This window comes from Hibiscus syriacus, unplaced genomic scaffold (genome assembly GCF_006381635.1).
Source record: "Hibiscus syriacus cultivar Baekdansim isolate YM2019G1 unplaced genomic scaffold, ASM638163v2 tig00110223_pilon, whole genome shotgun sequence".
Taxonomy (NCBI): domain Eukaryota; kingdom Viridiplantae; phylum Streptophyta; class Magnoliopsida; order Malvales; family Malvaceae; genus Hibiscus; species Hibiscus syriacus.
Genome location: NW_024062636.1, coordinates 2,665,920 through 2,738,008, shown reverse-complemented (window position 1 = coordinate 2,738,008; position 72,089 = coordinate 2,665,920). Strand labels below are relative to the sequence as shown.

Genomic DNA, 72,089 nt, shown 5'->3' with positions numbered 1-72,089 from the left:
AAGGAAAACAAAATCAAATTTCTTTTAAATCCATTAATGACATATCCACTGGTAGAGTGTTACAGTTGATCTATTTAGATCTTTTTGGGCCATCTAGGACTACTAGCTTGGGTGGAAAAAATATGCATTTATATTGGTGGATGACTATTCTAGATATACTTGGGTTATATTCTTAAGTACTAAAGATGAAGCATTAGAAAAATTCATCACATTTTCAAAAGTAATCCAAAACGAAAAAGGTTACTCTATACCTAGTGTTAGGAGTGATCATGGAACTGAATTTGAAAATCTTGGATTTACTAAATTTTGTAATTCTAATGGTATTAGCCATAATTTTTCAGCACCTAGAACGTGCCCCTCAATAAAATGAGTTGTTGATAGGAAAAATCAAACTTTAGAAGAAATGACTATAACCATGCTTTGTGAAAACAATTTGCCAAAATATTTTTGGGCGGAAGCCACAAATACCGCTTGTTATGTTATTAATCGAGTAATCATTAGGCCTATTTTGAAGAAAACTCCATATGAACTTTTTTTAAAAAAAGCCTAACATTAGCTATTTTCATCCTTTTGGATGTAAATGTTTTTTTAAACAACGGTAAACACAATCTTGGCAAATTTGATGCTAAAAGTCATGAAGGAATTTTTCTGGGTTATTCCTTAAATTCTAAAGCTTATCGAGTATTTAATAAAAGAACTTTAGTTGTAGAAGAGTCTATACATGTTGTTTTCGATGATAATTCCCTTCCGAGGAAGGATTCTTGTGTGAATGATGATGTAGGTATTATAAACATAAATGACGTTGGATGTGACGTTGGAGAACCATCATCAAAGGAAGAAACGAAAGATGAGGAAACTCAAGATCTTCTCGAGAATCCAACCATTGAAGAAATGGAAGTCTCTTATCCAAGGGAATACAACTATGTCAATGATGGTGAAATAATAGGTGATCCATCCAAAGGGTTAACAACTAGATCTTCTCTTAGAAATATATATAATTATGTTGCATTTATTTCATGCATAAAGCCTAAGAATATTAAAGAAGCATTAAATGATGAACATTGGATTATGGTTATGCAAGAAGAGTTAAATCAATTTGAGAGAAGTAGAGTATGGACATTAGTTGAAAGGCCTAGTAAAAAATCTATTGTAGGTACTAGATGGGTATTTAGAAATAAGCTTGATGAAAGTGGTAATATAGTGAGAAACAAGGCTAGACTTATTGCTCAAGGGTATACTGAAGAAGAGGGCATAGACTATGATGAAACATACGCTCCCGTAGCTAGAATGGAAGTAATTAGAATGTTTTAGCATTTGCATGTTTCAATGAGTTTATATTATATCAAAGGGATGTTAAAAAGTGCATTTTTAAATGGTTTTATAAAAGAAGAAGTGTATGTGGAACAACCTCCTGGTTTTGATGATGCATAATTTCCAAATCATGTTTTTAAATTGACAAAAACACTTTATAGTCTAAAACAAGCTCCTAGAGCTTGGTATGAAAGATTGTCAAATTTTTTAATTGAGAAAGGTTTTTCAAAAGGGAAGGTTGACACTACATTATTTTTAAAGAGAAAAGGTAAAGATTTATTAGTAGTTCAAATTTATGTTGATGATATAATATTTGGTTCTACTAATGATGTTCTTTGCCAAGAATTTTCTAAGTTAATGCAGAGTGAATTCGAGATGAGCATGATGGGGGAGCTCTCATATTTCTTGGGACTCCAAATCAAGTAAAGAAAAAGATCGCATCTTCATCAATCAAGCTAAATACGTCAAGGATATGCTTAAGAAGTTTGGATTGGAAAATGGGAAACCACATGCCACTCCAATGAGAACTTCTACAAAGCTTGACATAGATGAAGGAGGTGAATGTGTGGATATTAAATTATATAGGTCAATGATTAGTTCTTTGCTTTATCTAACCGCAAGTAGACCGGACATTATGTTTAGTGTTTGCTTATGTGCTAGATTTCAATATTACCCTAAGGAATCATTTTTACTAGCCGTTAAGAGGATTTTTAGATACCTTAAGGACACTTCTAGTTTACGACTTTGGTATCCTAGAGACTCTAGTTTTAGCTTGCATGCTTTATCTGATGCAGATTATGGAGAATGCAAAATAGATAAGAAAAGCACCTCCGGTACTAGCCAATTCCTAGGAAATATGTTGATTTCTTGGTTTTCAAAGAAACAAAATTGTGTTGCATTATCTACCACTGAAGCGAAATACATTTCAGCCGATAGTTGTTGTGCACAAGTTTTATGGATGAAACAACAACTTTTTGATTACGGAATTGAAGTAGGTACCATACTTATCAAGTGTGACAATACTAGTTCTATTTGTCTCACTAAAAATCTCATCCAACACTCTAGAACTAAGCACATTGAAATTAGACATCATTTCATTAAAGATCATGTAATTAAAGAAGATATAGTTCTAGAATATGTTGATACTTTGCACCAATTAGCGGATATCTTTACAAAACCTTTAGATAAAGAAAGATTTTGGACACTTAGGAGAGAATTAGGTTTGACCAATCTACCTTGACTTAGTGTTTAAAATAAGTTTAGCACTTTTAATTTGTTTTGAAAATGCTTATAAAAATAACACTTTTGATTGCATTATTTGCTATTAGTTAGGGGGAGTTTATGATTCTTGGTGAAAAATTAATTATATGTTCAAATTATGTTCAAGGATATAATCGATTGTTTGAACATAATTAATCTTCTTAATATGAGTGTCAATACCACTAGAGCTAATTAATTTAGCATCTTGAGTGTTTATAAATAGATTTTTGAATTTTAGTGCAGGAGGAATCGATACCCCCTTGTAAGAATGGGAACTGATTCCCTCTTTAGGGAACCGATACCCTCAACGAGTTTTGGTTATTAAACGCCCAGAAGAACCCTTTCTCTCAAAACCCTCTCTTCTCCCTTACACGTCGTTCCTCCTCTCCTTCTCTCTAAATCTCCATTTTTTCCAAAATCATCAAATACAAGTCGGAATCAGATCGTTCTTCAACTTCTGATCCTGCTAACATCATTAAATCCTTGCAAACAACATCACATTCTCATAAAATCCAAATTTTCAAGGTAATATTTCATAATCCTCTATTTCATTGATTTTTGAACTTAAGACTAGTTTTGATTAGTTCTAAGATGAACATTACACCGGGCATTGGTTATATGATGATTTTACAACCAATTTCGTCAAAAACACTCAAATTTTCAAAATTATCTTTAAATTTTGAAATTAAAAAAAATTGTTATTTTAATTGATGTTTTTGAATCAATTATGTTGTTTTCATAAAAGCTATACGTATTATGATTTTCAAACATTATTTTTCAAATAGTTTTTCAAAACATTACCCTTTAGGATTCGGTTTAGAGAACCTTAAAATATTGATGACTCATTTGAGTTTTGGGTTTGATTATATTGCATACATTTGTTTAAATTTGCGGGTTACATATTCTATTCCGATTCTTAAACCATGTCAAATCCTAAACGACCTAGGACATAGTCTAGTCGCTCAAGTCAAAATCGACCTCTTATTCCTCCACCTAATCCAAATGACCCAAATATGACCATTCTGAACTCTTGTTTCAACGTACTTGGTCGTAGACAAGATCTATACCATAAGTACCATACTTGTTTTGAGTCATACGAAATCCGGGAAGAGTGTATCCCTTCGATCCAAGCTATAGAAGATATGAACTTCCAATATCTTCATACTCTTATATCCTAGAAGTTTGATAAACTCTTTAAACTCAAACCTTTGGCTTATCATGAATTAGTCCGCATTTTTCTATTCCAATGCAGTATGTGTCCAAAATGAGCGCCGATCCGAAACTGTAGGAATTCAATCCTTTCTTTTAGGACAATTTATTTTTATTGACTCCGGCACAATCGCTGCCCATTTTGGACTAGATAACTCATGTTTAATGAAAAAAAAAAGACTGTGGATCCACCCTTTAAGTCTAAGGATAGTGAGAGTACCTAAGAACTCATCGTGATAGATTCATTCATTATATGATCTCTTGGTGGTTTAGACAATCCGGAGGTAGGTACTCTTCCCTTAGGAACATAGGTATATAGTGGATATACTGTATCCAACATAATAAGAAGATTAATCTGCCACATATCATTTTTAGTGAGTTTCCATAAACATTGTTCCTTCCAAGAATATAGAAACCTTGGTTTATGGTTGTCTCCTTAGTAATTTGTTTATCAAACTCAGTCTTAGGATCTCTCCTGATATTCTTATCCCTCTCCAAAACCAAATTAATCTTACTTCCTTAAAGAAAACGGGATGGAAAAAGGATAAGGAAACGGGCCAATGGGTTTATCGTCCCAATGAACAAACTCTGGGAGATAGCTCTTCATGAGCTCCACCTCCTCCGGCATCGGTAGCTGACGATGATCCAGAGTTTCAACAGCTGATGCAAGATATTGACGAGGTCGTAGCCGACGATGATTCTCTGGCACCGAAACCATCAAGAGGAACAAATGCCTCCATATTTTCAAACATTTATGGAGTCATTTGATCTAAGGTTTGCTTCCATGGAGTCTCAACTAACTGAATTTCAACGGGAAAAGCGTGAACGTATGGATGCTCTCACACTTGAAGTGCGAGCACATTATCCTACTCCTTCTGATCCTCCTATGGACGACTAGACCTATCTTGCTTTAGTTTGCTTAAACTGAACCCCGAACTCAGAACTTTGAATATTGAAACATTTTGATGTTCATGGATTTTTTTAGATGTTTGAATTTGTTGGTTGATTGGATATTGGAACTTACATGCTTATATATTTGGTTTGGTTTTAACTTTCATTCTGAGCTTAATGTTTATTTTTGCATCATTTACATATTAGTTGCATTATGACCAATTTTTTTCATTTCACATTGTTTATGAATATTGGATTATGAAACTAATGGCTAATCTTTCTCTTAATTTTGATCTTAGCAGCTTAAATTTCAGAATCAATTGGTTTCAATTTCAAAAACCTTGTTTAAAAACGTCTTAGAGTCTTTTTGATTTAACAAAAGGGGGGAGAAGATGTATTATAGTAAGAGGAGTAATTTCAATTTTGATTTCAATTTTGATTTCAAAATGATTTTCTTAAAAATCTTAAAATTACTCAAATGTTTTGTTATTTCAAAAATGGGGAGATTTTTGAAAACATTCTAATGTTTCGATATAACAAATTAAGTTAAATGAATTTTAAGATTTTACAAAAGATTTTCTAAGTATATTCAATATAATTATTTGAATATCAAAATATTACTCCAAGTCTTTCAAAGTTCATTTTAATCCTTACTAAAGTGTAAAATTGTGTTTTATACTTAAACTATTTTTTTAAACAAATTTTACAAAGTATTTCGATCCTTAATCGAGGCAAAAATATTTTCTTTTTAAAAGGGTTTCAAGAAAAACCAGATTACCCAGGGGGAACAGATACCCCCTGTATGTTTTGGCTCCGAGAGAAAACAGAATGCCCAGAGGGTACAGATACCACCCAGGGGGTACCGATTCCCCCATGTGTAACGATCGAAATATTTGAATTTTACACTGCAGGAACTGATCCCCTATGAGGGGGTACCGATTCCCCTCACGCTCCAAGCTGTTTTATTAATTGTTTTCACACAATAATGGCTCTATTGACTCCACTAATGATCCCCCAAAGTTTAGAATCAATTGAAGGAGTATTTAAACAAGCTTTTAAGTCATTGATCAACAACAATTAACAAGAATTGAGAGAGAATCAAAGAGAAAGCATCAAACCTCAAGTTTGTGCATTTTCAAGCCTATTTCATTCAATATTCATTTTTTCTTTCAAGAACACTTATTGTGATCAATTGTATTATTCTTGAGTGTTATTTATTTGTTCTAGAATTGTGCAAACATCTTGCCTTGTGAGGATTTTCTTGTAAGTTTGCAAAATTTGTATTGTTCTCTTTGGGAAAGAGTGTTCTCAAGAATTTGGGGTATAATTCTTGTGGGATTTGTAAGGTTACTCTTTTTCCTCAAAAGAAAGACAAATTAGTGAATTTGTGGAAAATCCTTAGTGTGGATAGCTAAGGTAGTGGACGTAGACTTTGGTTGAGAAAGTCGAACCACTCTAAATCGTTGTGCAAATATTTTCAATTTTCTGCGAAAACTTCCACCAAAATTTTAATTGCCAATTCACCCCCCTCTTGGCTATATTCGTCGATCGATTAACCCAACATTCATGTTGACTAATGCTCCTCCACTGGCAGCATCCACCATTTTCATCTCCATTGGTAAAAGGCCTTCATAAAAGTATTGAAGTAATGTTTTCTCATTTAATCCGTGTTGTGGACAACGTGCACAAAGCTTTTTAAATTGCTCCCAATAGTCATAAAGATTTTCTTCGCTCTTTTGTTGAATGGAAAGATTGCTCCTTCGTAACTCGCTTGCTTTAGCCGCTGGAAAGAACCTGTCAAGAAAATTTTAATTCATGTCAGCCCATGAATTAACTGAATTGGGAGGTAAATAAAATAACCAATCTTTAGCCAAGTCGGCTAAAGAGAAAGGGAAAGCTCTCAATTTAGTTTGATCATTGGTAACTCCATGTGGTTTCATGCTAGTGCAAACCATGTGGAATTCCAACAAGTGTTTGTACGGATCTTTAGTGGGAAAGCCGTGGAAAGTTAGAAGAAGATGAATGAGTCCTATCTTTAATTGAAACGAAGTCCCACCACTAGGAAAATTAATGCATAATGGCGTCTTAGTGATAGGAGTTGTGACTAGCTCTCGGATCGTTTGTTCTCCTTCTGCCATGGGAATGTTGTATACGTTTGCTTCAGTCTCCGGATTTGATTCTGCTTCTGAACTATGCTCTTGTTCTTCTTGTCTTTTTCTCTTTTCTTAAAGCGTTTGTGTGTGGATTCTTCGTGTTCGTGCTTCGATCTCCAGGTCTAGATCTACTAATTCACCTGGGTTTCTTCTGGTCATAAATCAAAAACTAGAAAAATAAATCAGTACTTGTCGTTAGTCCCCGACAACGGCGCCAATTTGATAACTGTCGTTTTGCTATCAAAATAATTTTGGCTTCTTAAATAGAAGGAAAATGTAGTATAGAGAAGCAGGGTCGATCCACAGGGACTGTGGTGTTTCTGAGTTAGTAAAATTGTTTCTTGTTTTAGAATGAGATAGAATTCCAGGTAAAGTTAAAAATATTTAATAAAATAAAATATTTAATAATAAATAAAAGGGGAAATAATAAAATAATAAATAATAGTAGTAAAATAAAAAGGGTTTTTTTAAAAAGTTGTTTTTAAAATAAAAAATAAGAATTAAATAAAAGAAATAATTAAATAAATAATCTAAAGAGATAGGGATAAAGAAAACTTATAGTGAAAGTAGCCTCAGACTTTAGCTTTGCCTCAAATTCCTCGGATCATCGAAACAAATTTTTAATTCAAGATTCATGTTGGCTTACAAGGACAATTCTTCGCTGCCAACTCAGATTGTGTCGTTTCAACAATAACTGATTCTGATCTCAGTTTCCTCTTAGCAAACAATTTTGCTAAGTGTGTTATCGGGAAGTTGAATAGGCTTCAATAAGCAAATCCTTCTTCAAACGTTAACCATAACAATATTCGGACCAATGTCGAAATCGTTTTGATTTGAAAAGTAATCTCAGGAAACAGAGAGAGAAATCTGAAGTGATTTAAGTACCTTACAATTCTCATATTTGGAATTGAGCCTTCGCTTTAGTCTTCGGCTTGAAAGAAAATTAGCTAAACATGGCCAAAGTCATACTTAGAATAATTGAAAAGTATACAAAAAATAGAGAGAAAGCTAGAGAGAAAAAGAAGATTTTTTTCTAAGATGAGAGAGAGATATGTTTCTAGGCTTACCCTGAGAGGGTATTTATAACCTTTAAATTCCTAAAAACAAGCTAAAACATCTTAAATCCTAATTAAAACGCTTAAAACTATTTAAACTAAATACCTAAAAAATTAATATTTAAAATAATATTCTAAATCCTAATTAAAATAATAAAACCTATTTAAACTAAAATAACTGAAACAAAGATAAAATATAAAAATAATATCCTAAAACTTAATTAAAATACTAAAACCAATTTAAACTAAAATACAAAGAAAAAATATAATGTTTAAAATATTATCCTAAACTTGAGTTTAATTCAAATTCGAATTCCAGTCAGCTTTGATTCCGAAAATAAAAAAAATGCAGAATTTTATTCTTTTTGTGTAATTTCCAGAATCTGACGTCCTACACATAAAATGAATCAAAACGAACAATTAAGCCACAAAAACCAAAGATTAAAGAGTAATTTAAAAGCAAAATATTAACTAAATTAAACACTTATCAATTTATTTTATATTATTTGTTTATATATACTATTATATACGTCTACTTGCATTTGGCAACACTATGGCTTCAGAGAATAAGAAAATTACGATTGAATTCAGTTATTGAAATGCGGATGGAGATTTATCATTGAATACCGATATTCGAAACTATTGAATTTTTGCAATGACGTTCTCGGTTAGTACCACTCGACTTCTTAAGACCATGATTCAACTTAAACATCATGACTTTGTTGCCCTTACCGATAACTTTGGCTTTATTTTATTTTATATTTTCCAAGTTACATGATTGTGTAGGTCTTAAACGTTCATTTTAAGCTCTAGCAGGCTTATTGGTGGAGTGAAAAGAAAGAGGGAATTTAAATCAATTTCCTAGAATTACTAAGATTCCTCTTAATCTCGATTTGGAACTTCATTATATTTCTAATATTACACCGTTTTGATATTCAATCGATTACTCAATCATTATGGATCTCGAATTCCTTAATGAAAAGAGAAAATAATTTCAGTGACCGAAAATGCCTTATAATATATGATTTTAACCAATTTTTTTTGGATTTGCAAAAATGACCAACAAATTCACAACGCGATCTTGAATTCGCAACGTGAACTCCAATTTCGCAACTCAGTTTCCAAATTCGCAACGCGAATATGTAAATCGCAACGCGAATCTGTAAATCGTAACGCGAATTTGTAATTCGCAACACATAAGTCAAATTCGCAACACATAAGTTAAATTCGCAAAGCGCGTTTATTTTCGCAACGCGAATTTTATTTTCGAATTCGAAACACAATATTAATTTCGCAACACAAATGTAAACAGTATAATCGCAAATCATAACCTAAAACCCTAAATCACAACTCAGACCCATCTTCATCTTTCAATATCTACGGCGACATCCGTCCCCATCTCCGGCGAAATCTGTCCCCATCTCCGGCGAAATCCGTCTATCTCCATCTCTCAGTGCCACCCTCACAACCATTCACGGTCACAAATGGAAAATCAACCACCGAGGGTTAGTTTTTTTAATTATTTTTATTTTGAAATTTTTGTATTATTATTAGATTTTTCATATTTAAATTGATAATAAATTTACTGGTAATTTCAATAATAGATTAACCATTTCACTTAGATTGCTTAGTAAATTCATTCAGTTGCTGCCAATACTGCTAAACTGTTTAGTCTTTAACCCTGTGAAGTTAGTATTTGTCTTTGTTTTGTCTTTTGGTTGAAGTAATGCAATTCATTCAAGTTTCAATTTGCAGAAGAATAGTTTTTGAAACTTAAATTCGCAACGCGAAAATGAAAATCGCAACGCGAATTTAGTTTCGCGTTGCGATTTTCATTTTCGTGTTGCGATTTTCATTTTCACATTGCGATTTTAAGTTTCAGAAACTAATATTCTTCTGCAAATTGAAACTTGAATGAATTGCATTACTTCAACCAAAAAACAAAGACAAATACTAACTTCACAGTGTTGCAAATTTAAGTTTCAAGAATAAACTACTACTTTTTATGTTGTCCTTGAACCTGTACTAAACCTATATGTTATCCTTTTAAATGTTTATATAAGTGCTTACTTCTAGAATGTTACCTGATGCATTTTGTGAACTATGATAGAATAATGACTTGGGTGAATATCGTGCTAGTTTGAAACATATTTGGCTTTGTTTTCACTGTTTAATATCATGTCTGTTTATAGTGTATAATTTGTAGTTTTTGGTATATCTAACTTGGTATGTTAATTGTTTTTGTTAGAAATTTTTTTCGGCTTCATTGACTCTAAGGAATAAATTAAGCCTAGCCACTACCATTGCATCGACACTTACACCTGAACAAAGAAAATTGTTTGAGGATACTTGCTTCGGGCCATGGCTGAAAGTACAACATCCAGGTGGAGATGCTGTATTGACCCATTTGTTTCTTCAGACCATGACTAACGATCTACCCGAGAGGATACAACGTGGTGATGAAGAGATATGGTTTCATTTTCCACCGGCGTATACTTGTTTTGGACGGGAGGAGTTTTGCTTAATCACTGGTCTACGCTTCAGACACGATGAAGTAGGTCGGTACACTAGTCATATCACCCGCCCATCATGGTTATCTCGGGTTTTTCTTGAGCTGGCAAAGGCGAAGCCCAGTTTACACGTCGACGACTTGAAAAGATTACTTTTTAAAGATGGTTTTACTCGGATAGATGACCTCGATGTTGTCTAAGTATGCCTTTTATTACTTTTGCATGCCGACTTTTTAGGCAAAGAGGCCAGACAACCTATTTCTGAGGACCTAATATTATTGGTAGAGGACCTAAGTGCATGGAACGTGTTTCCGTGAGGTTCATGTCTATGGAAAGCTACCTGGAAAAAGTTGTCGTCTGCCTTTGAGAACCGAAAAAGTTTGTGTGGCCATGGTTCCAAATACACTTTGGCAGGCTTAATTTAGGCCTTTAAGGTAAGAATTTCTATATAATGTTTCCAAAATTATAATTAATTATTTAACAATTACTAATTTTTGTGTATTATATTGTTTGTAGATTTGGATATTTGAGGCTTTTCCTAGCATGAGGACAAATGCAATCAAAAATTCAAATGATATTCCTAGGGCTATTTCCTGGAGAAGGATCTGGCTGTTGGATTGGGAAGAGTTACTACCATATACGACGATGAATGATGTAAGTTAACATAAATACTACCATATATAAACAAGTTATTACTAGTAGACGTTTAAATTTGTTTGAGCTTTTATATTGTTAGGAGGCCAACTATCCATTACAGAGGCTGAGCTTGCCACTGATTGGTGGCAAGCTAGTAAGCGTTTTTTTGATTGCACGGATGATGAGTACCCCCCACTTCGAGAGTCATCACCTGATCAAGTCGATTCTACAGCTTGACACCCAGAGCCATCACCTGATCGAGTCGATTATACACCTCCACAACGAGAGCCATCACCTATTCTATCACATCATCGAGCCTCTTCTCCACCATCACCTCATGATAGGCGACCGACAAAGATGCCACGACATTTATCTCTCTGTTCTCTACCTCCACGGGATGAGTTAGGGGAGTTACGTGATGAGGTTAATGGTTTGCGTGAGGAGGTCGGTACTTTACATGACGATAATGGTGCATGGCGTGATGAGGTACGGTCTTTACGTGGTGAGGTAGATGTTTTACGCGATGACAATGGTGCTTTACGTGGTGAGGTATCTACTTTACGTGATGAGGTAGCCGCTCTACGTGAGATTATTGCATCGTTGCAGAATGAGATTCATACTCTACGCAATGAGGTAAGTTTGTTTAATACTATACTAAAAATGTAAATAACTTTTTTTCGGTATTATTTATTTGTTATTTACTTATTTATGTATTAATTTATTTTTAGCTGCTCGATAAGGTAAATGCTTTATGTCGGGTTTTTCTTGCACGACGGGGTTCACGCATCAGACGTCGTGCACGTTCCATTACGTCTCTTTTCACCCCAATACTTCCAAGACTCCGTAAGAAGAAGCCTGATTCACCTGTCATCGTTCAAGAGGCCCCCTATCTTTCAAAAGGCCCTTCCCACCGTTCAATAGGCCCCTCTCATCGTTCAAGAGGCCCCTCCCGCCGTTCAAGAGCCCGATTCACATGGCATATTATGTCGACATATTGATAAACCCCCTCACGTGTCCGATATGATAGATTCGAGTTGGTTTTCGTATCAGTTACCGGTCAATACCATTCTGGTATCTGAAGTGGAGAAGAGAACACTACCGGACACAATTAAAGATAATACCCTTTGGGCTAAGACCGCAGTTGATTTTTATCTACATGAGCGAAGCCAAGGGTGTTATGCTGACATATGCAAACTCGACGATTATATGCATTTGTTTCTTGATCGGTCTTGGTGGGGTGTTTTATTAGGGGTTGAAGATAATGGATATTTCGAATGGGGGTAAGTCTTATATTCTTCTTATATTGCATTTTGATTAATTTTTTTTAAATTTATTTAATTCACTAATATATGTATTTTTTATAAAACAACATATTGATGCATGGGTGTCACGTCTTCTGATAATAAAGAAATTAAAGAAAAAAAATACACGATGGACTATTATGCCTTTGTCTTTACACGTAGCTCACTTGAAGCATCATAGAGACGCTTCATATGTATTGGGTAATGGAAAAACTAAACTTTATCCTGCGTGGTGGGAGGTCGATAAGGTTAGTATTTATTTTTGAATATTTTAAAGGTGTTCATAAATTTTATTTGATGTGGGCAATTTAATTATTATTTATGATTGTAGGTGTTTATCCCTGTTATGGAACGTCGTCATTGGCTTCTTGTCGAGCTTCAGCTCCCATCCCTGAAGACAATAGTATATGACAGCATGTTGAATTACATACCATTGTCTGATCTGAGAGATATTATTTGTAAGGGATGGAGCGCTCATTTGGCTAAATACTTGGATGTGATTGATTATTGGACTAATTCTGGAAACAAGAAGCCAAAAAAGTTCAAAGTTATTGTGGTCCTCTCGTATGCATGTGCTTGGAACGTTTGATGACAGGAAGTAAATAGTTTCTACCTCCCATAGATAGAGATAGAGGTGCAGTAGGGTTGTGGTTTCGGCATTTTATGGCTAGAGCGATATATGCGAGACGTTCCCTACCTGCATCCGCGTGCTGAAAGTGTGCATAAACAACACAAATTGGTAAGTTTGAGCAAGTGTTGTTAACATATATACTCTTTGTTGGTTTGAAAATGTTTGGTTAAGTACCTAGATAATTTGCTGTTTGTTGGTTTTAGATGTGTAAAAAAGTGTTGTTTGAGCAAATGTTTGGTTTCTGTAGGTTAATCCTAAAGTGAGCTACGTGAAATTGATGTATTTGTGCATAAACAACCAGCTATTGATTTGTTTTTTTTTAGATGTGTAAATAAGAATTGTTTTTTTCTTGTTTAATTGATTTGTAAAAGTCGATTTGTTGTTTAAGAAAATTTCAATCTGCATTATGTTGAAGGCAAAAAAGTCTTGTTAAAGGTACATTTTCGCAATGCGAAAGTCAAATTCGCGTTGCGAATTTTACTTTCTCGCGTTTTGAATTTGATTTTCGCAATAATCGCAAAGTGAATTTGACTTTCGCGTTGCGAATTAAAGGAAAACACCTTCAAAAAGATAACATACAACAATCTGATAAGTGATAACAACTCAACAGATCATAGCAATGTTCAAACTCAAGTTACTAATGAATGTCTAACTGAAAATGTATGCATTCACATATAAAATACACATAATACAATGTTTTCATTTAAAAATAACCTAAGTTAATAAGTCCCAAAAGGTGAAGCCGGTTGTGATTGGGATTTTGATTGCAATTTTGATTTCTTTTTGCTTTACACCATATGAGCTTTAGATTTTGATGAGGATCCATATTTTGGTAGAGGAAAATATGGTTGTGATGGCACTGGTGATCCACAGGTCAACCTTGTATGACCACTTTCCTTGCACCGACTACATGTCGATATCCTCTTCTCTTCACCCTTAGACGGTATACGATCATGATTTTTTGGTCGGCCAGGTAGTCTGCTGTCTATGACTGGTGGCAAAACTGTTTGTAAGTCATCTGGTATGTCCCACTCAGAAGGATGTGGAATAGAGTAGACAATCTCGGCATAAGTCTGTCGATATACTTCTGTAGTGTAGCAATCCATAGCGTATGTGCTTGAATCATCTTAGTTTAGATGGAGAGAAACTTTTATAACATGGCCACACGGATAACCAGATGTTTGTCATTTCATACAACTACACGTCTTTGCATTTAGATCGACAAGCCCATTTAAGTTATTATCCAATACTTCAAACAAAGTGTTTGAACATGGTTCAACTCTCCATGACGTTGACTTCACAACACGTTTCGTTATCTTTTTTCAGTCCATGGTGTAACACGACGTTCCAATGTTCCTGTAAATTTAAATAAATAATACTTAGTAAAATATATAAATATGATAAGTTACGAATTTAAAGAAATAATACATGCATGGTTTCTTTTCTTGTAGTACCACTGTTGAATAGAGGCTCGAAAAAACTCCATTAACATAGTAATGGGTAATTTCTGGGAATTACGACTTAGAGAATTGATTGATTCTGCACTATTAGACGTCATAAAACCATATCTTGCTCCAGGTTGATGTACTCTTGACCATCTTTCAAACCCGGCATCTTGCTCCAAGTTGATGTACTCTTGACCATCTTTCAAACCCGACATCTTCTAGTGTTTGAGCATATTGAGGCAAAACACATCTTAAACATTTTATATGATTATTAAAATCCACTTCCCGATAAGCTTTTACAGCCTTCCAGTATGTCCATTTGTGATTTTTTATACCAGCAGACCTTGATTTTAGATATCTATACAAATGAACACCACAAAGTCCATGAAAAGCATCTGGGAAACACCTTCTAACAGCGTTGTCAATTGAGTTTGCCCTATCGGATATGATTTTCAGAATGCTAATAGGACCTATGCAATCCCTAAGATGCCCCATAAACCATGTCCATGATTCAAAGGTTTCAGATTTGCCAACCCCGTAAGCTATTGGCAGTATCTCATTGTTAGCATCCATGGAAACTGCTAATAAGTTTACTCCAAGGTATCAACCTTTCAAATGTGCTCCATCAACTATAATAACTCGGCGCATGCAAGTAATAAATGAATGAATCTACAAAATAATATACACAAGAAATATAATCATTTAAATGTGAAATGCATGTAACTAATAAAAATGAGTCAACAAAATTATATTGACTTACTAACCGCAGCACCAATGGCGATAAACAACAACTCAAAGCATCCATCTCTATCTGTTTTGATATGAGTTACTGACCCAGGATTTTTCAGCTTTAAATTGTGACAATAAGCCGGCAGTTGGGCAAACAATGCTTCTGGAGACCCCCTCAACAATTCCAAGGCATAACATTTGTCTCTCCAAGCTTAAGAATATGAGATACTAATCTTGAACCGAGCATTCATGTCAGTCATAATTTTATATCCCCGATATACCCTGCAATTCAAAAACATTAACTCAGCCAGAAAACCACCCAACACCTTTTTGTTTGCCTGTCTATGGTGAGGAAACACTTGGGTTCTTGAACATGTATGTTTATCAATAAAAGTCCTAACTTGAAACATTTTGCAATCTTTTATCCTCTTTACAATCTTTTATCCTCTTTGCAATCATGCGCCACGTATAGTTTTTGTCAATCATACACTTTGTTTCGAAACGATCTTTGCTTGATTTGTTAACTTTTAGTTGATAGACATCTTCCACACATTTCGTATACAAAGCTATCTTCAAGTCTTCCTTTGTATCAAAACAATTATCTTTCTTGATACGAATAACTTTTGTGTAACAATCAACTACTATCATTACCAACTCTTCTTCCGGTATCTGAAGTAATTCTGGCATATTCCAGTTATACTCCAGTGGCATTTTCTTCTTTTTATTTTCTTTGGGGACTTCTTCTTCTTCTTTTTCTTCTTCAGGGTTATATGAATTACATAATGGATGTTCAACATGTTCATTCACAGTCGTAACTTCCTCCTCATTATTATGAACAACATCTTCCTCGGCAGCGGTTGTTTCATCATCAAAATTTGGGTATTGACCAATATCAAAATCATTACATGCAGGGTCTATTTCTTAGTGATTGGGATTTGGTGCTGAAAGTTGATTGGGATTTGGATTAGGAAAAGGTTGTGGGTTTTGATATTGTGTTTGGTATTGGAAATGTGGTGAAAAAAATTTCTTAGTGATGAAATTGTGGTGGAACCATTAAATTTTGAGGTTGATAACAACATTGTACATTGTGAGCACCATAAACTAGGGTTGAAGAACTTAGTTGATTACTACCCGCTACTGACCCAACTTCACTACTTCTAGGTTCAACAAAATACAATGTAACATCATTTTCTTGCGAAACACTGATGTAAGCAATGAATCGTTCAACATCTTCATTGTCAGTTAACAAATAAACTTTACATTTTCTCTGATAAGATAGCCTAAATCCACTTAGAGGCTCTAAATTCAATTTCTTTGCAACACGTAACATTGGAGTTTCATAAGTTAACTTTTTTAATGACAATTTTAGTTGAAGATTCATGGGTAAAGGCATATATTGTAAAACACCTTGAACATTCTCCCATGACCCTCCAAAACACAAATCTATCCAAACATGATCAACATTAGATGATTTCATTCTACAAATTGTAAATTAATTTACTAAACAAACGAGCTATAAACTACATATCATCACTAACTTAGAGAATAACATACCTTTATTAAGTTGATAGTTGATAATTTGGGAGAGAAATCATTGAAAAATTATATAGAAATAAAATTATGTAAAAAAACAAAATTAGAGATGGGGAAGGATGTCGTTGGATATAGGAACGGATGTCGCCGGAGAGAGTGATATATGGAGATGGAATGAGTTACGACTTAGGGATTTAGGAATTCAAAAATCGAGTTGCGAATTTGAAATTCAGTGTTGCGAATTTGGAAATCGCACTGCGAATTTGACTTCTGTGTTGCGAATTTGACTTATGTGTTACGAATTACAGATTCGCATTGCGATTTACAGATTCGCGTTGCGATTTACATATTTGCATTGCGAATTCGGAAAATCGCAATGCGATTTACATATTCGAGTTGCGAATTTGGAAACTGAGCTGTGAAATTGGAGTTTGCGTTGCGAATTTGTTGGTCGTTTTCGTAAATCCAAAAAAAGTTGGTTAGAATCATATATTATAAGACATTTTCGGTCACTGAAGTTATTTTCTCTAATGAAAAATCACGAGTTTCAGCCTTCTTGATTTACTCCATTCCCTGAAGTGAATGTAACAACTTATAACAAAAATAAAGATCACTTAGCAATCGTGGTTATGGTAATGGATGTGATCATAGTCATGGTCACAATCAAGGATGTGGACGATGTGATCATTTTAAGAATACTTGCACCTATTAGAATTGAGAACAATTGAAAATTTAATTTTTTTATTATTATTATTTTATTCTAGTTAATTATTTATTGCTTCCTAGAAATATGCAGATTGCAAAGGCGGCAGAGTATGAGATAGATATAAAAATTGTTTTAATGCATATATGTCTTTTGACTACATATTGTTAATTTGTATATATAATTCTTTATTAACAATTATCTAATTTTCAAATAAAGGGGAAGTTTATGAGAATGAGAGTTGATAACCAATACATTAGAATACGTGGTTAAATGGTATATTCCGAGTTTATTAAGGTATGTACCTAGTATTAAATTCAATTAATTACAGAAGTTTACAATGGTTGAATAAGATTAAACTCATATGGTAAACAAGAATTTTACAGGTTTGTATGAATGAGATTGAAGCACATGTTATAGTAAACCAGAAGTTTACAAGTTTAAAATTTTTTAATTAGTTGTCATGATTGGTTCGACCATCCCAATCAATAATGATGTTAAAATTACTGAGATTTGCATAAATTTAAAGAACCTGAAGTTCTTGTGTTTTTGTTCTCAAAATGAATTTATAAAATCATTAGTGAAAGTTGAGACTGAAAGTATTGCATATCTGATTAAAATATGGGCCCATTATCCACATGGTTGAAAGTTTTAATATGAGTTTAGTAGATGCGTCTATGACATAAATCACATATATCAACTCACAACCTGTAGTTTATGAGATTATTTACTCAATTAAAAAAAAAGAAATACTTCATATTATGCAATCAAGATTATTCGTCTTGCGAAACTTATTGAATTTATATTCCAAGTTTTTAAAAAGTATATTGTGTTAGAGTATGCCCAAAGATCAATCATATGATGATTATAATGATACATTTTATTTACTGATTTTATTGAATAAGGCATTATCGCTATTATTTTCAGTTATATATATGTGTTTAACATAAATTGGAAGATAAAAAAAGTTCATATAATAACATAATTGTTATTATTAAAAGATCCCAAGTCAAGTATTATTATGGGCATCGACAATAATAATATGCTTAAGACTAACATGTTATTGATTGCTGACAACGAGTTGTCATTGACATAGAGATGTCAGAATTGATACATGATTATATTGTTAGAGAACAATGTATTGGATTGACCCACCATGAGCATATGTCTTGGATTATTATGTGACATTCATAATATTGCTCATGGTGATGACTATATGTATGATCCTCAGACTTGAGATCAATACTATCCCAACATATATTTTTGTATTTTTATGCAGTTAAACAAGCTCTGTAATTGGTTGCTCTATAAAGAATGTTATTGAATATATCTCGATATATGTAGTGGGTGTGTATGATTAAGATAGGATTTCTCCTTCCTACATAATAGGAAATATATCACATGCCACTTGATTAAGTGAGACTAGAAATGCATGTCCATGCTCGAATAAGTTGATATGAGATATCATAAATTATTCATTAATTAAAGTTTACTCTAGATATCAAGAAACAATAGATGGGCAAGTGTGACTATTCCAAGACTTGTGCCAATTCTAGATATAAAGGACAAAAAGATGTAATACATAAAAGAGTTAATCACGAAGATGATATGTCGAATCATATTTTCTTGTAACTTAGGTGACAATGATATATTGCTAAATGTCACTCATTGTATGTAATATTATAATTATTCTAATAATTACTGCTAATGTTACAAGAACCTATAGGGTTACACCCTAGGATTGAAATGAAAAAAGATGTACAATTAGTTGTACGTTACTAAAATATATATCTAGAGTTAATGTATGTTTGATATGCATATATTTTAATAATCCTGAATATTTAATTTAAATTAATTAAATAAAGATTTAATTAATTTGAAATAATAAAATCCCTTATGTGTTAGGGTAACTTGGATATAAAAGGAGGTGTAAGGTCTAGTAGCCGTTTTTACACATTATCTTCAGTCATTTTTCTCAAAACAGTTTTGGGAAAAGAAAATATTGCTCTCAATCGGGTGAACTGAGTAGAGGTCGAGATGTGGTTTCGTGGAGGCTTACGATTCGAATCGATCAACACCACCATTAGTCGTTGTTGTCCTTGATGTTTTTGAAGGAACCCATTGTAAGTATTCACTTCCTTTCCTCCCGATTTCAGTTTATCATACTTGGATCGCTGGTGAGACCGTCGAATTTTTGTTTCTGCTGCACCATGGTGTGAACCGACAGTTCCAACATATTATATATCAATTGAAATTACTGTTACAAGGCCTATTGTTTGTGAATAAATAGTTTAACAAAATTATAAGTTATTGCCTCCTTTTTAATAGCTAAACTATGAGAACAAAAGTTCTAGTATATATATGATAATTTACATATAGAACTTAAGTACATCAGACTACTAAGTTATACTCCTCCTTATGATTGGCTTATGGTCAGAAGCCACATATTTCTCATTATAAATTTCTATTGTTGTGCATTATATATTTATATTGATCCACCACAAATGCACAAAATTGATATTTGAAGTAGATTGGAAACGCGTATATATATATGTTGTGTATGAGTTTCACTTTATTGAATGTTTTGAGATACAATTATGGCATGAATTGCCTATTATTATTTTTTTCATCAGGGTGAGAGAATACATTGTTGGATGAAAACAAATATCTGAATTATCATTTTATTTGATCCTCGTGAATAGTAAGGTGAACCGGAAGTTCAAAAGATAATTCATTACAAGTTAACTGCCAGAAATATTTATTGACCTAATGAGAGTAATTAAGTCTCATATACCTGCTGAAAATGCTCTAAATTTGAATTAGAATCCCCAAAGGATAACATTTTAGAGCAAAAGAATGTAAACCATGCCCGAAGCATAATAGTTGAATTAATTCCGACATTTAAAATTCTCGTAAATGAAAAGTAGTATGAGGTGGTCATATAGCGGAGGCATGCACTCTTGAAGAGACCTAAGACATAACTAGTAATACAACTCTAGAAGAGTTTTAGGTACCTGAAAAAAATGAAATAATGAAGAAATGTCAATAAGTTATGTCATTACGAGAAAAGGATGGAACCAAACAAAATAGTTGTCGACAACTGTTTTACAAATAATATTTCTCGTGGTGGATGCAATTACTTTATTACTCTGGCAGTTATGAAAACTTTATAGTGCGTCTAATAGTTTGTGAATCCATATATAATGGTTTTTATCCCTAAAAGATTAAAATGCTAGAAGCATTTACAAATTCCTAGGAAATTTGTACAAATATATTTGTTTAAATATTTAGATAGAATGAATCAATCTAAGTGTGTATGATATATATGAATCAATGAGAGCCTACTCACTCATATGTCTTTATAAGGACATCTAGATTAAATTATGTTAAAATATACTTTGAATTGAAACTCCTGGAGAGTTTAAAATTAAATTTTTGGAGAGTTTCAAAAGTATTTTGATCGTTTAAAGGGATATGTGAGTTAAAGAATGTAACACTCATAACCCTTACATGTCTCGAATTATGAGTTAAAGATGTTACACTAACATTTCAGACATTCGTGAAACATTAAATGCTTAAAATTTCGTTGCTTGTGAAACATCTCTTTAAAAATTTAAATATGTTTCATTAAACATGTATATTCATAAAATAATAATTTATCATTCAAAACAAAATTGCTTTTATGCAGCAATTAGGCAGCTCCAGTTCAAGGGGAAGGCATTCATCTGCAAATCCGTTTGACCTTAATATGGAGATGTCATCGACGCAACCATCTGTGCAGTTTCCATTTGACACGATGACTTCAAGCTCCAGGGGGAGGCCTTCGACTGCGAGCTTTTTCGATCTCTGAATGTCGATATGTCTTCCAGTTCAAGGGGAAGGCGTGCAAGTAGTAGGTTCTTCGACCTAAATGTGGAGAGCATGGAGGAATCATCATCCCCACCAGAAGAACCGCTTCGTGAGCCTGGTGCGGATGGTGCTGAGACTGGACTATTCATTCACCCAGAATCACCGCAATTCAACTCCGATGGTGATGATGATCTAGATGAAGTTCCAGCAAATGTGGCACAAACTGACCCTCCAGCACACATGTATGAAGCTGATTATGATGCAATGTACGGGCCAGAATTTGCGGATATGCCTCATCTCGGTGACTATGGATATTACTCATTAATAAATAATGGTGAGTTATCTTTAGGCATGGAGTTTTCAAGCAAGGAAGAAGCGATGATAGCTATAAAAAATTACAATATCCGTAATTCTGTTCAGTCCAGAGTTGACCACTCCACGACCGAAAAATATGTATGCTACTGTGCCTGACGCGAAAACGGATGCAATTGGATGGTTCGCGTATCGAAGAGGAAGAGGAAAAACAACAGATGGGAACTAACAGTATACAACGGTCCTCACACATGTTGTGCTGGAGGGGTCAACCAAGATCATCCCAACTTGGACTCTGAAGTGATATGCCAAGCCATCATGCCCATGGTAAAAGCAAGCTCTCATATAGCTGTTGCTTTGTTGATTTCAGCTATGTAACAACCCGAAAATATCAAAATAATATTTAATTGGAATTTGAAGATTTAATTGTGTTATTGGTGAAATTTTGGGGACTAAATTGAAAGATTTTAAAACTTGAAGCTTGTTTTAGAGTTAAAGAAAATTCAGGGACCAAGCCCTGAATTTACCCAATAAAAGTTGGTCAGATTGGTGGATTTATATGTGCAATTGGTTTCTGAAAAAAAAAAGAAACCAATTGCTCTTATATGCTCCTAAATTTCCTCTCCTAACCTTCAACTTCCGACGACGATCCCGACGCCGTCCGAATTTCGATCACCGTTTTGAAAGCACCATCGTGTTTGTTATCGAGTCAGGAACAATCTCCTCAATTTAATTGAAGCAAAACGCTGCCAAACGTCTTGAATTTCAAGTCAAAGCATCGACGTTTTTTTTAGCTCAATCGCCTAGAAAATCCTAAATTCATCGCCGATCGTTGCTCCGTTTACGACACCTCCTGCACCATCGTGTTCCTTGTGCCGTTCCGAGTCCACCGGTGTCACCCTCGGTCTCCGTCAACGGCGGCACGTGGGGAGGTGAAGCAGTCAAAGTTTCCGATTTGATGAAATCGAGTTCTCCACCGTTCAAAAATTTGAACCGATCTTTGTAAGTATCTCGAAATCGCTCAAAATAATTTTTAGAAATTTTTCCGTGATTTTTAGAGCCCCAGAGGACACCTCACGTGCCACCGCAGGGCGAGTGAAAGCTGGAAACCGGTTTAACCGGTTTTGACCGGTCACGACCCGACCCGTTGACCCGATCGTTGACCGTTGAATATTCTGGGAATTTATTCGATTTTGGTGCTATTATGGGAATTAATTCAAAATGGGTGCTATTTTGGTAATTAATTCGAAAAGGGGTGCTATTTCTGTAAAATGATTGACAGTTTGTTGACCTCCTTTGACCATAACTTTGACCGGCTTTAACCGGCTATTAAACGATCGTTAATCTTTTTCAAAAATATCTATCCTGACAGTTTTTGATGTCCCGAATCCGTTTTTGGGGTCCGTTTTGCTAAATTCAAACCCGAAAGTCTCCAAATCGTCAGTCAAACCCGTTGACTTTAATTTTGACCAAGAATTCGAAATTTCGAAAGGTCATACTTTATGTTTTTCGACGTCCTGAATTTGATTCCGAAGTTCGTTTTGCCAAATTCTGACCCGAAATTCCCGAATCAAGCTTGTGAACCCAAAAAGGCTTAGTATTTTAGTATTTTGATTATTTATTTGAGATATGGTTAAGGAATTGATTAAGTAAGATATTTTATGAAGGTACTCGTGTTTCACCTGAGCAATGATCAGTCAGGTCCGGTGTTGTCCGTTCTTCAGATCAGTCCGAACCGCGTATTACAAGAACTACCCGTAGGTTTCCGTATATTATTTAAGTAAAGATTAAGATTATTTTTTTTATTAGAATTCCAGTAAGGATTTTTCCAATTCGTAGGATCTAGCGCTGCAGCAGAGCGTGATCGACAAACCTAGTAGTAGGCTTCCCTATCCTATTTCTCAGACTGTTACAGGTGTGTTTCCTGATAGTGTTATATTATTGTTTTAAAGTATATAAATATCTGAATATTGTGTATCTGATTTCTGATTTACTGCATATTTCTGATATGATTTCTGGTTACGGTATTTATTCCGTTTTCTGAATACTGATTACCCAACATCTGAATTACCATACATTACTGATTTGATTTTTGATTTCTGTATTTCTGTTTATGGTTTTCAAGCTTGAAATATTTTTATGTTTTTAAAGAATTATTCATTGTTTTATACTAATACATTCATGTTCATTTCTATCATTGGGGGGAAATATTATTGGAGGAAGATTACTGCAGGCTCATCGGCTGTGTGCCTAGGGCCTTACTGTTACTGGTTGTACGGGGTGTATGGTTCTGGGGAACCTACACAAACAGATTGTGAAAGGATGGGGTAGTGTTCATGTTTTCAAAACATGTGCATAAACATATTTTCTTGAAATATATTTCGTTAATATGTTTTTATACACTGTTTGGAGCACACTGGGCTTTTTAGCTCATTCTGTAAATTTTAATCTTTTTCAGATAACAGCAGACCGTAAGCTAGCAGATTTGGCATCAGGAGAAATCAACTACTTTATTTTGTACGAACATATATTTTTATATGTTTTTCGGTTATGTTTGGTGACATGTATTTTATTATCGTTTTGGATATATCGTTATTACTGATATTTTGTTATGTATTATATATAATGTTTTATAAGTTGTTTTAAATATAAAGGAATCTCTGAATGGGACATGTGCCCCACTTAGGTTTGGTTCTAATGTTTAGACCGGGTCTAGAGAGTTACATTTGGTGGTATCAGAGCTTTCAGTTTTAAAGACTCGGACTGTATATGGGTCCTAAACTTTGGATTTTTAAGAAAAAAAATGTGTCACCTTATTTTATAATTTAAAGTTTTCTCGATATCCCTGATGCTAATCTGACAAATGTTTCAAATTCTTTCTGTAGAGCCTTATAGATCCAACGATGAATGCTGCTAGAGGTCGTAGGACAGGACGTGGACGTGGTAGAGGGTGAGTCGCTCGACCTTCTGTTACGATAGACGATCCGATGTCACCACTTGATCCTCCTGATCCGCAAGTAGATCCGACTCTTTCTCATGATGATCAGTTTACTCCTGTGAGAGACCCTCCCGTCACTGAAGATGAGGATTCTGAGATGAATGAAGACGCCATTAATAGAGTTATCTTCCGCATGTTTCAGAGAGCTGCTAGAGCCCCCAGTATTATGACTGCAGTGGAGATTTCAAATTCTTTGGTCGCTATTGGTGTAATTCCATTCGAGGGTATTACTGGTGGACCTCCGACAGACGCTGAGTATTGGCTGGAGAACACAGAGAGGATTATGGATGAGATAAACCTCAGACCTGAGCAGAAGTTGAAGGGGGCCCTAACTATATTGAAGAAAGACAACTTCAGATGGTGGCAATCAATTTCTAGTAGTATTCCGAGAAACCAGTTAACATGGGATCTTTTCAAAGAACCTTTCCGGAGTTGCTATGTCAGAGAGAGATATCTGCAGGAACGACGCCAGGAGTTTCAGAATCTGGAGCAGGCTAATATGACTGTTATGGACTACGAGGTTGGGTTCATCCGATTGAGTCGCTATGCCCCTGGACTTGTTAGCACTGAGGTAGATCGATGCTTGAGGTTCGAGAATGGACTCAGGTATGAGATCAGGAGTCGAGTCGCTACCCATCAAGAGAGGAATTTTGACGCCCTGGTTGAGATAGCCAAGACTACTGAGGAAATAGAGCGATTGGGTATAGAGCACAAGAGAGATAGTGATCGAGCCCAGAATCGATTCAGGAGGCCTTCTGGTTCTGTTAATTCTTCTGCACATCCTAGCAAGAGAGGCAGGGGTGATTCCTTTCAGAGAGACGGTGCGAGTGTCAGACCTGTTGCATCTGGTGCTTCAACTTTTCAACCTACTAGACATGGTGGATCTTCTGGGTCGCAATCTTTTCAGTCATGTAATTATTGTGAAAAACCTCATTATGGGGGAATGCAGAAAGAAATTGGGTACATATTTCAGATGTGGTTCAAGTGACCATATTGTAAAGGATTGTCCGGAGATAACTCATTCAGTTCAGACACCAGCTCGTACTCCCGCTCGTACTCAGAGTACTGTTCAGACTCATGCGGGTGGTCGTACTCAGGAGAGAGCACCTAGATTAGCTAGTAGAGGCCGAGCATCTCAGAGTATGGGTCCAGCCAGATCTGAGGCCAGACAACCTGCATTGGTTTACACTGCTAGACTTCGACAAGATCGTGATGGGCCTAATGTGACTGCAGGTACTATTATTATTCATTCAGTTCCGTACTTTACATTGTTTGATAGTGTCTCTACAAATTCCTATGTATCGCATTCCGTTTCTGAGGGTCTAAATATTCCTGTTGAGTATACTGAGCATTCAGTGATAGTTCAAAGTCCCTTAGGCAAATCCATCGTGTTGGATCGTATTTTTAGAGAGTGCCCTATAGAGATTAATGGGGAGATTTTTCTGGCTGACATGATTGAGTTACCCTTTAAAGAGTTCGATTTGATTCTCGGCGTAGATTGGTTGGAAAAAACATCGAGTAAATATTGATTTTGAGACTAAGAGAGTTGTTCTGATGACCCCATATAATCGAAAGATTGTAATGATCGGGGAACGACGTGGATTTCTGACGAATGTTGTGTCTACCTTGGTAGCGGAGAAGATGATCATAAAGGGTTCCGAGGCGTTTCTTGCTTATATTTTGGACACTAGGAGATCTCAATCAGATATTGAAGGCATCCGAATTATCAAGGAATTTTTCGATGTTTTTCCCGAAGAGTTACCTGGATTACCTCCAGATAGAGAAGTCGAGTTTGAGATTGAAGTCTATTCTGGTTCCACCCCGGTTTCAATGGCTCCTTATCGTATGGCCCCAAAGGAGCTTAAGGAACTGAAAGTCCAACTCCAGGAGTTGTTGGACAGGGGATTTATCCGACCCAGTGTATCACCGTGGGGAGCCCCAGTTCTCTTTGTCAAGAAGAAAGATGAGACATTGAGACTCTGTATTGATTATAGGAAACTGAACAAGCTCACGGTTAAAAAAATATCCTCTGCCCAGGATTGATGATCTATTCGACCAATTTTGAGGGGCTTCTATCTTTTCAAAGATAGACTTGAGATCTGGTTATTATCAACTCAAAGTGAAAGATTCGGATATTCCGAAGACTGCTTTCCGTACTCGATATGGGCACTATGAGTTTTTAGTGATGTCATTCGGGTTAACTAATGCCCCTGATGCTTTTATGGATCTGATGCATAGGGTATTTCAACCTTATTTGGACCAATTTGTAGTTGTATTCATTGATGACATACTGGTGTATTCTAGAAGTGAAGCAAAACATGAGGAGCATTTAAGGATTGTTCTTCAGACTCTAAGGGAGAATAAGCTATACGCTAAGTTGAGCAAGTGCGAGTTCTAGCTCAGCGAAGTGACTTTTCTTGGACATATCGTCTCTGTTGATGGTATTCAGGTGGATCCGAGCAAAGTGGAGGCTATTCTGAATTGGAAGCAACCCAGAAACATCTCTGAGATCCGTAGTTTCTTGGGCTTAGCTGGTTACTACCGTCGTTTCGATGAGGGATTCTCCTTTATAGCAGCTCCTCTGACGAAACTATTAAGGAAATATGTTCCATTTGTCTGGTCTGAGGACCAACATGCTAGCTTTGAGAAATTGAAGACTGTTCTAACTCAAGCCCCAGTGTTGATTCAGCCTGAATTTGGGAAGGATTTTTCTGTCTACAGTGATGCTTCTCATTATGGATTAGGATGTGTCTTGATGCAAGATAGGAAGGTTGTCGCTTATGCGTCACGTTAGTTAAGGCCGCATGAGCGTAACTATCCTACTCACGATCTGGAATTAGCTGCTGTGGTTTTTGCTTTAAAGATATGGAGACACTACCTCTACGGAGAAAAGTGTTACATCTATACTGATCATAAGAGTCTGAAGTATCTACTTAATCAGAAAGAATTGAATTTGAGACAGCGTCGCTGGTTGGAGCTTTTAAAGGACTATGATTTTGAGATAGAATATCATCCAGGGAAGGCTAATGTAGTGGCAGACGCCTTGAGCCGTAAGGCGATATAAGATCTCAGAGACTTATTTGCCAACTTGAGCTTCTTTGATGATAATAGCCTGTTAGCAGAGTTACAGGTTAAACCTACTTTGGCCGAGGAGATTAAGGCCAAACAACTCCTTGATAGCTCGTTGCTTCCCATTATTGAATTAGTTAAACAAGGATCGAGTTCGGAGTATACTGTGGATCAAGATGGTATTTTGTGTTTTCACGGTCGTTACTGCGTCCCTAAAGATGATGAGTTGAGACGGATTATTCTTCAGGAAGCTCATAGTAGTCCTTATGCTATGCATCCTGGCGGTGACAAAATGTACAATAATCTCAAAGAGCGCTACTTTTGGACTGGTATGAAGAAGAATATTTCAGATTTTGTGGCGAGTTGTTTGACTTGTCAGCAGGTTAAGGCAGAGCACCAGCATCCATCTGGATTGTTACAGTCAATTAAGATTCCTGAGTGGAAATGGGATCGCATTACGATGGACTTCTTTACTGGTCTTCCTCTGACTCATTCCAAAAAGGATTCTATCTGGGTGATTGTTGATCGACTCACCAAGTCAGCGCACTTTATCCCTATTCGGGTTAATTATTCTCTAGACAAACTGGCTAAGTTGTACATTTCTGAGATTGTTAGACTTCATGGTGTTCCGTTGTCTATCATATCTGATCGAGATCCGAGATTCACTTACAGGTTCTGGAAAGCTCTGCACGAGGCTCTGGTTACTCATTTGAATTTCAGTATAGCTTTTCATCCTCAAACTGATGGACAGTCTGAGCGAGTGATTCAGGTGTTGGAGGATATGTTACGGGGTTGTGTGATTGATCTTCGTGGTAGTTGGGAAGATTTCTTGCCGTTAGCTGAGTTTGCTTACAATAATAGTTATCAGGCGAGTATTCGCATGGCACCGTATGAGGCTCTGTATGGACGTAGATGTCGTACTCCTATATGTTGGACAGAGTTCCATGATAGAAAAACTTTGGGTCCAGACTTGGTTCGAGAGACTGAAGATACTGTCAGACTGATCCGTGATCGCTTAAGAGAGGCATTTGATAGACAGAAGTCATACGCAGATAAGTGACGTAAAGATATCGAGTTTGAGGTTGTAGATCAGGTTTTTCTCAAGGTATCTCCATGGAAGAAGGTATTGAGATTTGGACATAAAGGTAAACTGAGTCCGCGATTTATTGGGCCGTATCGTATTCTGAAGAAAGTTGGACCTGTTGCTTATCAGCTTGAGTTGCCTTCCCAGCTCAGTCGTATTCATGATGTTTTTCATGTATCTATGTTAAGGCAATACCGTCCAGATCCAGATCACATCATTCAGGTTGATGAGGTAGAGCTGAGACCTGATTTGTCATATGAGGAGGAGCATGTTCATGTTTTAGAGAGGGATGAGCGAGTTCTTCGGAATAGGCGTATTTCAATGGTTAAAGTTCAGTGGAGTAATTGTAGCCCCTCAGAAGCTACTTGGGAGACATTGGAGTCAATGGAGATTCAATTTCCTCATCTGTTTTCATAAGGTAAATTTCGAGGATGAAATTTCTTGTAGAGGGGGAGAATTGTAACAACCCGAAAATATTAAAATAATATTTAATTGGAATTTGAAGATTTAATTGTGTTATTGGTGAAAATTTGAGGACTAAATTGAAAGATTTTAAAACTTGAAGCTTGTTTTAGAGTTAAAGAAAATTCAGGGACCAAGCCCTGAATTTACACAATAAAAGTTGGTCAGATTGGTGGATTTATACGTGCAATTGGTTTCTGAAAAAAAAAAGAAGAAACCAAATGCTCTTATATGCTCCCAAATTTCCTCTCCTAACCTTCAACTTTCGACGACGATCCCGACGCCGTCCGAATTCTGATCGCCATTTTGAAAGCACCATCATGTTTGTTATCGAGTCAGGAACAATCTCCTCAATTTAATTGAAGCGAAACGCTACCAAACGTCGTGAATTTCAAGTCAAATCATCGACGTTTTTTTTAGCTCAATCGCCTAGAAAATCCTAAATTCATCGCCGATCGTTGCTCCGTTTACGACACCTCCTGCACCATCGTGTTCCTTGTGACGTTCCGAGTCCGCCGGTGTCTCCCTCGGTCTCCATCGACGGCGGCGCGTGGGGATGTGAAGCGGTCAAAGTTTCTGATTTGATGAAATCGAGCTCTCCGCCGTTCAAAAATTTGAACCGATCTTTGTAAGTATCTCGAAATCTCTCAAAATAATTTTTTGAAATTTTTCCGTGATTTTTAGAGCCCCGGAAGACACCTCACGCGCGCCCACACGCGCCGCCGCAGGGCGAGTGAAAGCTGGAAACCGGTTTTGACCGGTTTTGACCGGTCACGACCCAACCCGTTGACCCAACCCGACCCGTTGACCCGACCCGACCGTTGACCGGTGCTATTCTGAGAATTTATTCAATTTTGGTGCTATTATGGGAATTAATTCAAAATGAGTGCTATTTTGGTAATTAATTCGAAAAGGGGTGCTATTTCTGTAAAATGGTTGATAGTTTGTTGACCTCCTTTGACCAGAACTTTGACCGGCTTTGACCGGCTATTAAACGATCGTTAATCTTTTCCGAAAATACCTATCCTGACATTTTTCGACGTCCTGAATCCGTTTTTGGGGTCCGTTTTGCTAAATTCAAACTCAAAAGTCTCCAAATCGTCAGTTAAACCCGTTGACTTTAATTTTGACCAAGAATTCGAAATTTCGGAAGGTCATACTTTATATTTTTCGACGTCCTGAATTTGATTCCGAAGTTCGTTTTGTCAAATTCTGACCCGAAATTCTCGAATCGAGCTTGTGAACCCAAAAAGGCTTAGTATTTTAGTATTTTTGATTATTTATTTGAGATATGGTTAAGGAATTGATTAAGTAAGATATTTTATGAAGGTACTCGTGTTTCACCTGAGCAAGGATCAGTCAGGTCCGGTGTTGTCCGTTCTTCAGATCAGTCCGAACCGCGTATTACAAGAATTACTCGTAGGTTTCCGTATATTATTTAAGTAAAGATTAAGATTATTTTTTTTATTAGAATTCCAATAAGGATTTTTCCAATTCGTAGGATCTAGCACTGTAGCAGAGCGTGATCGAAAAACCCAGTAGTAGGCTTCCCTATCCGATTTCTCATACTGTTACAGGTGTGTTTCCTGATAGTGTTATATTATTGTTTTAAAGTATATAAATATTTGAATACTGTGTATCTGATTTCTGATTTGCTGCATATTTCTGATATGATTTCTGGTTACGGTATTTATTACGTTTTCTGAATACTGATTACCCAACATCTGAATTACCATACATTACTGATTTGATTTTTGATTTCTGTATTTATGTTTATGGTTTTCAAGCTTGAAATATTTTTATGTGTTTTTAAAGAATTATTCATTGTTTTATACGAATACATTCATGTTCATTTCTATCATTGGGGGGGAAATATTGTTGGAGGAAGATTACTGCAGGCTCATCGGCTGTGTGCCCAGAGCCTTACTGTTACTGGTTGTGCGTGGTGTATGGTTCTGGGGAACCTACACAAACAGATTGTGAAAGGATGGGGGTAGTGTTCATGTTTTCAAAACATGTGCATAAACATATTTTCTTGAAATATATTTCGTTAATATGTTTTTATACACTGTTTGGAGCACACTGGGCTTTTTAGCTCATTCTGTAAATTTTAATCTTTTTCAGATAACAGCAGACCGTAAGCTAGCAGATTTGGCATCAGGAGAAATCAACTACTTTATTTTGTACGAACATATATTTTTATATGTTTTTCGGTTATGTTTGGTGACATGTATTTTATTATCGTTTTGGATATATCGTTATTACTGATATTTTGTTATGTATTATATATAATGTTTTTATAAGTTGTTTTAAATATAAAGGAATCTCTGAATGGGACATGTGCCCCGCTTAGGTTTGGGTCTAACGTTTAGACCGGGTCTAGAGGGTTACAAGCTATACAATCGCAGTATGGGTACACTGTCTCCTATAAAAAAACTTGGTTGGCAAAACAAAATGCCATTGTCAAACTTCATGCCAAATGGGATGCGTCTTACAACGAACTTCTAGGATGGTTTAGGCTGGTGCGGAAGTTGAATCTTGGGACAATTGTGGACTTCGAAACCTCCTATGCATACCATAATGATCGAGTTCTCCGCGATCAATGTCAATTCTACCGGGTTTTTTAGACTTACCCACAGTGCGTTAATGCTGTCAAATACTGCAAGCCTGTGGTCCAGATCGATGGGACTTTCTTGTATGGAAAATACAAGCAAGTTTTATTATTGGCAATTATCCAAGATGGCAATCACAACATTCTTCCAGTTGCTTTTGCTCTTTTCGAAGGAGAAGATACAGATTCTTGGGCTTTTTTCCTCCGAAATTTACGTGCACGTGTTATCACGAGGGAAAACATCTGTGTCATTTCAGATCACAGAGCTGAGATCAAAGCAGCAATGGAGTCTTTGGGTCCAATGTGGTAACCACCCTTTATCCAACATAGGTATTATCTCCGACACATTGCTGCGAACTACCATGGAAGGTACAAGAAGAATGATGAGCGTCAATTAATTGTGCGCATGGGTAAGTGAAACTGATGTAGTTTGTTTTCTTTCGATCATTTTAATTTTGCAAAGAAAGCAAGTTAGTAAGTTATACATTTTTTGATCAGGTTACGAACTACTTCCTCAAACGTTTGAATCAATGCTTCAAGATTTACGGGCGAAGAACGAGGAAGGATACGATTACATCACCCTCATCGATAAATAAATGTGGACGAACGTATATGATGGTAGATATCGATATGGACACATGACGACCAACTTGGAAGAGGTAATCATTTCAACATTAAAGGGTGAACGTCACTTACCAGTAGCGACTTTGGTAAAGACTACATATTTTCGTTTGGGGGCGTTTTTTGCGAAGCTCGGGGGACAAGCTCAAACCTGGATGCAAGGCGGTTATGTTTATCACCCTAGATTAGTTTCAGATCTATAGAAAAAAAATTTCTGCATCAAATGGAATGTCTGTAACAAGATTCTCTAGAAGGCATGAAATGTTTCGTGTCAAAGAGTTGCCGCGACCTCTTCAAGGGATTGAAGTTGTGTCGTTAAAAGTAAATCTAAGGGACAGAACGTGCGACTGCGGGTTTTTTCAAGCTCTTAAGTATCCATGCTCTAATGTGATAGCAGATTTCTCGCATACACGTCAAGACTATAACCATTTTGTGGATCCCGTATACCTACTATCTGAAGTTTTTAAGGTATACGAATTTGAGTTTCACCCGATAGGTAATAACAAAGACTGTGATGAGGTTCAAGATTGGCTTCTGATTGTACAAAATCCGAGTTTATTGAGGGAGCATGGTTGACCAAAAATCTAATCGAATTCATTGCGATATGGATATTCGAGAAAGATCTAGACAAGACAAAAGATGTGGGCAATATAAAAACCCATGACACACTAGAAAAACATGTCCACTTATGTTGCCATCAAGTAACAATTGATGAGGAAATGATGTATTTGTTTATCAAATAATAATTCTTGTACTTTAATTTGCATTTACTTCAAGTTAATGTCATTCGATAATCACTGATGAAGATTAAAAAAACGATACAATAATACGAGATTGGACGTTTGCGTTATATGTGATTATAATATAAAAGAGATAATAAGTGACAAACTTAAGAAAGTTATCGAACAATTTGGTATTTCAAAATAATTTTAAATACAACAAACTTACAATAAGTATTAAATGGTAAATGATAACCAAATTAAAATAACTGATATTAAATGGTAATAAACAAAATTAATTGAAATACATTAAAAAATTCAAACAAATTTAACAAAATAAAGTAAGTATTAAATGAGAAATAATAAAAAATTACAATTATAAAGTCCATTAAAATAAATACAAATATAATAAAAAACAAAATCTATCGATGCCTGCAACGCGAATATGTTCCGCAGGGCGATGGCTGTCGGTCTCGAGGAGGATTTCTTCGTATCACTAGTTGTGACTCCTCGTTGTCATCATCATCACCGTCATCGTCGTCGTCGTCGTCGTCATCCTGAGTAGGTACATTAGGTTGATAAGGAGTTGATGACGATGAAGCACCTCCATAGAATAAGGACTATGGAGGTGTATGACTAACTATCCCACCGGCCTGCAAAAACTGGAAAACTCATAAAACCCAGACATCGCTGAGTTGAAAACTGTACAAGAGGTGTCTGTGTTGCGGCTATGGGTAATGAGGCTGAACCCGCCAAATATCCAGTATATGAACCCCCAAGTTGGATCTACAAACATAGATCCATAATAGCCTCCATGAGGGGTCATCTGTGACTGTGGCGGGGACGGGGTCATAAAAGCAGGTGAAGGCAGCGGTGGCGGCATCTGGTAATAGAAAGGCGGTGGTGGCATCATATATGGCTACGGTATGTAAGTCGCTAGATATGGTGGCTGCTGTGAAGGTCCTGCTGGTGCAGCTGAGGATGAACCGGATGCACCTGCTCTCCGTCCACGAGTCGAGGGACGATGGTGCTGTGTCGGTGAATGTCTCTATCGACGTCGCGAAAAGGTCTGTCCTCGTGTATCCTCAGGAAGCATAAACGATTTCCCGTTACTGTTGAACCACTCGTAATAACCGTCAGCAACCATCAAGAGGTCAAGTAAAATGGGCTCTCTACGGGGAAGGCGCCGATGTTGATCCTCCCATAACACGACGCACGCATGATGCCTCACCAGCCAATCTGTATATGTCTTGTCGCATCTATCTGTGCTATGAAACTCATCCATATTGCGAGGTGCTTCCGGAATTGGTTGAAAACAACCAAATTGTCAGAGCACGCGATCAGTGGAGTGCCACTCGATGGCCGCATAACAGATCAAGGGGACTGTCGCCATCCAAACATCTGATGGGCCCCTCAACTCAGGTGGGATCACCGCCCTCACATCATCAGTAGAATATGGCACCCATTCAAACTAAAATAAATATATATAATTTTATCAAAATAATAATCTAATTATATAACTATAATCTAAAATTGATTTTTAAACATTAAAATTCATACCTGTGTGCCAGCCTTCTTATCGATTAACACCCTAATTTTTTCTAAATCATCAGGAGCATCAGGTAGCTCCTGATGATTTTTCCTATCAATAGACCACCTATTCAAGAAAAATAATTTCTTATTCACTGTATAAAATTATTAATATACAAAATCAGTTTTATAATTACCTCATGAGTAGCAGAAATACGAATGGGATCTTGACAACATGACATAAAAATGGCAATCGATACCATGCCCAAGACTGTAGCAGAAGGAGACATCTGCCGATAGCATTACGCCTGTAGTCAGTGGCTCGACACATCTCCCTGTACAGGCAAGCCAAAACTGTCGAGCCCCAACTGAGTGATCCGGCCAGATGAAAGTTGCCAAGATGTTGCAACCACATACAGTGAACTTGGTTGCGTGATTTGTCCAGCATCAGCAACCCTCCTATCAGCTGCAGTATGCACCCGTGCATACTATTTAACTTCATCGTCAGACTCGTCCTCGGTCAACTCCCGAAAATTAGCATCTAACCAATTTAACGGTATCCGTCCACCGTTAAAATTTTCAGGACATGTCCTAGACTGACCCGGCACAAAGTAGTCCAAGAACTGGAAGCTATCCCTGATATCACACCTCTATCCACCGGAAGCCCCAGGTGCATAAAAACATCCTCAAGCGTGATCGTGCACTCTCCGCACGGAAGATAGAATGTGTGAGTCTTCGGCCTCCACCACTCTACTAAGGTAGAAATAAGGTCTGGTTCTATCTTACTGTGACCCTGATATCTACCTAGGTGACCGAATCTAGCCTCTACTAAATACGGCATTACACGAGTAGGTATAACTAACTTAAGGTTCCTAATAAAAGTATCTAATATACGGTCTCTCTCCTAAAATATAAATAATTACACAAATTAATTTTTAAACTAATAATCATGCATTAAATAAATTAATTAATTAAATTAAAACGTTAAAATGTTACCATATCAGCAAAGTGTCGAGATATATGATTTCAATCCAACCAAAGTAGACCGTCTTCCATTTTATATCTGTAAAAAAATTAATTAAATAAAATATTAAACAATTAACATAATTAAATAAATTACTAAAAAATACTAAATATAATAAAATATACCTTAATAAGAGATTATAAGAGTATTTGAGAGAAGTTGAGAGAGGATTTGCTGTGACGAAATTGATTGAGAATGGGGTATTTATAGGGAGGGATGGTGGGTGTGAACGGGCGGGGGTAATTTGGTAATTAAGGGTATAGCACGGGCAAGGGGCCGCGCCTTTCTGACACATGTCAGAATCATAGGTAAGGCGTGGCCCCTGCGTCGTGCTATACCCTTAATTACCAAATTACCCCCGCCCATTCACACGTATATCCATGTCAACATAAGGCGCGTCGCAAGGGGGGCGCCTTACCCCACGTGGTGCCAAATCAGCGTATAGCGCGCTGTAGGGGGCGCACCTTACTGCAAAGGGTGTTAGATCAATAAATATAGTCTGACTGGTGTTAGATAGGGAAATATAGTCTGACCGGTGTTAGATCGGTAAATATATCGGTCGTCGGTGATTTTTTGTGAAAAACGCCTCATAAATATTCTATTGGTGAAACCCTTTGTTTTCCAAATGGAGGGGCCATTGGCAGTGGACCCACATTATGGAATAACATGCAGTCAAATCTCAACAATCACGGAGGTGATTTTTTTTAACATTTTACAAACAAGTGGTCTTATTTGTCGGTGTTTTTACCGAAATATCATCGTAGTATCAATAATTATATGTCAGACACCTCACTCTTAATATTATCTATCTAACACCCTTTCTAATAAAGTGTAGATCGACATTCGTGCCTTTGAGGGGTTATGTCCAAGCTGACATCATGTAAGGAAAGGAGCGGATCATCTTCGACGTCTTCATGGGGTTCTGTCCGAGCTGGCGTCACGTAAGGAAAGATACGGATGGCTATCCGTGCCTTCGCGAGGTTTCTGACACGTATGGAAGGCTCGTATCATGATCCACGCCTTTCATTATGCACTTTGAATTAATGATACTCCATAATTACCCAAGCCTGAAAGCTCAACTTTTAAACCCTCTCTCTCCCATGTAAATAAGAACTCCTCTCAATACAAACATCGCCAAACCAAAATTACTTGCTTATTCTCATTTCTATCAGTTCCTTCTATCAAACTAAGTAGATTTTGTTATTGTTTTTATAAGGTAAAATTATTTTTTATTATATTATATTTATTTTATATTTAATTATTTGAACAAATTTTATTGTACTAATTATTTTGTATAATTTTTTGTGGTTGTAAAATTGAAAAAGGGATAATACCTCAAGACATTTTTGTTGATACGATAATAATATGAAATTATGTTATTTAAATTATTGTGAAAATTTTAATTTTTTTTGGATTAGTTTTATTTTAATTAATATATTATTTATTTAATTAGGCGTATTTCAGCTATTTTTTATTATGATGCAGAAATTCGGGAAGATTAAACAGGCGTCATCTTTGCATCAAATCATTCTATCAGATTATCCTTCAAGAGAAACATCACTCTTGAGGAGTTGATAACTAAAATTTCAAGGAAAGTTCATATTGGAAGAAGATTGTTTTCAATTCAGTACAGATTTCCAACCGTATTATTTCCAGTAACTTATACAACATTTGAACTCTCTAACGATAACGAGGTTGTTATGATGGTTGATTCTCATAATTAATATTCAGGCGTCGATACACAGATGTACACGATATTTATTTAAGTGTGTGTTATTCGTGGTATATCATTATGCTCCCACTATGGGTTGGCTCAACAAGCTGATCAAGTTAGCAGCCCAACTCAAGTAATGTGTAATGATTTTTTAAATAGTAAATGGGAAATTCACATCATGGTACGATCCCATCAAGTTCAATGAGGAGACATTCATTAGTAACTTGTTACGATCTGTACCAAGGTGTCTCCACAAACAATCCGTATGGCAACATCGCTTCCAGTTCAAGGGAAAAGTATTCATCTTCCAATTTCTTTGACCTAAATATAGAGATGCCCTCGATGCAACAATCTGTGCAGTACCTATTTGACACGATGCCTTCAAGTTCCAGGGAAAGCATTCAATTGTGAGCTTCTTTAACCTCAATGTCGAGACACCTTTAAGTTCAAGGGGAAGGCATTCAACTATCAGCTTCTTCGACCTAAATGTCGACATCGTGGAGAAACCCTCATCCCCACCAGAAGAACCACTTCATGAGCCAGGTACGGATGGTGCTGAGACTGGACTATTCGTTTAGCCATAATCACCACAACATGGACTCTGATGATGATGATGTAGATGAAGTTTCTACAAATACGGTATACGTCGAACCTTAAACACACATGTATTAACCTGACTATGGTGCAATGTATGGGCCAAAATTTACATATATGGCTAATGTCGGTGACTACGGATTTAACTTATCAGTCAATGATAGTGAGTTATATAAAGGAATGAAGTTTCCATGCAAAAAAGAAGTGATGATGTCAATTAAGAATTAAAACATTTATAATTTTATTCATTCTAGAGTCGACCGTTCCACAACCAGAAAGTATATCTGCCACTGTGTCCAACATGATAACGAATGTAACTGGATGGTTCGCATATCAAAGATGAAGAGGAAAAACAATATATGGAAATTAAAGATATATAATGGTCCTCATACATGTTGTGTAAGATGGATCAACCAGGATCATCCCAACTTGGATTCTGACATTATCTGTCAAGCCATCATGCCCATGGTCAAAGCAAGCTCTCACATAGCTATTGTGGTTTTGATTTCATCTATACAGTCGCAATATGGGTATACCGTCTCATACAAGAAAGCATGGAAGGTAAAATAGAATGTCATTACAAAATTTCACGGTGAGTGGGATGCATCTTACAATGAACTACCAAGTTGGTTTAGTGCAATGTGCAGATTGAATCCTGGGACAATTGTCAACTTCGAAACTTATCATACATACCACAATGATCGAGTGTTTCTATATCGATGACAATTCTACCAGCTTTTTTGGACTTACCCACGGTGCATTAATACTCTGAAATACTGCAAGCTCGTGGTCCAAATTGATGGGACATTCTTGTATGGAAAATACAAACAAGTTTTACTATTGGCAGTTGTTCAAGATGGTAATCGCAATATTCTTCTAGTTGCTTTTGCCCTTGTAGAATGAGAAGATACAAATTCTTAGGCTTTTTCCTCAGAAACTTACGCTTACAAGTTATCACGAGAGAAAAAATTTGTGTCATTTTAGATCGCGGAGCTGGGATCAAAGTGACAATGGATTCTTTGAATCCAATGTGGCAACCACCCTATGTCCAACATCGGTACTGTATATGACACATTGTTGCTAACTATCATGGAAAGTTCAAGAAGAATGATAAGCATCAATTACTTGTGCGTATAAGTATGTCAAAATGATGGTTTTTATTTCTCAATCATTTTCATTTTTTATGGAAACTTAACAGTAAGTTCTATATTTGATTCTCAAATTACGAACTATTACCTGAAACATTTGAGTCTATGCTTCAAGATTTGTGAGGAAAGAAAGAGGAAAAATATAATTACATCAACCTCATAAACAAAGAAATTTGGATAAATGCATATGATGGTGGATATCGATATGGACACATGACGACCAACATGGTTGAGGCTATCAATTCGACCTTAAAATGAGCATGCCATTTACTAGTAATGGCTTTGGTTAAAATAACGTATTTTTGTTTAGGAGAACTTTTTTCCAAGCTCGAGGGACAAGCTCAAACTTGGATGCAAAACGATCATGTTTATCACCCAAGATTATTTACAGATCTACAAAAAAAGAATTGTTGCGTCAAATGGAATATTTGTAACAATATTCTCTATAACCTATGAATTAACTCATGTCACAGAGATGTCGCGACCTCTTCAAGGGATTTAGGCTAACTCGTTCAGAGTTAATCTACGAGATAGATGGTGTGTCTGTGGGTTTTTTCAAGCTCTGAAGTATCCATGCTCCCATGTCATAGTTGATTGCTCTCATACCCTTCAAGACTATAATCGTTTTTTGGATCCCGTATACCGACTTTCATAAGTGTTTAAGGTATATGAATTTGAGTTCCCCCATAGGTAATGAGAAAGACCTTGATGAGGTTCAAAATTGACTTTCGATTATACCAGATCCGTCCTTATTGAGGGAGCCCGGTCGTCCAAAATCCACTCAAATTTATTGTGATATGAATATTCGGGAGACGTTTAGAGAAAACAAAAGATGTGGGCGTTGTAGAAACCTAGGACATAATAGGAAAAAATGTCTATATCTTTTGTCATCAAGTAACAGTTGATGTTGTGATGATGTAGTTGTTGTTTATGAAATCTAAGTTTATGTTATTTAATTTTTTATTTACTTTCAGTTAATGTCATTTGAGCATCACCAAGTAATGGGCTTATTAAGTGAAAATTAAATAAAAACATTAAAGAGTAAATACAAGAAAACGATACAACTCAAACATGAAAAACAACTAAATAATAAAAACAATTCGAACAATTAAATAATAAAAACATTAACAAGAAAAGTAAATAAAAAGTTCATAATTAAATAAAAACTTTATAATTGTTGGTAAACAAACAAAATTAAATAAAAACATGACGAACTAAACAACTTTATTGATGATTTCGTCTTGAATGTGTTCCGCAGGGAAGTGGTTGTCTGTGTCGATAAGGATTTCTTCGTATAACTTGTTATTCTCCCTCGATCTTATCATCATAAGCAGCAACAGTATCAAGAGCAGATACATTTTGTTGAAGAGGGACGAATGACGATGTAGCACCTCCAAAGAATAAGGACCCTGGAGGTGTATGGCTGACTATCCCAATGCCCACAAAAAACTATGAAAATATAAAAACATTGACATCGATGACTGCAAAAACTACACCGGAGGTGTCTGTGTATGTGGTGAACATTCAACCGCTAAATAACTAGCATATGAACCCCAAGCTAGATCTACAAGCACGAAAGTATAATATGCGCCCATCAGGGGTTATAAAACTCTACCGTTGTTGCAGTATTTGTTATGGAAGTGGTGGTATCTGACCCATCTAAAGTGGCATATGAAATGGCTATGGTGTCATCTGATACGACTGCGATGCCATCTGATATGGTTATGGTGCCATTTGATACGGGTACAAAATATACACCAGTGTAGACGATGGTTGATGTGATGGTTCTGGTGCTGCAGCTGAGGATGAGCCAGAAGCGCCTGCTCTCCGTCCATAAATTGTAGGTGATGATGCTATTACGGTGGACGTCTTTGTTATCACCGATGAATACTCCCGCCTCGTGCTTCCTCGAAAAGTAGGAACGGTTTCTCGTTCGTGTTGAACCATTAAAATAATAATAATCCACAACTAATTAATGATCCACATAAATAGGTTCCGTACGGGGAATGCGCCACGTCAATCCTCCTATATCATGCCCACTTGATGTGCTTCAGCATCCAGTCGACTTCTTTTTTCCCCTGTATATCGATGATATGCATATCGTTGAGATTCTTAGGTGCTTCTGGAATAGATTTTACAAAACTAAATTGGTGGAGCACGCGATTAATAGGATGCCACTAGACAATAACATAACATATCAGAGGCACCACCGCCATCTAGACATCTAATGGGCCTCTCAAGTGATGTGGGATACAAACCCTCATTTTTTCAGTAAAATAAGGAGCCCAATGAAACTAAAACAAATATATATAATTCTTATCAAAATAATATTCTAATTATATAACGATAATTAAAAATAGATAATAATATTTAAATGCATACCTTTGTACTAGCCTTCTGATCAATGAATAACCTAATTTCTTCCAATTCATCAGGTAAATCTCGATGATCTTTTCTTGCACTTGACCACCTATTCAATGAAATAATTTTCATTATATACTCAACAAAATTATTTATATACGAAATTAGTATTGAAATTACCTCAATAATAGTGGTAAGACAACAGGTTTTTCACCACTGGACATAAAAAGGGTATGCGATACCACACCCAAGACTGGAGAAGAATTAGACATCCGCCAATAGCTTTTTTTTATATAATCAGTAGCTCGACACATTTTCCTATACATAAATGACAAAACTGCGGAGCCCTAACTGAGTGTGCCATTATGATGAAAATCTGCAAAGTGACGCAATCACATATAATGAACTTGGTTGCGGGATTTGTTGGGCATCAGGATCCCTCATATGAGCTATAATATGCAAGCTTGTACATACATTTTAACCTGCTCCTTGGAGGCATCGCAACTCAAATCTTTAAAAGTTGTATCTAACCAATTTAACGGTATTCGACCACCGTTGAAATTAGGCGGGACACTTCCAAGATACTCCTCGCACAAGGAATGTCAGTCACCATCTGCCACCCCATAAATCACATCCCCATCTACCGAAAGCCCTAAATGTATAAAAACATCCTTCAACGTAATTGTGCACTCTCCGCAGGGAAAATGGAATGTGTGTGTCTCTAGTCTCCACCTCTCAACCAATACATAAATAAGGTTGGATTCAAGGTTACAGTCCCATTCATATTTCGCTACATAACTAAATCCAGCCTCGACTAAATATACACGAGTATGTATCTCTAAGTTAAGGTTATGAATGAATGAATCTAATATATATAGTCTCTCTCCTAATTTAATAAATATTATACAAATTAAAATATAAACTAATACTAAAAAATTAAATAAATAAAATATTCACAATAATTAAAATTACAACAGAATTTAAAATTGTTACCGTATCGACAAAATGCCTCGATATATGATTCCTATATAAACATAGCAAACCACCTTCCATTTTACAATGACAAAAAGGAATAAAAAATAATATAATAAAATTTAATAAAATAATAAATTATTGATTAATTATAATACAATAAAAAAAATTTACCTTCTTAATAGAAAGATTGATACTCAGAAGAATGAGAAAATTTGAGATTTGAGTGTGGTTTTTTGTTATAGTATTTATAGGAAGAGGGGAGGGGGAGACGGGCACCCATAAATGTGGGAAGCGGACGGTTGGGGTATTGATGGAAAGGTGCGGATCATGATCCATTCCTTCCATACTTGTTAGAAACCCCGAAGATGCAGAATGCAATTCGCACCTTTCCTTACGTGGCGCCAGCTCGGACAAAACTCCTCGAAGGCGCAAATGGCGATCCGTGCTTTATTACCATTGTGTCAAAAAGGGTACTAGATCAATAATATTAGAGATGATAGTGTCTGACAGGTAATTATTAGTGGTACATGTGATATTTCGGTAAAAACGCCTTATTTGTCAGCATCTTCAATGATCAACTTGGACCTTAAATCTTCTAGTTTTGTACTCGAGGATTTTCTGTAATAAACTGTTCATAATAATTGATTCATCATTAAAATTGCAGGACCTAGGGTGTACAAAGCAGTTTTCAACTCTGTTTTGAAAACTGGACCGGACCGACCGGTTCAACCAGGAACCGTTGTTTAGTCTGGTTCAACCTAGGAACCGTTCGGTTGATTTTTGTTTTTTTTAAAAAAATTAAACCAAACAACATCGTTTGTTAAACGAGCCAAGTCGAACTCGAGTATTGCTGACCTCGACTCGAACTTGAAAACTTTAAAAGTAAGCTCAACTCAACTCAAACTCACAAGCTAAAAATTATCCAGTTCAACTCAAACTCGAAATATAATATTGAAACTTGAACTCAAAAAGGCTTGAACTCAAAAAAAATTAGAAGCTCGATTGAAGCCTAAAATTCGAGCTTGATTGAAGTGAAAGAATAGTTCACTCAATGCTCACCAAAAGGCTCCATGATTTTGAATGCCAAATTATCTATTATTTATAGAAGTTAGTTGTGATGCGCTTCTATGTTTCTTAGCAATGTGAGATTGTTTTGTTCTCATTTTACTCTTTAGACTTTTGGGATGCTCTTCTATGTTTTTAGCCATGTGGGATTGTTTTTAAAAAAAATTAAACCAAACAATATCATTTGTTATGATTTTTTTAACCCCAAATTTATTTTTAATTATAGTTATATAATTATATTTATTATTTAATATGTTTTACCTTAAATATTATGTTGTAGTTAATTTGAATCATTTTGTTTCACTTGATTTTATGGTTTTTAACTTATATATGTTATGACTTGCTTTGAATATGACTTGTGATATAAAAAATTATTTTTTATTAAATATTTTTGGTATTTTTATTTAATTTTTTAAATAATTATGACGTCGTCCGGTTCTTCCGACCGATCAGACCGGTTCGACCGATTGAATCAGTAAACGGGTAGCATGACCGGTTCGCTAACCGGTCCGATTATGAAAACCATGGTTTTCAAAGTAAAATAGTTGTTATTCCGAGCATAATATAAATAGATTTCCTTTTAATATTTTAACTTATTCGAAGTATGTTGGATGAATCATCTTCTTCTCCTTAGCTAACAAAAAATAAGTCGATGCAAATGACAAAATCAGTGAAACAAAGAAACTACTTTAAAACTATTTAAATATTAAAATATAGAATACAATGGCCTTTTTTTTTAATCTCAAGTGGGAATTATTTGTCAATAAAAGTGATTTTATTAGTTTCCTATTTTATCCTTGACATTTTTCTTTTCTCCTGTTTCCCATATAGTTTACACACCAGTACAGCACATTTCTATATATTATATAGAATGCACGTATGCATGTATATAATATAAATAATAATAATCTATTGGGTTGTCAATCACAAGAAGTTTCTTCATGGCTAACATTTTCTTTGGTGGATTGAGAAAACCCTTTTCGATAATAGACAAAACTAACGAAAGCTACTATTTTTTTTTCATTATTATAAATTTTGGGATTAGCATTACTAATTTTTAATTAACAGCCATCCATGTGGACAAATAACACTTGACCCTTAAATTAGCAAAATTTAAGTTTTGATTGAAAATCCTATAAACATTTCACAAGCCAAAAGCAAGAGCAAGTATAATTATAGTTTGGTCACATTAATATATTGTATGTACAGATGAATAAATCAAAGAGTAGAAGCTCTTTTACAGAGTCTTTTCAAGACCGACTTCTTCGCAATTTCTGCCCATTTTTATCTATACTAATTTACTAAAATCTGAATTCTATATATATCCATGTTGTGTTGAGTTCCTACAGAACTTAACAAATTAGCTTGAGAAACTATTTATTTTTTCTAAATCTTTTTTTATTTGTCCAAGTTATCGACCCTGGAAACTTGTTTTTGTAAGGTAATTCAACATGGGGCTCAAAGCTTGGAAGTTTCTCATGTTTTCATGCCTGCTTTTTTCTTTCTTGGACTCATCCTCGTCTACCAAGCCCCGAACCTGTATGTCTCAAACGTTTTCCAACGGCAGGCAATTTGCCAAATGCATTGATCTTCCAGTTCTCAACAGTTATCTCCATTGGACATACGATTTATCGGCGGGGACGGTTGAGATGGCTTACCGGCGCACAAAAAGCACGTCGTCACAGTGGTCGGCTTGGGGCATCAATCCCAGTGGACCAAAAATGGTGGGTACACAGGCTCTGGTAGCCGTCGTGAACCCCAACGGCGTGGCTGAGGCATTCACGACCTCCATTGACAGCATGAACCCTTCCCTGAAAAGGATGCAGTTGAACTTCCCGGTTTCAGGTCTTTCGGCCACGTTTGAGAAGAACGAGATCACGATATTTGGCGTTTTGAAAATTCCCCCAAGCTTGTTAGCCACTAGCCATGTTTGGCAGCAAGGTCGAATGGTTGACGGCCAAATGCAGCCTCATCCTACATTTGGACCCAACGTTCAATCCACCGGAGGTATCAATTTCAAGACGGGACTGTGATGATAAATGTTGATCAGTCAGTTACCAGTACTCTATATGGTTTTCTCATCTCAATCTACATTATAAATGTTGCTCGCCTCTGTTACAGATATTAGAGCTTATGAATAAAAACTAGGCCAGATTTTCAATCATTCTCTTCTTCGTTTTCTACCATTTTTTTGGTTGATAATACAATATTAGAAATGCGTATTACTCAAATTCAAGTCACCTTCACTCGTACGTTCAGAGAGGACGTTGGGACATCATTAAATTGAATGTTGGCATTACTAAAATTTAAGTCACCTTCAATCCAAGCTCCTGTATATAAAAACTAGGCCAGATTTTCAATCATTCTCTTCTTCGTTTCTACCATTCTTTTCTTGGTGTAATACAATATTAAAATGCGTATTACTCAAATTCAAGTCACCTTCACTCGTACGTTCAGAGAGGACGTTGGGACATCATTAATTGAATGTTGGCATTACTAAATTTAAGTCACCTTCAATCCAAGCTCCTGTATATGTCAAAGGCTTAATGAATTGATACCAAAACCAAAGTTATGGCAGCGTCACGTTGGGACATCATTAAATTGAATGTTGGCATTAATTATGGCCACAAAAAGATCATGTTCCAACTTTATATTTTACTGCAATGATATTTTAACCTCCAACCATTTACAAATCTCACCTCCAATACTAACCACCAACACTAAATTTATGATTAAAGCTAATTTTAAACTTATTAGTGGGGAATATATTGAAATTTTATATGTACGTAAAAATTCTAGCAATTGAACTCATTGAATAACTCCAGTTCTAGGTTAAGCAGTCAGTCTACATACGTATGCATTATCAATAATTAGTTTGCAACCACCCATGCTATTTAAAAGGTGATTGGTCATTGGATAGATGCTCAAAACAAAACCTTTACCATTAATAGCGAGCATGTCGTGCTGGTCCCTGGGTGGGCAATGGACTCGAAGCTCATCTCTGACCCAAACACTAAGTTAGCCCAATTCCATTCCAGCTAAATTACTTTCAACCCTAAAAGATTTTCAAAAATAATGGTGAAGGAGACCTTGTAGTTGAACCACCTTCAATGGCCTTTCGTCCGGTACTGCTCTCAAAGAATGGAAATAATTGTCAAAGGGTGGCGTGGATTCATTGCATTCTGGGTTTTGATTTTTGTCCTCTTTCACTGCAATATGGCCAAATTTACGGACCAGAAAGTTTGTACCACATACATTCAATTATACCACGACATGAATTACGGAATGACAGCATCACCGCAACCTGCCGAAACGTGGAGTTCAAAGAATGGCATATCCTCCGAAAACGATGGAGCAAGATAAGAGCTCCGTCCATGGAGCCTGGACTGGACTGTACATTGTATTATCAAGTCCAACCACTTCTTCAAACCTCAAATTTGCCTCTGAGAAGCCAAGTATGGCCGCTCTTACTCCTACACCAGTATCTCCAGCATCATTTCCCCAACTTTCCCAAAGAAAACTACTCACTTTCAGTCCAATCCAATGCCATAGGACACCAAAAGAAGCCATGGAAATCTAGTAATGGATACATAAGCTCAACCTGAAAAGGGTCATTCAATACGTCCGGGAACACCGTCACCTCTTCCTCCTCCTCCTCGGCCTCGCCGGATAATACTCGTAAGGCACGGACAGAGTGAAGGGAACGTGGACGAGAGTGTGTACACGAGAGTTGCTGATCCGAAATCGATTTAACGATAAAGGCAAGGCTGAGGCTGAGAAATGTGGATGGAGGATAAGGGAAATGATTGAGAAAGATGGAGCCGATGATTGGAAGGTCTATTTCTACGTGTCACGTATAAAACACTCGAAACACTTCGCCACTTGGGCCGTGCATTCCATCGCTCTAGAATTTCAGGCATGCGGGAAGAGCCTCGAATCCGCGAGCAGGACTTTGGTAACTTAATAATTACTCTATATATCGATCTTCTTCTTAGTCTCTCTACCATAATTAACGTGTTTGGTCGAAAGGGAATTTTCAGGACCGAGAGAAAAATGAGAGTCGACAAAGCTCTCCGTCTGCGTTACGGTCGTTTCTTTTACCGTTTTCCCAACGGAGAATCTGCGGCGGATGTTTATGACAGAATCACAGGTAATGTAATACAAATTGTTCATCTATGAATAATAATCAAGGTTACTTGAACTGGGCACGATCAAATGATGCAGGGTTCAGAGAAACACTCAAGGCAGATATCGATATCGGACGGTTTCAGCCACCAGGTGAACGAAGCCCAAACATGAACTTGATTATAGTCTCGCATGGCCTTGCGTTGCGTGTGTTTCTGATGAGATGGTACAAATGGACGGTGGAACAATTCGAAAGACTCAATAACATGGGAAATGGTAACACTATTGTGATGCAAAAGGTTACGGGGGAAGTAATGTTCTCTTCTTTTAACCCAAATGAATAGAATATATTGAGTCGAGCTCAAAATTTGCTTTAAATGTTCAGATACAGCTTATTAATGCATCACAGTGAAGAAGAGCTAAGAGAGTTTGGGTTGACGGATGAAATGTTGATCGATCAGAATGGTAAGGTCTTTCTCAAATTGTTCAAGTGTTTTTCGATATCGGAACATCCTTATTATTCTAATGGTGAGCTTTGAAGTTCAGGCAAAAGGCAGCAAGAATAGGAGAATTCAATTATGAATGTCAATGGTGAATTCCTTCTTCACTCACTTGATGAAAAAGTAATTTCTTGATTGAGGATGCAACAGAGTTGCCTATAATCCAGGACAATGTAATGCAAGCAAGTTCTTTTTCTTTCAAAACCTAGGCAAAGAATTTTGAATCATGAAATTATAATGAGCTGATGTTTTATATAATAATGAAAGGGTACACCATGCTTCGTTTTTACTTGGTGCACGAATAGGTCCGAAAGTACACCTTTTTCTCTTTAGGTCCTTTAACTTCTTTTTGATCTAGATCAAACTTAACATTATTATTTTTTCCCATATTAGTCCATACGGTCATCAGTATGAAGAAGGAAGATTTTGGAGGCAGCTTTGCTACACGCTGCAGTCTCTTTTCTCTCGAGCCCAATTGATGTTATAAGTGGAAACACACATAGAATGACTGGATTCTAATCATACATTTTGTCAAAAAGCTTGTTTTAATCAATAATTGTGTTGACAAACTCAAAGCTAATTATCACTCCAAACAAGACATGGATTAGCATAAACAATTATGATTAACACATTAAACATGAAAAAGTATACAAAGAACTTAATATAAATCCAAGTGCCAACTTAACTGCTATTGAGAATCAATGATTGGTTCCAAAAAAAAAAAAGAATTATGATTCAGAATCCTGTTTCAAGGAAAGTATAGTTTTGCCTGCAAGTAACAAGCTATTCCAAACCCATACCTGGGTTATACTCATTCCCTCAAGTTATTCCCTACCATCATTTTCCTTTCTATAAAGAACACATGATTACACACATCCGGTAAAATATGCTCCAGTTTTCCCTCACATCAGCAAGCCACCAAAAGTAGTTTAACAGGATGCTCCGCATTCTGCAATCCGGAATTTCACATGTCTAACAGGATGGTTTGGTTGAATTCTAATTTACTTAATATAAGGATGACAGTCCGATTACATTACCTACTACGAGAACTCGATTCCTCCACACAATGTGTGCCACAGTTTAGAGAGAAGAAGATGAAAAAAAATGAGCCATCGGAACGAACACCAAACCATTGCGAAGATGAAAACAAGATACAGAACCATTAAAGTACACCACTGTTCTGCACCATGGACGTAGGAATTCTATGAGTTCTCAATGGTTGCCGTTGCAACTCTATTGGCCTTGGTGTTCTCTTTCACACTGAGTCGCCAGAAACCCTCCTCCACCATACTTCAAAACCTTTCTGAATGTTGGGACAATCTTCACCGGAGTTCAAGAACCTATCAAACCATGCGAGCAAAATTTCCTGCTGCCAAGCCAGAGACAAGTGAGAATTGTGTTGCTAAGACCATCCTCGAAATGTCTATCGAGGCCTTTCGATGTTCTTCTCAGCCACCCGAAATCATCGTAAAATGGAACCAACCATGTTTGCAAAAGCAGGCACCTTACTTCCTTTGAAGCCAATAACTGCCCCTTCCCAATTCCTACAAATAGCGTGCGGTAACTCTGCTAACTTCATACCTATGGACAACTGGAACTTTAGAATGAGTTTCAGATAATCAGATTGAGAAGCCCATGTTTTTAGAAAATCTTCAGCAATCTGTCTATCAATCAAAATGTCCAAAATCCAGTGCAAATTATCCGCTTGTCTTGCAATCTGACTTGCGTCCTGCAAATCAGCCGATGCTGCTTGGAGAAAATGGTACCGAAGCAGTTCCAAACAGCCATCAGAAGCCGAATATAAAGACTCTTTCCGGAGATCATTGTGAGATGAATTCTCCCGAAGCATCTTAAAGACCAACCGTTTCATTGCGTGCCTTGCTTTCTCATCTTTGCCTTCAAGAACCACATGCAAAAGCTTGAGAAGCACTTGTTCATTACCATCATCCTCATCAGTTCCATTAGTACTTCAACAGATACCCTCTTCAAAACGTCCCAGCTCCAACGTTTTCGAGGCGGAGCTCCGCCAACAAAGAAGCCACTTTCTCTTCTTCGTCCTCGGCCCAAGGGGCGGCTTCCAAGTACTCCAAACAAGACAAAACCCCAGCATCAAATCCAATAGCAGCTGAAACCTAACAAAGGAAAAAACATCACACTAGCACCAGTTCAACACTAAAAAGTTACACGATCCTCTAATCCCCACTTTAGGTATTGTGAACCAAATATACAACAAAAGGGAAACTGAACTATTACTGCTAATCTTCATACCAATTCTCAAGTATCCGTGTAACAAACAATGAAAGAATCAAATGAAAAACCAAAACTTACCTTCAAAATTCCAAGAACCTTAGAAACGTCCTCTCTCATTAGTTTCTTCCTCAAATCTTTACAATACATCAGCCTCAAGGTCTCTATATAAACCTCAACGTTATCACAATCTGATTTCCACAATGTACGGCCCAGCTGATCCATTCCTCTGCTGCATTGCCCATCGATCCGATAACCTCACCGCAAAAACCTACGTGAGCCCTAGTATTTGCCGGTGCACGTTCAATGACACGCTGAGCCCATCCTTGGAACTCAAGGTCAGCTTTATATCACTCGAACCCGGCTCGTTAAACTGGTTCCCAGGGCTCCGAGTCGACAAAAGATACGAAATTCGTTGCATGGTCAATACCTGCTTCTATAACAGGCGGGGGTTGGTTTTGTCTTAGAGCTGAAGTCGGTACTTGGATCTGAGTTTGGTTTTGGGTTTGGGTTCTTGATGGATATCGGGCTCGCTAGCCATCATTCGAAAAGGGTGGGGTTGGACCGTATCTTGTCCGCTGGAGGCGGGGGGACATCGGGTTTAAGAGACCGCCGTGAGGCCGAGTTGAACTTGTTGAAACTCGACGGAGAATGACCATTGGAGAGCGTTGTTCCGCCCGTGAAGTCCATGACAGGTAGCACACTTCCCGCAGAATATCGGATCCTGAAACCCGACAAAGAATCAGTTTAACCCCAGATCCCCAACACGGCGAGTTTGCTGCGGAAGCTGAGGCGGAGAAGGAGGGGGAGTCGGGAGGGGTTTCGAAGCGGGACAGCACCAAGAGCTATCAGGGGAAACATGGTGAGCGAGTCGAGTTTCCCGCTTAAACCCCGTGAAAATCCAACTCAGATGAGTTGCTTTCGGTAGTGGCATCAGCAGAGGAAGAAATGGTGGTTTCTTTACACTTGCGGCGTTTAGGCTTGGTGGGTTGGACTTGAACTTTGAGCTGGGCAGATGATGCTTTTGTAGTTGTAGTTGTTGCCCTGAAAAGTATTGAATGCGTGCCGCCTGCAGTTAGAGTTTTGACTCTATTGTACTGTCCTTTAGTTTACAACATTAACATTCATCAAAAGCAATTAAAAGTGGTGGCCAGTTGGGTGAGAAATCAAGTAAAAGCCATGACTTGAGTATATATCTGAAGCGGAGCATTAATTTGAACGCAAGGAAGAGAGGGGAGAAAGACGAGATTTTAAACTCTTCTTCGGTTTACCATGATGCGGATTGTTGTTGTGACAGAGACTGAAAAAATGAGAAGGGCAAAGAGGTAGCAGAGGAAGGAGCACATGGGGGGGCCACCATTGTTTTGGTGTCACTCTTTCTACGGTGTTCATGCATGGAATTTGATGGAGAGTTTATTTGTCTTTTGCTTCTATATCAGTCATTCATTTGCTTCAATAGGCAGGATTGGTATTGTACTTGTGTGCAATTTGTGGCTCTTTACTTTCCTTGGGACAAGTTTACTTGGTATCATTTTTTATTAATTAATGCTACTTATTTTTGGTTGGGAAAAGAATTGTGTATAAGTAGGGTTGTAAATGAGGCTTCGAGTTCGAGTATTGTTGAGCTTGATTTTATTCAAAAATTTTAAAATGAAGTTTGACTCGACTCAAACACTAGCGAGACTAAAATTTTTAAACTTGACTTAAACTCGAAATCATAAACTGAAGCTCGAAAAGACTCGAAAAGAAAAAAAATATTAAACTTAACTCGATTAAAGGCTCAAACTCAAATTCGAACCTGACAGTAAATACATGAAAATCTTATACTGAAATTTTTTTAAAATATCAACACATAAATGTTAATATTATTAATTTATTTTTTAAATAAAAATCTTAATATTATATTTTCGAGTTGTTCACGAACTTTTCAAGTCGAGTCAAGTAGTTCGTTTTCGGCTCGTTAATAACTCGAGTCGAGCTCGAAGTCCATTCGAGTTGATCTTGAGTAACTCACGATCTACCTCATCTTATTTACATCCCTACATATAAGCACCCATAAGTTTCAAAATTCAAATACTTTTCTCCTCCTCATAAGTAACGATGAAAAAGTTATTACTATTTGTTATACCTTGATCACATTTCGTTATTCTAGAGAAATTTTATCTTAAAATTATTTACGAAATTTAATAAATAATATATATGATTTAGATCCACAAATCAACTATAGAATTATCATATGACCATCAATACTCTAAACATGTAATGGAACGCCATTAGGGACATTAAGAGAGAGAAATTCTTATCCCATATCATAAATAATGGAAGTTCAATTATAATATATGGAGAAAATTCATATGTTTGTATTATAGTACCATTGAAATTTAAGATATCAAAGTTTTTAAAATACGACATTATCACAAAGTTAAGACCCACGTATATAAAAATAATTAAAATAGCATTTGATATGAAAACTAAAACATAAATATATAAATATGTCAACTTATATATCATATTAAATATAAATATGTATATTGTAAAAAAAATATATAAAACATGTATATAAATATTTTAGATATAAAAAAGATAACACAATAATCTAAATGTGTTGTGTACCATTTTTGTATTTATACTTTAGGACTAATTCTCCGCATTTAAGTTTAATATAAAATAAGTGCTAAAATTATATTTCGAAAAATGTTTTAATGTTTAAGAATTTTTCGTTAAAATATGTGTCTAATGTTTCTAACGTTATTTTTAGGTATTCGGACATTAACCGCTATTAAATACATCTGATAAATGATATGAGTCAAGTTTAGTAATTTTGAGAATTTATTTAAAAATAAAAAAAATATTTAAAAAAAGCCCCCTTGCGCTTGTCCTTCCCCCTTCTACATCGACCAACGATACCATCACTACCACTATCATCGGCATCGACGCCGAGTCCCGATCAATCCCTGTTAACCTTTCGTCGTAACATGTCATTGTATACCGTAGAGAAGCATTCAAGGTTTATCGGTTTTAAGCCACCATCACGTATCCGTCGATTCTGACTACCATAGCTAGACCGCCTACACCATTTGAACAACCGTGCAATTCCAATCAAAACTCAAACATTTGGCGACGACGACGATGACCGAAGATTGCCGCGACCTTTGGGTTAATAAAATAAAATTAGGAATTAGAGATTTGGATATTGGGATTAAATTTAGGGTTTTGGGTGACGGTAAGGACGATGATTGATCAATGGGTGGGTAACGCGGGAGGGTGACTATTGGCGATGACGATGGTGCCAGAGATGACCGACGACAGTTGATAATAGGTTGAAATGAGAAATTTGGTTTTTAAGGGTTTTTTATTTTTAGTAAAAAGGTTGGGGTTTTTTAAATAACTTAAACTTTTTTATTTTTATATTTTCAATTAAAAATATATTTTATTATTAAAAATTAAAAATTAAATGGTAGACACCTAAAATATAATCGAGAAAACGTTAGGCACTATTTTTAACGAAAAATTCTTTAGGTACTAAAATTTTTTCGAGACATAATTTCTGCACTTTTTTATATTAAGCCTTTTGAATATATATTTTCTTTAGTTTGTATCTCTCAAAAGTTATAAATTATCGACGTGGTTTCTGATAATTCTGCGTAGATTGTTAAGATCAAGATAATTGACAGTTGATTACATCTATCATGTATATGTACTTTATCGATTTATGAATAATCATGTGATCCCATACTTGATCTTGACACTTTTTCTTTCATTCATTTTTCTTCTATTTTCTTATGACAAAATTTTGACATTGGTAAACAATTATTCTTCTACTATAATAAGAATATTCCATAATAAAATGTAACCATTTTTTCTAAGCCAAATTTTAATAGTTACATTGCCTAAAGGGTCGTTATAAAATTCTAAGCCAAGCTGGAAAGTAGATTAAGATTTCTAGTTGAGTAGTGGACATGTGGAGGAGGAGAAAGCAGTGATCCCAAGTCACAGTCACAAGCCAAGCAAGTTTGAATTTAATAAACACATTTATTGGCTAAAGGAGGACAAATTGAGGAGTGTCTCTTTGTTATAAAATTGCTTTTAATCACAACTCGCCATTTGTCTTTTGCCTTGCATTTCAATTCTTCTTATCCCTTGGGCCTTTCACTCCTACAATTTTATGTATATATTTAAGAATAAACACTAAACTTTACATGGGTATCATGTGACTTGTATTCATATAGCACCGCTTTCTTACTCCTCTTGTGCTGCTTGCTCGCCAATAAAGTATTAAATGTAGTTTATACAAAAGATTAAGATGTCGTTTGGTTCGTTGGAATGTTTATGAGGGGATTGGAATCTGCGAAGGAATTAGAATATGTTAGGAATTGGAATCCAATTCCATATTTTGTTTAGTTGGTAGGAAATGGAATTGAAATTCAATTACATATTCTGTTTGGTTCGCAAACATGTCAGATGAATTTGATTTCAGTAATGTAAAATGATAAAATTGCCCTTCTTATTTTTTTTGCTTTATTTTAGTTTGTTTTAAAACTTACATGTAGTAATATATTATAAAAAATTAAAAAATATTAAATTTTCATTTTATTGATTGATTATTCATTTCAATAAATTATAAAAATCATGCTAATAAACATCATAAGTTAAAATCATCGCAATCAAAATATGTTAATAAGTTACCAAAAGATAGAGCAATATTTCGATACATTCCAATCGGAGTATGTTAATTAGTTACCAAAAAATATATCAAAAACTATTTTTATTCAATATATGAATTAGAAACCCGACCCGACACAAAATAAAAAAAATTATTTTTATTCAATAAAACATTGACTTAATTGAAAAATTATATATAGAGGGGTATTATTGTAAATATTGCTAAATATAAGGTAAAATTATATTTTTTTTTCGGGTCGGTCTGATTTTTTTCACCTAAACCCGAACCCGACCCGACCCGAATATCACACTTAAAAAAACCTGACCCGAATATTACACTTAAAAAAATTCGACTCGACTCGACCCGAATATCACACTTAAAAAACTCGACCCGAACAAAATAAAGTTTCACCCGACCCGACCCGAATATATGAATTAGAAATCCGACCCGACCCAAATAATAAAAATTATTTATTCAATAAAAACAGTGACTTAATTGAAAAATATATAGAGAGAGATATATTATTGTACTTATTCAAAATATATAAGGTAAAATTATATATTTTCGGGTCGGGTATTTTTTACCCTAAACCCGAACTCGACCCGACCCGAATAGCACACTTAAAAAACCGACTCGACCCAACCAAAATAAAGTTTCACCCGACCCGACCCGAATATATGAATTAGAAACCCGACCCGAAATAATAATAAAATATTTTATTCAATATATAATAGTTACCAAAAGATTGATGAGGGTAGTATGGTTAAATTTCAATTCTCTCCAACAAGAGAATTGAATTCTATCCATTCTTGGATGAAATTCACTTTCCCTCATTTGATGAAAAGTTGAAGCCATGAGAGAATCCAATTCCCTTATAAAACTTGAACCAAACATGAGAAAGTGGTGAAATTGGATTCCATTCCCCTCAATTCCAAGAAATTCCATCCAACCAAACGCCACCTAAGAGAGATCTCATTATCCATAAAACAATTCGAACCGTCAAAAAAAAATATAAATGTGAATCTCGTTTCGGTAGGTGGTTTGATCCACGGTATAAAAATAGTTGGATAAAAGATTTTATGATAAAGATTAGAAATAGAAAATAGTTCATTAACATAGTTAATTTGGCAGTCACAAGGGGATTTTTGCTTGAATGGCAATTACTCTTGATCCAAGATAACTTGCGACTCCTCGCATCAGCAAATTTCCCCATAAATATCAAACTCTTCATCATCCGCATGGCTGCTTCCACTAATTCCAGTTTCAAGTAACACCATAACATCACCTCTATACTCCTTAATAACTCCATGGAAGTTATCCTTTCCAAACAAACAATTTAACATACAACAGATGACTTCAATTTTTGTTCTCTAAGCTATTGCTATTAATTGAAGAATTAGCGGCATGCTCAATTACATGACCATCCAATAAAATATAGAAATAACCACTATTACAATTGTCCTTACATATATGGGATACTCATAATTTTTACCTAAAATCCAAGCCTGACCCAACCACACCTTCATAAAAAAAAAAGCCTTAACCCATGTATTCAACAACAGAAAAACTGACCCAATTGAATTGAGTCGTAATCTATCGAATCCGAGGAAATGTCTAACCCTAACTTCAATAGCATGGGGTAACCGACTCTGTAGTAGATATTGAAAAACTACCAGGCGACATGAAATTTTAAAAATATTGGTTTACATATCAAGAATTATAAGATATATTTAATGAATAAACATTAACACTCGCGTTTGAAACATTAAGTAAAAGTTATTGACGATAAACAAGCTGTGGTCACAACGCTTAAACCTTTAGCTGTTCAAAATCAGCAATGTGAAGCAAATCACACACAGTATATTAATATAAACCCCAGCAACATGCAAACTTGAATTTCCATCCATGACTCAGTAACTCAGGTTCAGGCGATTCAAGCCAAAATTCAAACCAGAAAGATCACCTTGAATTTCCATCCATGACTCAATAACCAGGTGCTGGATAACCAGTTGGAGGGTACTGAGCAGGAGGATAACCAGTTGGAGGGTACTGAGCAGGAGGATATCCGGATGGCGGGTAACCTTGAGGCTGTTGATAAGGCTGTCCATATGCTGCTGGTGGATAACCAGCTGCAGGAGGAACTGCTTGATCAAGGCGAGACATCTGCTGAACAGGGGGCACTGCCATTGGTTGCGGACCAAACTTACCATCTCGTTTGTCCATTTCGATCTTATGTTGCGTCTGTAATCAAACAAATATTAAGAAATGGTTCAAAATAAGGATAACACAAATGCCATTTTTCATGTTTTGAAACTCTTCATACCTGCATACATGCACAGACCCTGCAAAGGACAATAAAACCAAATTGTCAGTGTATTGTCGGTAGGCAAAATTAGCTAGAGATAGAAAGTGCTGAATGGAACAGAATACTTTACGTGCAATAGACCATATCGGCCAAACAGTTCAGTAGCTGTGCTGCATCTTGAATCTCATCACTTCCAACAATCAGAGCAACTATGGAAAATATGCAGGCAAGTTGTTGCAGGCAAAACATGAAACCCTAAACATCAAGCAGCAATCAATGGCCAGCAAGTGCAAATGTAATTAAGATACATTAGATGGAAAAAGGGATAGATTACAATAATGCAATTGTCACATTTGGTTGTTTGAATGTTGAATTCATCTTGCAAAAGAAATCGGGTCGAAGCCACCGAGTTTCCAAAGCAGAGGAAAACCTGGAAATGAGAACACATGCAATTGAGAATCAAACTTGCAATTGAAGCAACAGAAAAAAGCCATAGAGAGCATATAGACAAACTTCCTACCTCAGTGCAAAGGCAAAACTCAGGACATTTACGTTCTCCACACCTACCGCTGCATGGCATATAACCAGCGCAACATGTATACCTACAACAAAAACAAAACGAGATGCTTAAGCCAAGATATCATCACTTCGTCAACTTGTAATCAAAGAGGGATCAAATACAGCAATTACCTTGACATGTCGTTATAAAGCGCTCGTTTCCGGAGCATGTAGGATACACATGGTCCACTGCAGTAAAAGGAAAACAACATGTATTGGTGAACAGAAATTTATGATTAGAAGTTAGATCGTTCTAAAACATCGAGGGAAGTAGAAAATACATCAAATTATGCACAACATTACACATCAATTACGAGGGACGGACGCATGATTTTATACTAGGAAGTAGGGGCCGAACTTGTAAAATTGAGTGGCAAACCTATAAATTCTAGGGGTGAAAACAGTTTATCAATAGAAAATACAAAGAAAAAAAACTAAAATATAAGATAATTTGAAATCAAAGCCAGGATAAAAGTCCATTCCTGTCGATTACTAAGTAAACAGGATAAAAAGAGGTGAAGGTCCAAGCCAGAGGTGAGTATTTTCAATTTCCATGGTAAAAGTGCATAACTCCAGTCATAGATCAGAGAAATCAAAATCCTAGTGGCGAGATAAGACATTTTAGAAACACGAAAATCAGGCAGAGTCAACTCTCTAGTCACCAACGTTTAAGCCCTAAACCATTACTAACGAAAGAAACCTTATTGCAGCTAACTAAACAAAACAAAAGAAATCAAAAGAAAAGAACTCGGGAGAGTCAGAATCAGATCTACGACACCAAAAATAGAAAGATTTGGAATTACTTACCACCAAAGAGCCAAGCAGCAATCTGCAAAAAAATAAATTAATAAAACAATCAATCAAACGTAAAAAAAAAACAAAAACAAAAAGCGAGAAAGATGAATTACAAGGAGTGTCCTGTTGAATGGTGTGCATGAGATCGGTGTGCCAGAGATTTCGATAGTTCTGGCGGAGCTTCATCTTCTCCATGTGTTCTTGAGACGCCATGATCTTTGAAACCCAGAAACAATACCAAAGAAAAGACGAGAGAGAAATCTATGATAGTCAAAGTGGCAGGCTTTGGCTTTTGGTTTATTTTTAGATTTAGCTTCTGATTTATCTTAAAAACGAAGACAGGAAAAGAATCTGATTTTTAAGGAAAAAAATTTCCAATGTAGACTAGAACTCGAAGCCCAAGGAAATGTAGAATGAAAAACGCGATCTGCCTTAATTGTAACCATCATAGCTACAGCTAGACATGCACAAATAAAAAATCGATTCGAATCGAATAAAAGTCAATTTGGTTTTTTCACCTAGTTAAAAAATCAGATTTAAAAAAATTTGATTCATCCGATTCGGATCTTAATCGATTTGGAGGACCGGATGGTATAACAGGTTTAGGTTTGAAAAAAAATCAGTTTTTAAAAAAAACCGAAAATAAAAAAATCGATGGTAGAAAAATGGTGATTTTTTTAAAAAAAAAAAACTATCACAAAACCCCCCAACGACTATATTAAAGGTTAATTTTTAAAACTCCATACCTTGATTTTTTCTAATAAAAACCGATTTTTTATCCGGTAAAAAAATCGATCGTCCAATTTTTTCTAAATCGGTTATACTATTCAGTTTTTAAATATCCGAACCGGTTTAAAAAAACCAATTTTTCCCAAATCTAGTTTTAGATATTTTTTTACGTAAAATCGGATATTGAGATTTTTTATGCACCTCTAGCTACATCTATCACTTAGGGTAAATTTATCACAAGTCATTATATTATGAGCGACTTTATAACTGAGTCAATATTTCGAAAATGTTATAGTCATTAGGAGTAAGCAAAACTAGACTCGACTCGATTCAAAAAATTGATTTTTTTTTCAATTTTGATTTATTCGAGTTGAATTATTCAAGTTACTTGAGTTAACTCAAATTATAAATTTGGTTTCGAGTTCGAGTCGAGTTGAATTTTTTATTTTTCGAGTTACTCGCTAAATATTTTGGCAATTTTACGATTTAATCCCTTATTTCATTATTTCTTCAATTTCTCCTTCATCTTAAGTCCATTTTTTTACCAAATTTGAACCACATGCTCCTAAACCATAGTAGAATACATGTTTACTTTCAATTCCTCTTTTTGATAACAAATTTTATTTTTTTAATTTAGTCTTTCAATTTTTCATAATCTTCTTTTTTTATTCAATTCGTCATTTATTTTAAGTCCATGTTTTACCAAATTTAAGTCACATGATCCTAATATGTAGTAGAATACATGTTTAATTTCAATTCCTCTTTTTGATAACAAGCTTTTATTTTCAATTTAGTCCTTCAATTTTTCATAATCTTCAATTTGTTTTTGTTTTTTTACATGTTTATTCTTCTTTTAGTCCTCCGTTTTTTACCAAATTTGAGTCACATGCTCCTAAATCATAGTAGAATACATTTATACTTACAATTCCTCTTTTTGATAACAAATTTTTTATTTTTTCAATTTAGTCCCTTACCTTTGCATTTTACTCAATTTGATCTTTTAACTACATTGTTTGCAAATTCTTTCTTCTCATCAATTCATTAACTCATTTATACTCTCATTAATATTTTACCCTCAAAATAATTTCTTCAAAAATATAATATTATGAATATATTTCATAATTTTAGATTGTATTTGATATATTAAATAACATCGATAGTATAGAAACTCAAATAACTCGATTCGAAAAAATTTCAAGTTAAGTTTGAGTTGTAAAATACGACTCGTCAAGTCGAATAACTCAAAAATTTTTAACTTGACTCAACTCGATCGGATGCTTACCCTTATAGTCATTATTTTTTTCATCGATAGTAATAATTATATCCCTTTAGCGTTAAAGTATATAACAGATAAACTTTTTATCTACAATCATGTAACTCTATATAGTATACCCTTAACGGAAAAGTAATTTGGTTGTTATAATTGAAAAATAAAATGACTATATTGCATGTTTTTAAAATATGAGTGTCCCAATTTTGAAATTTATTCATAGTTTAGTGACTTATGTTGTAATTTACCCTATTATTCATTACTCGTGTTAAAAATAATATAATTTCAATGATTTATGCTTGTTAAATAGTATAAAAAATACTTAAATTATGCATTTTTTTAACGTATTTCAGGTTTTATGTCAATATTTACTCGTTAAAATATCATTTTCTTTTCCTCACTTTGTAAATGTGCAAAAAACTATCCACAATAAAAAAAATATTAAATCGTTACATTTTAAAAAACTATATCAAATTATTGAGAGAAACAATAAAAAAAGTTAGTTTAAAAACCGAAAATGCATATTTTAAAAAATAAAATAACTAAATTGTTCAAATTATAATAAAATAATTAAATTAATAAAAAAACGCATAATGGATGGCCATTTATGTATATTTTACAAAATCGCGTTTGTGGATTTTATTACATTAATTCCATTAAATTCGCAATATCTAGAAAAGGAAAAGTACCAAAACGGCCATTGTTATTCCTATTCAAAGAAAAATTATTGAGATGCAATTCAAAGGAATATTTCAATGTACACTATTTAATGATTATTAAATACATTGTGTTCATACGTTAGAACCAAAATAAGCAACCAATCTAGAAAATTAAAGTCATTGTGGGTTTGGTAGACTTCCCAAAAAGTCTTGAGCTCATTTTTTTTATAATCATCGGTGTCTCTATTGATCGGTTAATTCAGATCGGATATTACAGAGATAAAGGCAATCCTCCTAACACAGTTTACTCCATTAGTAATTTTCAGGGTTCAATTGTTGATTCTTGAGCTCGTTTATCCAACCTCTATAAATGCATTGCCTACCGACAAATGCTTCCCTCATAAGTTAATATAATTAATATAAAAGGTATTACTATTAAAACATATTATTTTTTCTATTTTATTCGACACTTTTGTTAGAATAATAAATGCTATTCTATTTTAGTATTATTCGACATTTGATAATTAAATAACGTGCCAAACATAAATTCTTAGACATTCCAACTCATATTCGTCACCTTGAAATACTTTAAGTTCATTTTACTTGAATATTGTATACCATAAAAATTGTGATTTGCAATTTCTGTTTAAGGGTTTTTTTTCTACACTTGAATATTTTTATAAGAATTTATTTAATATTTTAAATTTTTTATCAGTAAAATGGATTATATGTGACTTTTCTTTTCTTTCTTTTTTTCTCTAGAAGAGTGACCCCATCAACCTTTAATCGAACGATTGTCATTCATGCTGTTTTTTTATAATTTTTTTTGTTATTTTATCCTTTTTTTATGTGTTATTTTGTTTTAATAACTCCTTAAATTTTGATGAAAAGGTGGATTTTTTTCTTCTCTTGTAGCATGTTTCTCTGTTATTATAATACATTTTTCCTTTTTTTTGGGATTGAATTTGATATAAACTTTATAGTTAACGCTTATTTAATTATATTGTTGATCTATCACTGTTTTGAATCCTCAAGTCGATTATCTTTTATTGATAAACTTTCACAATCACCAAATAATGCCACAATTTAGTTGTGATCATAAGTTAATTTATCAAAGTGTCGTCATTGTTTATATGTATTTTTATGTTAGTGTTGATGATATTTATTTTTCATCGTCAACAACGATGTTTGATTGTATCTATCATTTTTTTTTCAAGTTATTTGATTGTATTTTTACCATTTTCTTGTATAATTTTATTTTACTCTTTAGTGGTTAATTGCGTACTCTTGTGACATAAGAAATTTTTCCAACAAGGACATAAACAAAAAGTTTTAAGAATAGTGGCGGCCTAAAGAAATAAAGGTGAAATTTTAAGAAATTTATGCACCACATCTTGTTTCCTTAAATATAGACTAAAATTAAATGAACAACTTTTAGGATTAAAATAGAATTAAATGGAAATTAGAGTCCTTATGACTTAATAAAAACGAACGTATGTTATAGAGAAATTGCAAAAGCAATTTTTAGCCCTTAGATACTGAATTGAATTTCCATAATAAATCTTAAAAATCCCAAGTGAGAGTTTAGAAAGGATTTTAGAGAGCGTTAAATATATAGAAGTGTTTAGAGAAAACTCCATATTATTTTAATTTAGTTTGTTGTCATCACTTCATCTACCATTATTTGAGCACCTTAGGTATTGATTTATGATCTTATTCCTTATTTTTATGTTTCTAAGCTTCAAGATAAGGATTGAAAGTAGACACTTTCAAAATCAAGGAGAAGATGAAAGGAGAACTGTAAATGAGTCGAGTTCGAATATTGTTAATTTGATTCAATTAGACTCAAAATCTCATGAACTTAGGCTTGTTAAACTCGACTCAAACTCGAAATCAAAAAATAAAGTTTGATTCAAACTATAAAAAAATTACTCAAACTCGAAATATTCTAAGACTTAGCTCGATTGAAGCTCGAACTCAAACCTGAACCTTAAGTACATGAAAACCATGTACTGTTTTTTTAAAATAGCATATAAATGTAATAATATTAATAATTTAATTTAAAAAGTAAAAATTTTAACATTTTTTAAAATTTTCATGAGTTTTCTGAATCAAATTCATTCGAATTATCTGTTAACTGAATTTTAACTATAGTCGAACTTGAATGGTTTATGATCTGTTTCGTCTCATCTATCGTCCTAGATAAAAAATAAAACCTTTACAAAGTTTTATTTAGTCTTTTGAGAGCTATAGTAAGGTCAAAACATTTATTTTTGTAATTTGATACTAAATATTTTGTTGTTCTTTATTGACAATTGTTGTGAGTTCATGTCGATATGTTACTTTATTTATTTTTTAAATAATTTAAAAGAGGAAGAAGAGTTTTTGTTCCTAATAGATATTGAACTCATAATTTAAGATAGAAAAATATGTCAACTGAGAGCTGAAAAAATGTGTCAACTAAGAGATTTTAACCACATTTCTAGATATTGTTAACATTGATACATTACTCTTTGATGTGTTGTTGTGAGGGTGATCCTAAAAAAAAATATGCATGGTAATAATATATTTGAGCATTTGATGAAAAAAATAAGATGTTATAAATTTCATGAGCATTGTGAGATTATTGATCATGTTATCTAATGGAAATGCAATCAATGAAAAATTGTCAAATGTGAAATAATTATAAAATATTTAAAACCTATTTGGTAAAGTACATAATTGGTTCCTCAATTATAGAATATTGTTTCTTTGAGTTCCTTGACTATTAAAAGTTACAAATGATCTCTCGACTATATGGTATTATTTTGTTGAGTACCCTGACTGTTAAAAGTTACAAAATGGTAATTCGACTATTCATATGTTTCAAACTCGTCCTTTTTTGTTAAAAATTATCAGTTGTCTGAGCTGGGCGTTAACTTATGGATTGAAATATGATAAAATTTGATCCCAAAATTGTTTGAGCCGTATTTTTTTATTGACTCTTTGTTTACATTATACCATTGAGCTAGTGTTTGAAACATTATGTAGTCTAGCTAGTGATTGAAAGCAACGACTATGCTAGTAGACATCATTAAAATATGATTTTATCATATCCAGTCAGCAGGTTAACGTTCAGCTTAGACGATCATCATTGTTTTTACGAAAAAGGATGGGTTTGAAGTATATGAATAATTTTGTAACTTTTAATAGTCATGGAACTCAAAGAAAAACAATGTTCTATAGTTGAGGGACAAATTGTGTACTTTACTCAAACTTATTTTATTAGTTTAGTTTAATTTTACCCAAATTACCTCAATGGTTAAAAGAATCGTTGTTGTTTTTAGAGGTCAGAGGTTCGATCCCTAACTACTACAAAGACGATTGAGTGTGTTCATTGTCAAATGATTGAGAGTATTTGGAGCACATACTACTTTATAATCACCTTAGCTTAATAAAAAAAAACTTTTTATATATAAAAAAAAGGCAATGAAGCTATTTCAATTTTCACACTATTGGCCCAAGCACACAATCCACCCAATAATAACACATGAATTACAAGAGTCATATTGTTTTTTTTAATAATATGGTGAATTCTGGAGAAGGAACGACCATGGGACATTCAGGAGAAGTATCGAGTCTTGCCACGGGTCAAGGTGCTCATGTGGAAGCTTTGTCATGGCCGGTTATTATCAAACGCAGAGAGGGTAAGACGCCATTTAGCGTCGGACTCCAGTTATGCCGTATGTAGAGCTGTTGTGGAAAGTACTGCTCATATTCTTGGGGATTGTTAAATGGCCCAAATGACCTGGGAAGCATTAATAAAACCCCATCTGTTGCAGGAGTATTTAAGCATTGATATGGTGTCTTGGTTGGATACGAACCTCAGGAGGCCCAAACTTTATCCAATCGTAAAGGAGGATTGGGATATTTTGTTTGGTTCGGTGATTTGGTGTCTGTGGAATCGCAGGAACAAGTTAATTTTTGATTCAGGTTTTACGGTTGGCAAGAGTATCATTCAACAAAGTCGGCACCTTACAGATGAAGCGATCCACGCCTCTAGGAAGAAGCTCAACGGATGGTTAGATTAAATTGAATACCGATGGTGCTAGATAACTTTCTTCGGGTTTGGCCGCTTGTGGAGGTGTTCTTCGTGGTCGGCAAGCTGAATGGGTAGCCGGTTTCGCCTAAAATATTGGGTACTGCTCTGTCATAGATGCTGAACTGTGGGGGCTTTATACGGGCCTCCTTACGGCTTGGAATATGAACTTTCGACAGATTATTATTGAATCGGATAACAAGGATGCGATCATCGTTCTTCAATGTCATCCCAAGGTTGATGATATTTCCTGTATTCAGGATGTAGTTCAACGGGATTGGCATCTGCATTTCAGATTTGTCACAAGAGAGTGTAATCACCTTGCTGATGGTTTGGCTCGACTAGCTCGGAACAGTTTGACAAGTTCTCACGTGTTGTTGGAGCTACCTGGGGAAGTGCTGGATCATCTGAACTCGGATGCGCAGGCAGCCTTGAACTTTTAATGACTTCTCTCTATAATAAAAAAAAATTAATATGGTGAATTATAAGATAATAATTTTTATAATTTTTTTATTGATCGATAATATATATATATATATATATATCATATAGACACAATTATTTGAATTTAATATCATTAGAAAAAAATAACATTGGGTCACATATAAGATTCTGTTTAATCATGAGTAAATATATATTTGTCCTTAAAATTTAGGATAAACTACTTGAATGACCACTTAACTATGAGCTTGATGTTAATATGACCATTTCTAAAATTTAGTCAATATGATTATTTAACTATTTAATTGGTTTCAATATAGCCATCCATCATTAACATTTAATGAAAGTGCTTACGTGACAGTTAACAAAATTGGTATAATTACTGTAGACACCCGTTTTTGTCCGAGTCTAAAAAACATTTTATCGTATAATTATTTTTTATTTTTATTATTATTATTATTATTTTTATTTTTTTAATTTTACAGACCCCATGTACAACCCCACTACCCCACCATTGTCTTAACCAAAAAACAATCCACTAAACCACCATCCAATTAGTTACTAACTCTACCCCACGTCTCAACTAAAACCACGCACGTTTCCTTCTTTTTCTTTCAAAAAATGAAAGTGAGAATCTTTATAAGGGGCCTGCCTATTTATTTAAAGGATTTTTAGATTTGGAGGGGAGGAGGAAGGCACAAACGAAAAGTGAAGGGGGCCAGGATCCAACTCCCTTGATTTTCACAATTCAAGTACCATTGAGGAAAATGGAATTCTGTTGTGGGAACCTGCAATTATCGTCAGGTATTCTTTGCGGTTAAAATATTTGAGAGACCAATCTTCATTCTGCTAATGCTCTCCACCAATCCGAGAAAGCCTTATGGGAAATGGACCTGAAATGTTTTGAAGAAACTTGGCGATACAGATGCGAAGCACTTACTGCTAAAAATGAAGCGTCATCTGGTGAAGATATACAAATAGAATTAGAGGACACAAAACTACATTATACGCGGTTGAAGGATGAACATATATCATTACGAAGCCTTGCTGATATAATGATTGAGGAGAAGGATAATGAAATTTCCAGACTTTTGGATGACAACAAGAATCTTCAACGATCTCTGGAGTCGAGACAACTGGCTGATCACACTGAGAATTACAGCACAGCCGTACAAAAACAAGATGCTCCAAGTCTAAACACCTCTGTAGCAGAACAACAGATTCTGATATTAGCAAGACATCAGGCGATTTGGAGGAGAGCAGGACACACACAACGAAATGGTTCCAACAATGGCCTCCATTCTCACTCAACCGGGAATCTGCTGCATTAGAATCCATCTATTTTCATTTCCTTCTCAAGATCCTTAACAATAGCTCAAATCAACAACAACCTTGAAATCAAAACGCCATCCCAAGAAGTCCCCAAACTCGGTCACAATGGAGCTCATGAAGTTACCCAAAGCCCAGACTCAGTTTTGGGAGTCAAGTAGCTCTCTGAAAAGCGGTGTTTCCCTCAAGAGGCTCTCCTTTTGGCTGCTGGATACGATCTGTCAAGTGCAATCGACACCAAAGTGCCTGCCAAAGGAAAAGCGCCGGTTGCTACTGATCTCAATACCCGAAGGAACCTACGCCCGTGTTGCACCCAGGTCTGGCTTGGCTTGGAAGCATTCCATTGATGTGGGCGTCGGGGTAATCGACGTTGATTACAGGGGACCTCTTGGAGTAATATTGTTCAACCACTTGGAAATTGATTTTGAAGTGAAAGTGGGCGATATGAGTAATATGTTTTTATTTTTTTTATTTTTCATTTTACTAAATTTTATCTATTTTATTTTTTTATTTATTTTCTTTATGTTTATTATTATTATTATACTAGCATTTTTTCTTTCGTCTTCTTTCATATTTATTTTTATTTATTTTTATTTTATCTAACATATTTTTTCAGTAGTAATACCAACCAATCAAAGGTAAGTTATTTGAAGCGAATGTTTTTAAATTTCAATTTAAGTTTTAATTTTCGCAACTAAGACAACCGACAAATTAATTGGTACCGAAAGGGCGGTTCAAGGGTGCTAATCCTTCCTTGACCGTAACCGACTCCCGAACTCTACACGTTTATGATAAAACGCAGATCAGGTAAGATGGTGTCCGACCTACCTAAATTCATTTTAAAATGGTCGGTGGCGACTCCTAACCTAATTCATTCAAGTCGAAGCCCAATTCCGGGCCCAACCGAAAGACGGCTGCGACAATTACATATTTATCCTTAATACTTATACATTCTATCAATTTGGCTATAATTTTGATTTAATCAATAAATTTAATCATCTGGTTAAAGGAAAATTAAAATTGCAAAAAAGGTAGAATAAGGGAGTTAGGAGGATTCAAACTTAGGACTTAAGGAATGAATCACATGCACATAGCCATTAAAACAACATCCATTATTTGGTTTTGTTTTACCATAAATATATATTGCAAAGTAGTTAATTCTGGAAAAAAAAAGAAATAAAAAACATCTATGGAGGGATTTGAATCTAAGCCACATAAGAACTTGAAAGCATCGTACCACTAAACCAAACCCTACATTTGAAAAATAGTATGATAGACTATATATATATATATATATTAGCACTGACTTATATAATATTAAAAAAATTAATTTTTTGGTACATAAAAAAATAATTTAAAATTTATATATTTTTAAAATAAATTTAATATTTTTTTCACATTTATAATTCAATGATTATATATTATAATGCTCTGAATTCCGTATTAGTAGTTATGGGCTAAACCGAGAGGGTTTTAGTTAGACTCAATAGATGTTGAGAAATCTTAGTCCAACTAAGAGTACCGATACTACCCATCGTTCTCAAATTTCAATAGTCAATTTCAGTACCGGTACCAAGGGTGGGTGTCGATACTCAATGTGGTAGTATTGATACTGTAGAGCACAATATTGGTACCAGTGTAAAATTTTGGGTAAGAAACCTAATTGATTAATGGATTGGAAAATAAGGGCCAATAACACCAGATCGACACCGAAATAAAACTATAAGTGAGAACAGTAATAAATGCAGTTACAGCTAGAAACAATATCAGTTAGGATAACATAAAAATAACCCTTCAAGATGCTCGAGAAACAACCATGACACCCATTTTACTTTAGTAGTTGATGATCATCTTAGTTGTTAGAAATTTTTGGATATATCTCAGCTAATGCAGGAAATTCAGTCGCCAATTAGGAACAAATGCCCCAAGACTCGACATAGTAAGTTGGCTGGGTGTACGTTTCCGATATAATTCTGGATCTCACCCCAGCTACCTAATGGTATCTTAGGAAGGCTAGAGGGGTGTGTGTTCCGAAATACAAAACCCTCAAATACACCATGATGCTTACCTCAGTGTGCATGTTAGCATTCTTTTATGTTCCTACCTATGCCACTAGCATGCTCATGTAGTGAATGTACGTAGTATAGTACAATTATTAGTGTGGGATTGAGCTCCTAAGCTCAACATTCGGAACATGTTCTCGTGTGTTGATTTTTAGGAGATCGATCGAGGAGTATTATCGTCGCCAATTATTCTAGATCAACCGAGGCTTCATAGTACGTCTTGAGTCATATTTAGAGGGCATGTACTATTCATAGACCTTTTGTATTCCGTCATAACTCTGCTTTGTTTTTAACATTATATTATTATTGGAATGTATTTTGGAAGCTCCATGTATTTGTAAACTTGAGTATTATGCTTTTGTTTTATAATTTCGATGGATGATTTCATATGACGCTTTATAAATTGTTGTTTTTTTAAAGAAAAAATTTGGGTTTGCAATTTCAATCGTCCCGTGTGATACTTTAGTCCCTCAATCTTCGGGTGGAACTAAGTTAAGGTGTTACATATATAATCTTAAATTTAGTCTTTCTAATTTAATTAATGATTTTATTTTTATTAAAAAATTATATGGTTCATACATTTTATTTTATTAAAAACTCAATTTAAAATTATATATAATTATTGAATTATAAATGTAAAAAAATATTAAATTTATTTTAAAATTTTAAAATTTTAAATTTATTTTCTTTAATATTGTATAAATTAGCGTTATATATATAATTTATCATATTATTATTTAAATGTACGGTTTAATTTAGTGGTTTGATGCTTTCAAATTATAAAGTGGCCTAGGTTCAAATCTCTTGGAATGCATTTTCATTACTTTTTCCCCTATCATTAACTACTTTATATATATATATATATATATATATATATATTGTAAAATAAAACTCAATCGTGGCAGTTAGATTAGTGGCTATGCGTGCATATTTTGTTCTCCAGGTCTCAAGTTTGAGTCCTTCCAACTAGAGATATGCATGGATCGGGTCGGGTAGGATTTTCGGTCTATTCGACTCCAATCCGAGAGGTGTTGCACTCCACCAGTCACCCGACCTGTCTTTGATTTTGAAGAGTTTCACTTAACCCAACATACGACCCGAATTTTGAATTGAAAACTCGACTCAACCCGACCCTACCCGTCCAATTCCATATTTCCTTTATTTTCTTATCTATTCCCACATTTTCTCATATTTTTTTTCAGCTTTCTTACTAACCAAACAGACAAACAAACATAAAAATAAACTGGAAAAGTAATTTAAACTATGAAAAAATCTGATTTTTAGGCATAATGCAACAAAATACCCCTAACGTTTGATAATATTGTCAAATTTACACTTATTATTTTTTGGAACATTTGACCTCTTATCGTTTCATTTTAGGTCAAAAAATATCCTCGTTTGGTGAAAGCCGTTAGTCAACTAACGGTCAACGCATGAAGATGACATGATAAACTTACATAACATTGCATTCTGACATGATAATACCACATATGCAAAGGTGATGATGTGACAAATGCCATGTCAACAAAAATTACATTTTTTAAAGTAATTATATTAATTCTTAATAATTTTCAACCAATATAATGATGACACGTGTCATCATTTCATTTGTTAAATATGAAATTGTAAAATTTGATTTTGGTGGGTATAGATCCCAAGTTACTAAGATTAAAACTTTTTCACACTACCACCAAGCCAGGTCTAGAACTTGGTTATCCTTGCAAGATTTAATACTTATCCCTTGTATTGTGTCTCTCACACATTTCATCAAACACCTTCTTTTTCATTGTAATTTTCAACCCATTTCATCAACATGTATGTATAGAATATTCAGTTTTTTCGAGAAGGACAACTGGAAACATCGAAGAAGTGAGAAACAAATCTTTAAGGAAGCTTCCTACTCGAATTATGATCTCAAAGCAATTCCCGGTAAGGCTATTTATTCGTCGTCAAAGCAACAGTCCAGTTGCTTTCTTGAGCTTGCTTTATGGAGTATTGGAGTTTGGTTACGTGCAGGCTTTGCATGGCTGTGTCGTTTTACATGGCTTTGAATCGGATATAACTTTAGGGAATTCGTTTACGTGCAGGCTTTGTTTGGTTGGGTCGGATATTTTTTACTTTAAACTTGACTTTGATCCGAACTTGATATTTTCTCATATGTAACCCGACCTGACCCAAATCCGAATCTTTTTTTTAAAAGAAACTTGACCATATATGGTCGGATCGGGTCGAAATCCGTTGGGTTCGTGTCAAATTCTCATCCCTACTCTTAACTCCCTTATTCTACATTTTCATGTAATTTGATTTTCTTTTAAACAGATGGTGACACCATCTGGATGATAAATAATCACATTAAATAAATTTAAAAATATTTAATATGTAGGTGACACATGGTACCATCTGATTATATGATGAAATTTATTATGACCAAATTGATAGAATGTATAAGTATTGAAGATCAAATATATAATTATATCAATTTTGTTAACTTACATGTAAGTACTTCCGTTAAAGGTCAAAGACGGGTGGCTATATTAAAACCAATTAAATAGTTAAGTGATCATATTGACTAAATTTTAAAATTGGTGGTTATATTAATATCAATCCCATAATTAGGTGGTCATTCAAGTAGTTTACCCTAAAATTTAATTTAGTAGTTCAATTTTCTTTTTCGGTAGTTAAACTACTTAAATTTTACTTTTGATTTAAATTGGTATCTAAACTTAATTCTATGGTTCAAATTAAGTTATTTATAGTAACTAATCTGAAAAGAATATCTTTAAACTGGTGACGTTGAGAAGTATTTGCGCAATGAAGCAAAGGT

At 35.1% G+C, this 72,089-nt stretch overlaps 2 protein-coding genes and 2 pseudogenes across 2 annotated transcripts; 2 read left to right on the top strand and 2 right to left on the bottom strand.

The window, feature by feature from the left end:
• Positions 1-44,954: 44,954 nt before the first annotated feature.
• LOC120114457 (cytochrome b561 and DOMON domain-containing protein At5g35735-like) lies at positions 44,955-45,608 on the top strand. Its single transcript, XM_039135367.1, has one exon. The coding sequence runs from the start codon at positions 44,955-44,957 to the stop codon at positions 45,534-45,536; it is 582 nt and encodes a 193-aa protein (XP_038991298.1). The 3' UTR covers positions 45,537-45,608.
• Positions 45,609-46,837: 1,229 nt separating this feature from the next.
• LOC120114409 lies at positions 46,838-48,416 on the top strand (annotated as a pseudogene).
• A 472-nt stretch (positions 48,417-48,888) lies between these two features.
• LOC120114456 lies at positions 48,889-56,347 on the bottom strand (annotated as a pseudogene).
• Positions 56,348-56,798: 451 nt separating this feature from the next.
• LOC120114399 lies at positions 56,799-58,905 on the bottom strand. The gene is made up of 8 exons (XM_039135341.1): positions 58,810-58,905; positions 58,709-58,730; positions 58,034-58,090; positions 57,864-57,945; positions 57,678-57,773; positions 57,474-57,598; positions 57,362-57,380; positions 56,799-57,279 (listed from the first exon to the last, which is right to left on the bottom strand). Exons 1-8 carry the CDS (start codon positions 58,889-58,891, stop codon positions 57,022-57,024), a joined length of 741 nt encoding a protein of 246 aa, XP_038991272.1. The 5' UTR covers positions 58,892-58,905; the 3' UTR covers positions 56,799-57,021.
• Positions 58,906-72,089: the final 13,184 nt, after the last annotated feature.

Coding starts and splice junctions, on each gene's coding strand:
- LOC120114457 (XM_039135367.1), top strand. CDS start 44,955: ATGGGGCTCAAAGCTTGGAAGTTTCTCATGTTTTCATGCCTGCTTTTT.
- LOC120114399 (XM_039135341.1), bottom strand. CDS start 58,891: ATGGAGAAGATGAAGCTCCGCCAGAACTATCGAAATCTCTGGCACACC. Junction 58,731..58,809: donor CATTCAACAGGACACTCCTT/GTAATTCATCTT, acceptor ATTTTTTTGCAG/ATTGCTGCTTGGCTCTTTGG. Junction 57,599..57,677: donor AATGTGACAATTGCATTATT/GTAATCTATCCC, acceptor CTTGATGTTTAG/GGTTTCATGTTTTGCCTGCA.